This window comes from Grus americana, chromosome 17 (assembly GCF_028858705.1).
Source record: "Grus americana isolate bGruAme1 chromosome 17, bGruAme1.mat, whole genome shotgun sequence".
NCBI lineage: Eukaryota > Metazoa > Chordata > Aves > Gruiformes > Gruidae > Grus > Grus americana.
In genome coordinates, this window is record NC_072868.1 from 4,681,620 (window position 1) to 4,750,091 (window position 68,472).

The following is a 68,472-nucleotide window of genomic DNA, read 5'->3' on the forward strand; positions in this document are numbered from 1 at the left end:
TTTGCTGCGCTGGCACCCAGCCAGAGGCAGATCTGCCACGATGGCTTTGGTGGCTCACGGAGAACAGCACAGCCCCAAACAAAGCTTATCCGAAGAGCTGTTCATGTGCTGGTCTAACCAGAGACCTGCTCTTCAGTTTTTCCAGCACCTTTCCAATTGCAAAGTTAATATATTGCCACAGTCACCACATTTCACCCTTGGCTATGTCAAAACAGGACACTGTACTACTGTTATCACACTGGAACAGCTACATGGATGGAACTTTGGCCTCTGAAGGAAGAAGGACAGAAGAGGTTCTGCTACATCACACGCTCCTGGTGCTCTTCTCCAACCCACTGCTCTCTGCAGCCTCCCTCCACTCCTGCAGCTTTGCAGAGATCCCAGCCACACTATGCTCAAAGGCACTCCACCACCTACCCATAAAGTGGCCAAAATAGTTTCTAAACAACTGATGAAACTACTAAGGGTGGGGAGGAAACCATTCCTTCTCCCCGTGCCAGGAAGCTAGAAGGAATTCAGCAATTCGCCAGGAAAGAAAAGATCCCCCATGAAAAGCAGCGCTCTGCTGCACCTTGCCACCCCAGCACAGCACTGCTGCCCTCCGAGCATCACGCGGCCCCAGGGAAAGTCACAGTTCGAGTCTGAGCAACAGAGTGACATTAGCACCATCGTTTATTTGAAGAGGGAGCACGGCCCTGCAGAGAGGCGCCCGCCACTCCCCTTCTGCAGCACAGCAGTACAGAACAGCCCCGCAGGGAGCAAGGGGCCAGCTCCGAACACGGTCACCCCCAAGCACATCTCCCACGAGCGTGCAACATCCTCCTCCCTCCTAGAGTGAGGAGTGACCACTCCATCCTCCAGAGAAAGCTGGAAGGAGAGATGCAAGACATGCAGGAACCTTTACAAAAGCCGTTCCTGAGGTACCAGAGCAGCCAGCACGAAATGCAGGCAGGCTGCAAGGCCGGTCTCCACCTCCCGCTGCACACGCTGCTCCAAGGTGGAACATGGCTGCGTGCTTCTACTTTTGCAGAAGCCAGGTCATGCAGAGAGAGGTCTTGCTGTTAGCTTGCCAGCCCTCCCTCATTTGCCTTTCTGTACTGATCCCAAAACTTGCATGCCACACATCAGCCAGCAGTTAGCCCAATTTATTACAATATAAATCTACCTGGGAACAGAAAGAAAAAAATCCACCCCCACATACTATGGCCTGGCAGAGGGTAATTTTTCCTGTGGTTCCCTCCCCTCCACTTATAAAAAAATTTTAAAAAAATAAAATAAAAAATGCAGAACAATCCTTCATGATAAGATTAAGGTCCTTGATGTGTGGCTCTGTTTCAACATGCCCAAAAACTGCCGAGCTTTCTCCTGCATGAAGAGTTGGTCTCTGGTTCCACCACAGGCCACCGCTTTCCAAGCCCTGGTCATCTACAGAGGGAAAAGAAAGCACGTGTACAACAGAGTTAAGGGGGAGAACAAACACAATGTTGTCATCCTGTTTTAAAACACTGTAAAAATAAATAAAACTAACTACCACTTGCTATAAATAAAAGGGAAATAAAGCTTCCCACTTAGGAGCACCTATCTGGCAGCCAGGTGGAACCTGCACACTGCCAGTTACTCATCACAGCCAAGCAGTTGTTTCTAGCAAAGGGAGGTTACGTCCAGCAGTTTCCAAGGGGAGCGCTCCATTTCAGGACTATCCACACACCCTTTCAGGGCTTTCCCTTACGTGACTCGAGACAAAAACCCCAAAGCACAAACCCACTAAGGCTCCTCATGCTGAAGAAAGTCCAGAAGGATGGAAGGAATTCAAGAACGGCTTTGGGGGTTATCCCCTAACAACTCAATTCCCATATGAGCTGCCTATCCCCAGGTCTAGATTGGTCAAAGACCATCCTTAACAGCAATTTTGTGGCCGTAGTTTCAGCAGGGCCCTGCAGCACACAGGAAGAGCTGAAAGTCAGGTGTGCTTCAGTCACTGCGTGCAGAAAGGGCACCCACGAGGTGGTTTTACACTCCAGGAAAACCCCTGAAAATCCTCTGGTAAGTGCAGCCAAGAGCTACACAGTGCCCTGGGGTGGAAATACCCATTTACACGCACTGCAAAGAACCAGCACTCGAGCATCAGCGTTTGCTCACAGTAACAACGCTGCAGGCAGCCACAGTACGGCTTTGGGGCTGAGCTTCAGCCCAGAGCTAGGTGAGCTTCCTTAATAAATAACTGCCACTGCTAGCAACACCAGTCCGGCAGAATAAATCCCGAGAGCCCAGCGACACTGCAGACAGCTCTGCTGTCCTCGGGCAATGGGATTTCAGTGCACACCTGTACTCTGTCACCATGCAAGCTGCCTCGCTGTCACCTTCAAGTCACTCCCAAAGCTTTATTTATACAGATCTATTAGCTCTCAGAGCAATACGACCCTGCCTAGAACAGGAGGAGAAATGGAAGTGTTTAAGTAGGGTTTATTTTGAGAAGGGAAAGGAATTACTCTGGCTGAGGAGTACTTATTTGTCAGAAGAGCGAGCTTTCCCAACAGACAGCTCTAATCCAGGGACAGATGAAACCCCCCCTCGCTGCAGTGTTTCATGAAGACTGAGCCAGGGCTGCTCCATGAAGACAACACTGCACCTGGGCTCTCCCTGGGATGTGAAAACACACCCACACTAGCCCCCAGTTACAGTTTCACACCCCCCCCCCCACCAAGGGGAACATGTATTTCCACGCTCATTTAAGCTACCAGAGAGCTCCTATGACTTGGCTCAAGCAAACACCTGCAAAATTATGGTCCAAATCTCCTTCTGTAAGCCACGCTGCCTAACAAAGCAAGGATACCCCTCTACTAATGTACTCTGTCTGCAAATATGCCAAGTGGTAAAGATTTTAAAGAGAGCACAAGAAAGTATTTATGTCCCAGAGGGCATTTGTCTGCTGCTGTGACTCCAGCACAACCCAGATACAACTGTGCAGAGCTGAGGAACAGAGTATCTCTAACAGCACCAACCTCAACACAAGCTACAAGGTGGGAAATACATTTTTGTTTAGCATTTATACAGCACTTCATAGACTTGCTATGCCCAGAGAAACAAAAAAGGTGAGCCTACTGCGGTCCACCCAAGGAGGGCTCACTGGAAAAAGGAAGGTTTACTTCACTGCTAGATCAATCAGCTAAATTCCCTGATGGACTAGGACAGGATGCAGATTCCCACAAGGAAACCCAGGGCCAAACAGGGTAAGCAGGCCACAGCTCCGGTCAACCACGGGGCTTTGAGCCCCAACAGAAGGGCAGGTTTGCAAAGAGACAGGAGGAAGCTGTAGCATGACACCGCTAGCTCAGCATCTCCAAACTTTGGTGCAAAGACAGCGCTACCAGAATATGCATGCCCATGCAGAAGTGCACAGAGCTTCATCCCCTTGCTCCTCCTCCCAAGGAGGGACAAGGGCTGCACTACCAGCTAACCTCCTGACTGGAAGAGCAGTGGCTGCAGGGCTTACCGGTGCTGGTGGTCTGAAATGGCTCGGCATTTTCCTGTAGGACATTTTCTCTGGCTGCACTTGCACAAAGGCTCTGTTGAGTAAACCACTGTCATTCTTCCTGCTCGAGGAGGAAAGGTTCAGGGACCTCGACAGGAAATTCACAGGCTGCAAAGGGGCAAAAAAGAAAAGTATAAGGAAACAACTTAATTTGCCCTAATAGTGCTGATACTTGGCCTGGCCAAAAGGCCAGCTAACAAATCCAGCCCTTCATCCACATGTACTGTCCAAAGGCAGGTGCAGGTGGCAAAGCTCCCACTGCTGCTTTGCACAAGGTTTCTCTGGAGCAGAAGCCAGCTCTCCCTCTGCTCTGAGCACAGTACTCCTCACCTGGGCTCTTTTGAAACAGATGGTCTTGGGGAGGGCAGGCATATTTTGCGTCATATCTTCATCCACAATATCCAGGGCCAGAGACTTCCGGACCTTCTTGATGGGACTCCTGCGCAGCTGGGGGACATTGAAAAACAAGTGTCAGCATGAATCAAGCTGGTAAACTCCCATCCTAAGGGCCCGGGGTGCACACCAAGCCCATGTCACCCCAGGCCTGCATTGCACCAGCACCTCAGGAAGAAGGCATGCAGCAGCCTCCCCCACCACAGGGCTCAGCAGCTTCCAGTGCTCTCCCAGCACCAAGAGACACCAATTTAGAAGAGGAAGCTCCTTTCAATGGGAAAAGAAAGGCACCAGGGTAACTGAGCCAAGAGACTTTGCGTGCCAGCCCACAGCCTTCTGGGAGCCCAACTTGCCACAGATGCTCCAAGTGTGCCGCGGTCTCTGCTGTAGGTTAGAGACACAGCACCTCCTAGCAAGCCCCGAGTTCAGCATAAACCAGGACACAGCTGGTTGCATTTTAAGCAGGCCTTAACTTCTTGCTGGTTAAACGACAGCAGCCACAGGCCAAAAACTTTTTGGCATCAATAGTAGGATGAACCAGGCAAAACACCCCTTTACAGCACAGGGCAGCTCAGCAGCAGATAGCAGATGCAAAGTCAGCTCACCCCTTGTTTCCTCTTCTGTTTCTCAGGCTTCACATCATCCTCTATGATAAGTTCGATGCCAGCTTCACTTCGGAGCACCTCTTTCAAGTCTTCTTCCAGGTGAGGAGTCTGGGGCTGGTGTGAAAAGGAGAGAGAACACAAGAAATTTGAACAATTGAAATTTGTATGCTGGGCAGACCCACGAGTATTTCCCTCAAGGGATAATGAGTTGGAGAGCCCATAGTGGGAGGACAAACAAAGATGACTTATTTACTTCCCAGCTGAAAAAAAAAATCATAAGATTTCTGCTAGCCTGACAGATTTACAGGATCTCAAGGCATGACACACTTATCAGCTGAACCCCAAATGCACCATTGCAGTGCAGACCAGTATGCACAGGCGGCCTGGGATATTGGAAACTGCCATCCCCACAACACCTGCATTAAGAGATCCAGTTCTTCAGGGACATCTAGGTAGATCGTTTCCTTGCTTTTCCTTAAGGTCATCAGTAGCCAAGCACTGCAGCCTGATTCAAGGGCAGTTTGAGGCATTTTTAGCTGCTTTACAGAGGAGCTAAAAGTCCTGTGGCTACTTGCCATGACAAGGTTCCCTTCATCCCTCCCATCTCAGCCTGGCAGTACCAAACTCTACCTTGTTACAGCACAGATAATGCCTGGCTCACAGCTCCACCACAATCTACCCCACATCCCATTTGTATTCGTTACGTTTCTGCCACCAGCAAGCAGTAGACCTGCCCAATACTTACCAGAGGTCTAATTGGTCCATATTTCTCCAGGGCATTTTTGAAAGGTGTGGGGGTGTGAGGAGTGTTGTCCACCACATACTTCTGATCTGGTGTGACAAACCTGGCAGCAGAGAGTGGGAGAGATGAAGAATCAGACATGCTGTAACCCACACAAAGTAACCCCCATCCTTCTGAACCCTCTCATTACACGAGCCACCTGCAGAGTCTCACGTGGTGGCAGCAGAAGCCACCTGCCTGGCCAGACTGCTCCTGGGGTGCAAGCAGGGCAAACAGGCACAGAGGAGCCTTTAGCAGGGAAAACATCTTTCAAAGCGCCAGCTATGCTGCTCCACCTTGCTGGCTGCCAAGCACCCTTGTCAAAGCAGTACAGCACCTCCAACACAGGCGATAAGCAGCTCTGCAGGCCAGCCCCACTCTGCAATGCTTCTACTGGCAGATCTGCTCAGGCCCGGCCTGGGCTTTGCGACAGTCACAGCTGGACCAGCAGAAGTCCTGGGTGCAAATGCACTTAGAGCAGCCAAGCCAGCTCGCACTGCCTGGATGGGGGAGCTGCTCTGGACCACGCCAACAACAGAGTGGTTTTGCTATCACAGGCAGCACCCCCAACACTGTGCTGCTTCAGCGCAGCGACAAGTCTGCCAACAAAACACCCCCTGTGCAGACCACCCTTCTCCCCTGCCTGGTACAGCGCCTTGGTTAACTGTCACCCTGGAGTGCCCCTTAGGCCAGGCAAAGCAGAGGGTGCAGAGCTGAACGGATGGATCCGAACAGCTCTCGTTGAGGAAATTAAATCCCTTCCCTGCTGGCACAGGGCTCACAGCATCCCAACGTTTCCCAAAGATGTGCACGGAAGGCAACAGCCCACCCAGCAGCTGAGCGCAACAGTGGTTGCTTGGTTGCAGCCCAGATCAGATGGGACACTTGCTCCTCACAGCTCAGAGGAGGGGTCTTGGGGGGAAACACCAAAGTAAGGAAATCCCCAGCGTGCCCTGCCCCTCTCTCAGTAGTGCCAGTACAAGTACTGCAGGAGGTATGCTTGAACTGGACCAGACTCCTGTGTGGAAAATCATGCGGCTCAGGTGGGGATGGAGAAGAAAAGAACTTACGCTGAGTTCTTCTGGAGCAGAGGGGTCTTGTCCCTGTGCAGAGGGGTGGTGACAATCACCTTCTGACTGCACACAGGCGTGGAGGTCAGAGATGGGTTCTCCAGTTCTAGTGTATCCTGTTTGGTCCAAAAGTTTAAGAACTGCACAGCACCAGAAAGAAAGAGAAGCAGCTCAGTCTCAAGCATTCCAGCAGAGTATCACAAATCATTACTTTTTCCTAAGTATGGGGGAAAGCCTGAAGCAGGAACAATCCTCCCATACTGAGTGGCACAAGAGGGATCTGTCCCAGCGCAAACCAGGATGACTCTTACAGACTCATACAGTCCCGTACATGGACACACACGTGGAAGTTGCCAGAAGGTGCCTCACACCCATAAAGATTATTCACTTCCCACACGGGATGAGCTGATATGACTACAATCAGCTACAGGGAGGGAGCGAAGTCTCTCCTTGCACCGGTCCAGATAAAGCCAAGCAAAATGGTGAAGGAGGGGTAATGCCAGCCCAGAAAAAATCTATTCCAACCTCAGGTTGGCAAATGCCAGGGAAGACCACGTAACACAACAGTGTACAAGTTAGCAGATTTTGCACTGAGCTGGCTTCAGCCTAAACTGTGAGAAAATGACAAACTCTCATCTTTGCTGGGATTTTACTTCACAACAGCTAATAAGCGACAACTTTTACTCCCACAGGAAACAAGATTTGTACCCAAGAAATTATCAGGAGAGAAGAGCTGTGTGTGTGACATTCACTGATGGCTGAAACTCAGCCCAAGAGGCAGGACATGATATTTGCCTTCTCAGATTTACTCCAGGCCTTCCAGCCTTTTACACCCTGCAGAGCTGCATATGTCAGGTCCCACTCAGATTTCCCAGTTCTTGCTGGCCTTCCATTCAAGATCCTCCTGAACCTGGGTGCCAGACTGTCCTGTGCCACCCAGGGCTGCAGAAACAGCAGAAATAAAGGCCTGAAAGGCACAGGTACACAGGGTCTGAAGAACAGAGCAGCTGTGGAACTGTGCTGGAGAAGGCAGCAACGCGGCAGCCTTTATTCTGTTTTATAGACAGAACTCCACCACATCAATATACAAGACACTAGTGGGTTTGAACACCACAGAGCTCCAAGACGATCTATGTTGGAGACCATGCATGCACACTGCAGGAGTCATGACAGAGGCTGAAAGACCCCAACTCCCTTTTGCAACACAGACAAGCCCAGGAGCATTCTCCTAAGCTCAGCAACTCAGAGATCTGCACAAGGCATGTGCTGCTGAGCCTGCCTGCCCGACTCCACTAGAAGTTAACAGGGAAAGCCACTTTTCACCGTTGGCACTCTGTTCCCCACAGCTGGGGCAGCAATGCCCTGGGGACAGAAGCACGACCCTCTCCAGATCCTGTAGCAGGCAGTTGCTCCTTCCTAATAGCAAGTACTCGCCTTGCCCATCACAGAAGGTAGCTGGGCTTCGCCGACACTGCAAGCGCTCCCAGAGGCAGACACAGGCTGCTGCTCCCACAGAAAGGGCAGTGCTGAAAACAAGTAGTGCCAGTACCCAGCTCTGCACCTTGTTTTATCAAGGAGACTCACCTTGTGCACCGATACAACCTCACTGAAGGGAGGAGAAACACAAAGCTGGCAGAGCTGATGGGAATAGATGGCATTAAGGCAAGTAGACAGGGCACTAACATGCTGACTAGCTCACCACCAAGCCCAAGCAGAGAAGCACAGACTGGGCTCTGCCATTGCTCCGTACCTGAGATGGAGAGAAGGGCAGTGTCTTGACAGGGGTGCTCTTGGGCGTCATGCTGTTGCAGGAGTCAAGGAAGGAAAGGCTAGTGCTGGTGGCATTCTCTGTGACCGGGGAGAGGGAGATCTTCCTCTTCTTCTGCCTCTTCAGCACAGAGGGCGGCGTGCCAAAGCTCACCTCTGCATGTGGAGAGATGGGGATGAGCTCCCCTTTGCTGCTCTTGCTCAGGTCGGAGATGGTGTGGCCGTCCAGGCGGTACTCGGTCACATTGGGCAGGGACGGTGCTGGCTTGCTGGGCGTTTGTCTCACCGGGCTGTTGCTGCTACTGCTGCTGCCAGCGGAGGGTTCCTCGGGCAGGTCAAACTGGGTCAGATCACACCACCCATCTGGGTCCTGCACACAAGGGAAGCAATCAGAAGCAGCCCAGGAAGGAAAGCCAAGCAGCTGGCTGGTGCAGATGTGGAGATGAAGTGGGAGGTGAAGTAAGTGGGTGTGTGAGGTCGCACTGGCTTTCACAAGGAGCCTGGCTAGAGGAGTGCTCAAGGTGTCCTCTCCTCTGCTACCAGCTGGGCCGAGAACCAGAGCAGGGAACTAACCCAGCTGAAAGCTGCTGCTTCTGCACAGGGCAGATTTTTGTATTTACGCAAGGTTGGTTTCCTAGTTCAGTTCACAGCACAGCTGCACAAACAGCTGCACCCCCACACAGAGGGGACAAGAAAAAGCAGCTGGGGACAGAGGCTGAATGAAGCGACTGTCACCCAACACCAAACCACAGTCTTGGGCACACCAGTACAGCTGGACACAGGGCTCTGCTGTAATGTGCACTGCTGGAAGCAGATTAAAAATAACCAGACCAGTTCAGAGATCAGCTGCTTCACAGCTCAGCCCCACCAGTACCCAAGGTACCACAGAAGCAGGCCCCTAAGGACCCAGAGATGGGCCGTTAAGCCTTGGGCACAGACCCTCTGTCCTCCTATACACATGCAAAGTGGATCCTTCACGGATAATCAGCTCAAACTCTTCAGGCAGGCTGGGGGCTGCAGAGACATTTCCTCTGAAGGCAGCGAACAACTCTGTTGATTCTAGCCAGCCTCCTGCCCTGGGGTGCCTCCATCAGCCTGGGGACCTCAGGGCTGCTTGACTGGCCCAAAATTGATAGTTTCAGTGAAGCTACCTCACTGAAAGCAAACAGTGGCGTCATCCCACTGTGAGGGGGTCTGTCCCACATACTACATGTGGGCCTGGCCTATTCCCAGTCTGTCCTGTCCTATCCCATCCCATAACAGGAAGGAAAGGAAAGCCCATGAGCATGGGCCTGAACTGTTATGAAAGGGAGAGCTGGGGACACCGATAAAGGGGGGCTTGAGATCAGGTTTCCAGCATCTACAGCCTCCCACACCAGCAGAGCCCACGCACAAGGACAACCACCATGGGGAATCTGCAAGCCCAGAGCAATACTGGCAGAGCTGGAAAGGCCTAATCCAGCCCTGGAAAAGAGACGGTGGGAAGCCATAAGCCAATGACAGATCCAGCCCTCCTCAGGATGCCTGTGGTGATGAGCAAGGGGACCCAGTAAGTTCACTCAGGGGAAAAGAATGGGGATCGGTCTCCCTACATCAGCTGGAAAAGCAAGGATCTGTTACTTACAGATTCAATCATGTCCAGAGCTTCGTTGAAGGCTGGCACAGATGTCGGGTACAAATAGTTGGCAGCTTCGACGACCCATTTGTACGGTGATGTGACAAATGAAGAGGCATCCTCAGGCACCACATCATCTGGGGTCCCCTCGGCATTACGCTCTGCCAGTTCGGCAGCTGGCAGCTCTGAGGGTAACTCCTGCACGCCCGTCACTTCCTCATCGCTGACATCCTCTTCCTTTATTTCCGAGACATTGACCGGCCAGTTCGGCAGGACGGTCTTTGCGCATACAACAAAGAAAGTCCAGCCATTAGTAGAAACCAAGGGAACAATGTCAAATCCTGGGGACAAAAAGCAAGGGTCCCTGGACACATTTAGCTCCGCCTGCTCTCCTATCTGCCATTCAGTTTGTTTCACATCCCCGTTCTCCCTTACTGCGCTGTCCCGCACACCATCTGAGCATGAGTCCATGCAACACTGAGCACAGGACTGTTTATTTGAAGATTTCACTTAATAGTATCCCAGGAGAAAGATGAATGAAGGCTGAGCAGGTAGCACTAATTCTGCATTTCCTGCTTCCCAAGAGTTTGCCTTTAAAAACTACATGCTTTCTTCATGAAAAAATAATTGGGTATACTTCCCCTGCTTCCTTTTTTAGCGGAAAGGAACACAATACCTCTTCACCATGCCCCCCACATCGTCTGGAGTACACAAGAGCCAAAAAGAAACATCTTCAGTCTCTAAGACAGACCTGATGCTGGGATTGGCAAGATAACAGCACCAGCAGACTGCTGAACTCCACCTGGATAACACACCTGGGCTCACATTACACCTCTAGCTCCTGGAGGGAAAGATCTCCCAAGAGTCAGTGTCTTGGAGAAGGCTGGGGGAAGGCACAGACTGTCTATGTAGCCACCAGGCTCTGGCAAAGGCAGCGTGAGAGGCAGCAGAAGGGTGGATGAACAGCTCTGATACGCATTAGCAGAGCAGGGGACTGACCCAGCTGCCAGCTGCAAACGTGCTGGTGCAGTACCTGGCTCCCAGCTTTCGTTCGACTTTGGCTCTCCTTGTCATCCACCTCCACGAGCAAGTACAGTGACTTGGACTCCTTAGTTTCATTGAGGAAGCCTCCTGTGTCCACCTTCCGCTTGATGGTGGAATTCCAGTGATTCTTCACAGCATTGTCGGTCCTGCAGAGAAAGCAGGAGGAAATATAAATCTCCATTTACTGCAGCTTTAAAGCACAGCTATCAGGTCCTACATGTTCTCCAGCCCCATCTAGTAAGCCCAACACATGAATCTCCACAGGCCACCCAGCTGTGAAGGCACCAGTGAACAAAGAGGTCCTACCTCCCAGGCAGCAGCTTGGCAATCTCTGCCCAACGATTCCCCAGGACCTTGTGGGCTTCAAAAATTATGCGATCCTCCTCCTCTGTCCACGAGGACTTCTTCACCTCAGGGTTCAGGTGGTTATGCCAGCGTTCCCGGCACTGCTTCCCTAACCGCCCTTTCAGGTGCTTGGCTATCAGGGTCCATTGTTTGGTGCCATATTTTTTAACCAGTTCAATTACCTTTGAAGAGAGCAGGAGGGAAATAAGGAAATGGAATAAAGTGGGGGAAGGTCAACACAGTCATCTTCAGGCTTTGCTTGTCACCTCTCTTAGGACCAGGTAAGGGCAGGCAAAGGCCCCTTAGAAGAAAAGGCTGGAGGGATCCAGCACTGACAATCGGTTGTGCCAACACTTGTGAGAGCAATTCAGCCCAATTTCTGAAAGAGGCTGTTTCCATGCTGATATTTTGCCACATGGCACCCATGAACACAGACAACCACTCACAGAAGATGGGGTGGAGACTGGCAGGTGCACCAGGGGCAGAGGTGCCCAGATTTAGAAACACATGCCCATTTCTGAGCAAGGGCCACGTCCCACGTGCTCCAAGGCTCCTCTGCTCTCCCTCCTACCCTACCCAGGACCTGGCCGCATGACAACAGTCCCCATCAGCTCTGCACTGCTCTGCCTGCTGGGACAGAGGCACAGCCTTGCTTTAACAGTGTGCTACACCAAGGACATGCCAGGCCCTGCAGCTCCATGCCCCGCTAGCACCAGGATGCACAGCGGGAGCTCCAAAGCATAAAGAGCCATATTCATTCAAGAACTATCCACTTTGCCACTTCCCCTTCACCCAGGGCTTTGTCACTTCTGCCTGAGGCTCAGTGGAAATGCTTCTGGGCAGGGAATCTGTTTTGAGCCCCAGCGATACGTCCATGGCACAGTCAGGATGAAACAATTTGCTGCCTGCAATGATCAGCCCACCAAAATCTAAAGACAGGAGGCTGAAGGGTTCTCAAAAAGCCTTTTCACCCTGGCCAGCTGCACTCAGCTGAAACGTGCCAATGCTCACAGTGCTCTTGAGCCACAACAAATGTCCCTACTGCAAACTCTTGACTATCAAGCACAGACAAATGGACCAAAGACACCAAACTGAGGCACAGGCCCAGGAGCTGGAGTGCTGGCAGGGCAAAGCAACATGCATTGTCAGGAGTAGACAGCTGGAACCTGGCCTGGCCAGGACGGCAGTGAGCATCATGATGGGGTAGGCTGGCAGAGTCAGGACACGCAAAGGGAAGGGGAAAGCAGGCAGCTATTGCTCTGCTGTAGGAAGGTGGAAGGACATGATGATAAGCTTCCTTACGACATGCTTGACATAACACACAGATGGGAGGCAAAAGGGACTGTAACAGCCTGTAATGGGACCAAAAGGGAAAGAAATGGGGGAGGAAAAGTCTTACAGGGAATCTGAAAAACTAGGAAATTCTGCAACAGAAAACACTGCTAAAAGTTGGAATGAATTCCAACTTTTCTTAAGCACATCAAGATGAGTCTGTCTGAGCTGGCTCCTCTCAACTTACTCTGGAATCAGCAGAGAAACAGGCTCGTAGAAGTCACAATTCACCTAGCTGACCTCAGATATCCACTTTAGGCTGTTTACTGTGGCACAGGAAATGCGTTTTATTTTCTTTTAGGTCCAGCATGGCCAGGTCAGGTGGAGATCTGCCAGCAGGCAGATGAATTAACTCCCTTTTCTGCTCTCTCCCTTAGCAGCCTCCAGTAGCAATACTGTGTGAAAGGGAGAAAGTGTTTAGCGAAGAGGTCTAGACCTGCTTCTGCTCATCATGACCACAGCTGCCTTAAGTCTGCTCAGAACATATCAGAGTGCTGCTCTCACGGGTATCCATTATTGGAAAGAACTACCCACAGTTTACAAGAAAAGACCTGAGGGTCTGACACCTCCATCCTCTCCGCAGACAGTCACAGTCCAACACTCAGATCCTCTCAGCCCTGACTTACCTTTTGGTCCTCCTCTTTGGTCCAAGGGCCCTTAACCAAGTCTGGATTCAACACCCTCAGCCACCGGTACTGACACTGCTGATCGCTGCGGTTCTGGGAAAAGGAATGACAGTAGCCATGCGTTAGACCAGAGGGTCCAAAAGCCCCTACAGCAACAGCAGTCCCACGCACACATACACAGGCTGTCTCACAGAAAACCTGCAGAAGCACATGGAGAATACATACTATGACTAGGGCACTGGGCACAGAGACAGGAACCTCAGTTTCTCACCCCAGCTCCGATAGACTCACCCTCGAAAGTCCTCTATGCAAGAAGGATGTCTCCCTGCCCTGAAGGGGCACAGTTTCACAGCCCAGAGCTGCAGTCACAGAACAGAGTCCCACTGTGCCGCACAGACACAGAGAACCAGCACATGGAGCACAAGCAGCAACGTGCAAACACTACAATTCCCAACTGGGCAAGGGGTCACTTACAGGAAAGTGACTGGCCAGGAACTTCCAGTCATTCTGCCCGTAATGTCTCACTAACATCTTCAGCTGCTCATCCTGCAAAGAACAAAGGTATCCGCTTTCACATACACTGAGGCAACACACGCCACAGGCACCCCTGGGCATCAAGAGACCAAACTAGGTATTTTGAACTGTCAAGAAGGGCTTTTTTGGCATTCTGCATTGAGGGGAGGAAGGTAGCTCACACAGTGCACAGAACAAACATTTTAGTTCTGGGGTCTGTACTGGGGAGAGTTCATATAGTGAGTACAAAAGAGGTCAGCTCCGTTCCGGTACAGTCTGGTTCAAACCCTGCGACCGAGGCTATCTGCTTATCCATCCCAGTACACCCCTGACCAGACAGTCCATCTCCCAGCTCAGCCACTGCTTTTGTCCAGCCAAGAAAGCTGACTGGTGTATCACCACTAGCTCACTGCTCTACTGTCTTTCAGTGCTACTGGGCTCTATGGTATTTCTTTCATGAACCCTGCTATAGTCCACGTTTGCCGACTCTCACGGCTCACAAAGAGCCTGCTATAGGTGCCCTTGCTGGTGTGCTCTCGCTGGGCAAACAGAAGCATGAAATAATTCCTTGCCCAACACAAGCCCGAGGCTTTGATCTCTGCACAAAGACCATCTTATTTGGTGTTCAGAGCCCAGGGGAGACAGGACATCTTGTAGTGTTCAAACAGAACACAGACGATGGAAGAACTGGGAGGAGGGAAGAGACTATCCCAACTAATTTCAGGCTCTCAGCCAGGATGACTAAGCCATGATCCCAATGCTCCCTGCTTTTGCTACAGAAAAGGGAGGACATTTCCATACCATGATTCAGCTTGATGGAGGCCTCCTCCATCCTATGGAACCCCTCTTTGCTTCCAAAAGTGCTGCAGGCACCTTGCTCAGGGCTCAGATGCTTAAGCTAAAGTGGTTGGAGCTCTTACTCTCGAGGCTACGTTTCAAACTCACCTCAACTCTCTATCCCCATTAAGACCTTGGCCCGCATCACCAGAACAGACACATGGCCTTCTCCAGCAGCAAGACAGCAGGAGGTGGTGTCACGGCCAGTGGGTGAGAACTGGGGTGGGGGCACCCAAGCCCCGGGTGCCATGCCAGATGCCTACCCCAAACCACTTGCTCTCAGCAAGTGCCAGGCTCTCACTCACCTCTTCTTGCGTCCACTTGACTTTGCACCTGCTGTCCCGCTGCTCCGGCACATCTGAGTCAGTATCCTGGTAATGCAGCTCATCCTGGTCCTCACTAAAAAGACGGAAAAACAAAGATTATAATTTCTACCTCTGATAAAAAACACAGCAGAGGGAGCAACCTCCACCACAGAGAGCAGAGCTCCAGAGAGCAACCTGCACTGTGTAGCACAGAACCCCAGATCTACTCTCCACCAGCGCTGAACCCTGACACCTCACAGACATTCACTCAGACGCCCCAGGTTTAAAGGGGTCCCTCAGCTTTCGGTTCCCAATTTTCACACTGCTGAGAGCAGGGCAAGGGCCATTTGTCTTGACTTCTGCTCGCTCCCATCCCTCTGGCAGGACTTTGTGTCTCGCACCCCTTCCCCTCTTTACAGCTCACCAGTCTCCCCGATGGCTGGAGTGATTCAAAGGGATGCAAGCAGCAGCCCGAAGCCAGCCAGCTAGTGCCGGGACAGCAGCCCCGCAGGGCTCCGGACATCACCCACCCGGCCCCCCCGGACCTGCCCTGCCACCCCCCTGCTCCCGAGCGGGCAAAGCCAGGCCCGCGCCCAGCTCCCGGGCGGAGCCTAGAGGAGCTTTTAGAACGGGGCCCACGGAGCCCGGGGGCGCGGGGCCGCGGCCCTGCCTTGCAGCCCGCCGCCCCGCTGCCCGGCCGGAGAGCGGGAACGGGCCGTCCGAGGGAGGAGGGGCGGGGGAACCGCGCGGCGGAGAGGAGCCTCCAGGGGGTTGCAGAGGGTCCCCGGGGCTATCCCGCACCCCCCGTTCCCCCGCACCGCCCCGGCGGGAAGGCGCGGGGCCGGCACGCGAAGCCCCCGTCGCAGCGGGGCCCGCACTCACCCGCGGCTGCGGCGCGCCATGGCGGGGCCGGGCGGCGGCGGCGGCCGCACTTTCCTATCTCGCGCCAACGGCGCTCCCCCCGCGCGCGGGGCGGGGCCGGGCCGCGCATGCGCTCTGCCGCCTCCCGCCCGCACAAAGAGGCGCGCGCGGGAGGGCGCCCGCCCGCCCCTGATGGGCGGCCGCGGAACCCCCCAATTCCCCCCCCCCCGGCGACACCCCCTGCACCGAGCACCCTTCTCCGACCCGAGCTCCCCCCAGCAACCGCAGCAGGCAGCCCTGGGCGCGGGGCAGGAGGATCCCCCCCCCCCCGAGTCATCACCTCTAGCCGTGCAGGGCAGCCCCCCCGCCCCGGGGGCGCGGCTCCGGGGGGATTTGGGGTGTACCGAGAGCCCCGCAGGACACGGCTTCGCTCGGCTCTAGGAAGGGGTTTGCTTCTGCCACAGCACGGCTGCGGTCACCTCACGCCACAGCCACCCACGGGACAGGGGACCCCCGGCACCGCCTCCCATCGAAATGGGAAAAAAAAAAAAAGGAAAAAAAAAAAAGCCAAATTAAAATCAACCACTTTCCCCGCGCGGCTTGTCCCGCCCCAGGGGTGCGCTGCGGGGTGCCCGGAGCACAGCACGGGTCAGTCCCCCCCCGGCAGAGAGGAGGCGGCCAGCACGGCGAAGCCCGGCTCTCCCCGCGCCCCGCTGCCGGGCGGCGGCACTGCCGCTCCGCGCAAGAACCGGGAGGGAAACGGCAGCGGGAGCAGCCGGTCCGGGACGCGCCGGGACTTTGCACACCCGCATTCGGGAGTCCTGCTCCTTTCACGCTGCGCACTGCCTGTGCACACACACGGCACACGCACCGGCCAGTCCCCTGCTGTAACTGTAACGCCCACGTCCAGCCTGGGCGTGGGGATACTCCCGGCCAGCGCTGCAGAGCAAACGGGACCGAACTTTAGAGAGATGTCACCTTGCTGGGCACCCTTCCTGGGCGTTGGGTCCGAGCAGGACGGCTCTGTGCGTCCTCCCTTTGCTCTCCAGGGCTACAAACACAACCAGGACTCACTTTACCTTCAGCAATTAACCACGGCCCGCAATAACTGCCCCTGTACTTAAAAAGAAGCAAATAAAACCCCCTCCCTCTCCCAAACTAGCTTAATTAGGAAATTAGCCTGTTAATTAATTACCAGAACTATAAAACCACTATAAGCAACAGTAGAGCAAGATCTTGAGGGGGTCTCTATAGAAGCTGAAGGTAAGTAGGGCTTAAGTCTATTTTCTTAGCATGTATTCTTTATTTTTCACATACTAATTTATTTATGTTATCTTTCAGGAAAAAAAAATCTTTTAAGAAAACTTTCCTTTTAGACTGACTATACAGTTGCTTCCCCCCTCCTGTAAATTCAGGAGCTTTTTTTCTCTGTTTTTAATGCATTTAATGTAAGAAATAGTTTCAGACCACAGTAGCTGCCTTCCCTGATCTGCCCTGCTCCTTCTGAGGGGGGCTCAAAGGCAGCTGCTGGCTCAGCCTGTGGTGAGAACTTCCCTCCCAGGCAGAGGGACAGCAAGAAAGAAGTTCCTGCCCATGGAGCAGAAGGTAGGGGTGTATGGCATGTCCCCAGGGACCTCCCTTGGTGCCCTGTGTGGGCTGTGGGACCCCACAGGTCTCAAGGGGGGCAGTTACCACATGTGGGATTAAAGTTGAGAGCTGTTCCTCAACCTCTCCCATCTTAACTAGAGCCTGGCTTTAGTGCCCCCTTCTCAAAGGGATTCAACTCTAATGGCCCTCTGACTCAGGGAACAAGGATAAAGTGTCTTATCCCTGGGGAAAACCAGCTCCATCTTAGTACCACTAGCAGACAGAGAGGTTTACTGAGATTCTCTACAGCCAGTACAAAGCTAAGACTAGTGGTACACAGGCTGAGGCCAAATAAATACAACTCTAGGGAGGCTCCATGATGACCTCCAAGTGAAAAACAGGCCGTGGTGCAACTCTGGCTCTAGAAGACAATGACAGGCTGGATGCCCACCTACCTGTCATGGATCCTGCTCAGGTCCTTGCTCTCCTAAGCAAGACCGAGACAAGGTTTTGCAGAGAGTGGTCCTGCAGCTTGCTAGTGAACAGTAACACATTTATTCTGACAGGGACATCCTGGTCTCCATAAGCCTGACAGTGGTGAGATTCTGCACCATGCTGTCTACCAGGAAGCACGGTACCAGTACCCTGACCATAAAGGAAATCCTGGAAAATGGGTTTGTGGCCGGTGCCCCCAGCCATGCCCATTCTTCTCCTGGCCACAGTTATTACATGGACAATAGCAGTGCCTCCAAACCAGACACCTGGGAACTTCTCATGGACTCGGACAACACAACAAAAGGCAGTTCTCTGTGTGTTGTCAAGCAGTCGGAGTCTCTGAGCAGCTCTGTGAAGACTGACCTGCAAAGCGTGACCCATGGTGTCTCTGACCTCAGTCTTGTCTGCTTCTGCAAGACCCACCATGGTCAGGCCACCTTTGACCTGTCCGGTTTGCCTTGTGAGCACCTCAGCAGAGCCGGCTGCCTGATGGACATGGCATCGCAGAACACCTCAACGCCGTGCAAGAAAGAAAAGCACCCCAAACTGCTGGAGAACCTGCTCTCCAAGAGCACTGAGCTCATCAGCGACCTCTCAACCCTTGGGAAGACACCAGCACCCAGATGGGAAATCTCAGCCATAAAAGCCTCCCTGGACACCAGCCTGTCCCTTGATGTCAGCACTGAGGAGCTACAGCTACTGGGATGCTCCAAACTGGACATGCCATCCCTGGAGACCTCTGTAGTAATTCCTCTGGCTTGGCCTGGTGCTTTCAAGAGGCACCCTATGCTGATCCACAGGTCTGCTACCCCTGAGACCCAGCTGAGCGATCATGAGCCCATCCCTGTGTTTCTGCATCAGGCTCAGTGATGCTGCTGCCCCGGCTCCACGCCGCTGGGCTCCGGGGTGCCTGCCCGGGGATTGCTGCAGAGGAGCACGGAGCTGCCATCCACGCTGCCGCACGGAAGATGAAGCCCCCTGCCCTGAGCCAGGGCCTGCTGAGGCACCACCTGCCCGAAGGCCGAGTCTTCCAGCCCGGCGTGACTGAAACGGCAGAGTGCTCGGGGCAGTGCTGGGTGGAGGGTGCTGAGGCCATGGATGGCAGCCCCTGACAGCCAACACCAGCTAAGCAGCAGCCCCACTGGCTCCCCCTCCTCCCCCATCGCTGTCTTTTGTATTAATGTAATAAAGATATAGATTTTGCTCCGTGGGTGGTCTCTGATGCTCTCGGAGTGCGTGCCTGGCCCGCGGCTGAGCTCCGCTGGACACGGATGCAGGCCCGCGGGTGGGCCCGGCTGCCCCCGGACTGAGGCCCGGCCGCCGGTAAAACCCCACCGAGAGCAGCCGCTCCGCGCCCCAGGGCCGCCACGGAGCTCCGGTGGAAGGGGCCCGGCTGAGGAGAGGAGAGACGCCGCGGCAAGATGGCCGGGCCCTGCCGAGCTCCGGGCGGGGAGCGCCGCGGCAGCCAGCGGCCCGGCCCCGCTCCCAGGTGCGCGGCCCGAGGTCGCCCCGCCCGCCCGCCCCCGTTACCTGGCAGAGGGGTTCGGGGAGGTCTCGGTGAAGGAGAGGCGCCGGAGCGCGGTTCAGGCCCCCGCCGACGGGCCATGGCGGCGGCGCCGCCTGGGCGGCCGGGGCCCGCCGCTGCCCACGGGGAGCGCGGGCAGGGAGGCGGCGGCCGGGCGGGAGGTGCCGCCGGGGCTGGGGATCCCTCTTCTGGCACACTGGGAGAAAAACAGCCTGCGAGCGGGGGGCGGGGGGGGGGACCGGGCCGGGCAGCGGGGAAGAAAGTGGCTTCCCGGGAGCGCCCGCAGGCCTCCCGCGATGAGCTTCAGGCGGGATGTGAATCCTCACCCCAGCCGGAGGAATTCCTCACCGGGAGCGCTCCCCGATACCCGGAGCTGCAGGGATGGTTTGCTCTGCCCGCGCCCTGCTCCGAGGGAAATAAACGAGCCCCGCATCGCACCCCACCCGCTACAGATTTTCTTGCTCTCCCCATTGAGCTTCCCAACTCACACTGCCTCTTGCTCTCCTTCCTTTTTTCCCCTCTCCACTCGCTGCTTACAGCAGACACAAAAGCATGGAGAATTATTTGTTAAAACCAGCTTTCTAGGGCATTTATAGTTTGAAGAACCAATACCCCTTCCCCTCTCTTCTTTTAGGGATAGATTAAGGGATGAGAAGTCACATTGCAGGACAGAACAGAGAAAGGGGAAAGCAGCAAGAACTGCTTGTAACCAACTTCTGCAAATTGCAGCAGTGATTTCATTAATACATAAACGTGGCTAGCTGCCTAACCTTCCAGTGGCCTGGCCTCACTTCTTGAAAGCCCTCACCACTTGTACTTCAAAATTCTGTCCATCGGCCATACACTTTATGCCCACCATATTGCCATAACCAAAGTAAGCACTTGTTCACAAAATAACACTTTAAATACCTCCCAGGGGCCAAAGGGACAGCTTTGAACAAGAGATGCAAGTTACTGCCTCCACATACATTTCACACCAAAGCTTCTGGCCAAAAGAAAACTTCCATTCAGTGAAAAATTGGCTCTTTACTTCAGCTGTCAGTGGCACTACAGACAAACAGTAAACACGGAGCTGCTTGTATTCTCTGGCTGCTCAGAAGACTTTTTTCTAAACCATATTACAATATCAGGAAGAGGTGACAAAAACAACTCAGAAAAAGGGCCCAGAAAGAGAATGTATTTACAGTTTGAAGTATAAACATCACAGAACAGTACAAACCGGCGCTATAATTAGCAAGAGGATTGCACAGTTGTTTGGTTCAACTGCAGTCTGTGCCGGTTGACTGATTGGTATTGATACTGCAGAGGAAAGATTAAGCTTATTGTGTAAATCTGTAGCTGGACTGTAGGAAGTGTTCTGTGTGACAAACACAACCACATCATGAAAGAAAAATAAATAAAAGAGGAAGAAATGAAAAATTTCAAATATGCTGCTATGAAAAAGGCATGTCTGCAGAGGAGGCAGAGATACAGCTGCTTCTGCTAACGTTGTACTGGCACGTCTCGACTGGTCAGTAACTTGGCAGGTGCTTTGGGGCACCTTCGTTAGAAAAAAAAAACATCCAAAGTGTGAAGCAATGTAAGAAATTACTTTTTGTGGGATAAAAGATGAACAGATCTTTTGTAAAAGGCAATTTGATGTTAAAAAACACAGTGGAGCAAGATAAAGCACAGGTGTCACAATGGCTGCAAAGAAGGCTTGAGTGAGGGAAAAATTTAGTTTTCAGAGTTTGGGTGTCAGACTAAATACAAAATTTTTTGGATGTCAAAGTGCAATCTCAATGTTCATATAAAAAAAGTCCTTGCAACAATGACATAATGATGTTGACAAATGTCCTCACCACTCATATCCTTGGCTCTATTTTTGCTGTGCATTGAGCTTCAACATTTCATGCTCAATGAATTTCACTTGAATTTCCATTCTCGTGCATTACCTATCTCACTATCTCTGGGAACAGGCTAGATATCAAATAACTGTAAGTAAAAATATTCCTGAGTTTCTACACATTACCACATTTTCTTAATAATGATCTATTAAATCTTAAAGTCGTCTTCATCCAAATGCTGTCCCTTCTTTTAAAATTATATGTTTCCAGTCTTACATGAGGCAGCGATCTGCAACATGTCATTATTGCTTAATTTCAATTCTTCCCCTCCCCTGGAAGAAATGTTTCCCTTTCTACAGTAACCCACCTCTCCTTGGTTCACTTTGGCAGAGAGACAAAAGATGACTGCCTCAGGGCAACAGTCTAGCATATTTTCAGCAGCTGCTGTTATTTATGGCTGTATTTTCTCTTCCACAGTTCACAAACCAAAATAATTGCACTGTGGGAAAGACTGTTAAGACTACCTGTACACCAGGAGAACCCACAATAAGCCTTTCTACAAGAAAATAAATACTGGAGCCAGAAAGAAGGACCCAAACCACATTTTCTTAGTATAAGATTTTTTTTTCATATATTACAAAATTACAGTTTCAAAAAAGAAGTAGAAAAATAGGAAATTATTTGGAAAGTGATTGCAAAATGCAAGCACTTCCTCCAAAGGCATTAATTATCCAAACTACTACACGTAAGTGATCCAAACATTCAGTGAATTACTGAGACAGGCCCAATCAATACACTGAGCGTAGATGTTATAAAAAATGGAGAAGTATGTTTTTACTAAAAGGTCTATCTCAAACTGGGGAAAGCCAGGTCTCAGTTACCATTCTGGAATCCAGCTTCACTTGTGTCAGTATCATGTTCCTTAGGTAAGGGAAGAGAAGAAAAAAAGAAAAAAGAAAAAAAAAGAATTTGAACAACAGGGTAGAAATGTCAAATTTTTGTCTTAACTAGATTATTTGAGAAACAGGGAATACTTGTTAGTAAAAAGACCTGATCTGCCAATATGCTCCAAACAGACTCTGAAGCATCAAATTTACTATGAAGAATTATTTCAACACAGTATTGCTTGTGAGTAACAATGCTGGTTTCACATCTACGCTGTAGCATTAGCAAGCCCTGTGAATGTTCATAAGGGCACACTACTGTTACACAATGCAACGCTAATGAACTGTATTTAGCTGAAATTACTGAAACTACACTTGCATGTATTAATCCCACAATTAAAATAAATGAGAGACTTAATAAATTGAGCGCCACACATTCTATTAAGATTAATGGTCATAAGTATTCTGGATCACTGGTCTAATTTATTGTACAACAAATGTCTTAACACATCACTCTTACCTCTTGCCTGGGACAAGTGTAGCTGCTACAAAGATGCATCAGCCTCAGTGCTGATACTACCAACTATTCACTTGTAATTCTGCTATTAAAAATACCTGATTCAGTTTCTTAAACTCAACCACTTGGAAGAAGATGTGCTCGAGGATATGTTTGGCATGTTGCTTCTCCTTTGGGAGTTTACTTGTTACTCCTAGGATATCGCCACATTTTCGTACATAAAACTCCAGGTCATCATCAGTACCTAAACAAGGATCCCAGGGAAGAAGGCAGTTGAATATCACACATATCTGTATCAGCAAAAATGTACTATGAATCTCCATTTATTGTTGGCATTCTGTGAGGTTAAGTCCTATAACTAAGTTCAGTGGACTAGCCGTGATGTGTTTTTGCAGCTAGTAATTTCTCATTTTTTTAGATATAAGCTGTATTTAGAATAACCTTAACATTTTAACTTCAAAGCGCATTAAAAGATGTGAAATAAATCAGCAAGACTGCACAAAAGAAATTTATGCATGATATAGGAAAATGCAGGCAGAAGGATAATAAAAAGGCATGTAACAAACAAAATAAAATGTCATGGCACATAAAGTCACATTACCAATTTCTTAGCCCAGGAAGACAGCAGTGGATTTTCATAAATGAGGACCATGTTCTAAGATTAAATGTAACAACAATTTTCCTCCAAAAACTTGGACTTTCTATGTAAATGTGTAAACAATCAGTCTGTCCAGCTTACATTTGTTTGTAATCTCTGCAAGACGAGCTTTCTCAGAGGAAAAAGTTTCATCCAAGTCAAACAGCTCCAGAGGGGGAGGAGGCAATTCTCTGAAAGCAGGTGGAAACACCTTGGAGAGAAGAATTAGCATGGTTTATTGCCCAGTATTTTTCTTACACTTTACAGATCTCTAAGACAACAGTTTTTGACTTATATTGGACTAGAAGAAACCTTTTATAAAGTCAAAAGCAACTCCAAAGGCCACCGTACAAAGGTACACCTTTTTAAAAATTCTATTTATATTTTGTAAAAATAACTGAATATTCCAAAAGAGTTTAGTCACAAGTATGCCGGAGTTATCACCTAGCATCACAACTAGACATACCGCATCTGCAGGTTGGTTTTAGTTGTGCTCCATGAGATCCAGGTGATAGCTGAGGTACTAAGCTCACCATAGCAGCTCACCTTGGAAACATATTCATATTAAGTCTGGTAAGAGTATTTTCTTTTTCATGCAGTCACCACTTGTTGATACGAGTTGAACTTAGTCTTTCTGAAGAGCAGCACATGAGACACAACTTTCAGTTGCACCCCTGCAGCTGTAAGGATCCCAGTAATGTTTCCTCAGTGGCCAAGATAAAGAAGGATGGAGCCATAATGGCAAAACTCAAAGACACTCAAAGATACCTGCTTTTCAAAATAAGTTTGACACCACCATAGCTCATGTTGTTGCTGCCAGCCCAAATCTCTGCTGGTAAAAGTCTGGGCAGCCCTTGCTGTAAAAGATCAATGTTCCACTTCCTACTTCCCCAAAGGATATGGGAGATGGAAGAACAGTAGGACAGACTGGCCCCTCCCCTGGCAGCAGTCAGTGTAAGTGCAATAATTTACACCACCACTGCTTTCTGAAATACCACAGTCTGTTTGCACAGTGAAGGCTGAACCCCAGCAGCTCACAGGGTTGGGAGCAGCTACCTGGCTGAAGGCTTATATACGCAAGGTGTTCTGCTATGGTACCACATGCTACATTTTCAAGCTCTGAAAAATTAGTAGCATAAATAAGTATTCTTTCCCAAAAGATAGTCCCTGCAATGTATTCAACTTCCAACTGATTAGTTATTGCAACAGCATTTCTTTTTTTTTCTTAAAGAACTACAGAAATGACACACAGAGGTGTTACATGAAACAGAAGGATTCTCCATGTGCTGTATCAGCAAGGAGATTTACTCACAGCTGGCTGGAGGACAGGTAGTGGAGTCTCAAATTGAGGCTGAATGAGTTGGAGGGGTTCATGCTTCACATTCAGCTGTTCATAAGCTCTGCAACCCAGAAAAAAGACAAAATATGAGAGAAGAAATGCCACAACAGCCATTTCCACTTGCATGCAGAAAGACTGTAGAGATGATTTTTTTTATGAAGACACCAGGGTCAACATTATGCACAGTCATAGCATTAAAAAAATGGGATGTCTAACTTTAGAAAGACCCCAGAGAACTACATATCAGTGATAACTGACTTCTACAGCAAGCAAGTTAAAATTATGACAGAGAAGAAGATATGGATAGGTGATAAATATAAGATCATAAAAAAAAAGGAAATCACATCTCAATTCTTCAAGCAACTTTTAAAGGGATGAACGTGGATGAGGAAAAAGTGACCCAGTTCAAAAAGAGCAGACTTGGGATTTCAAAAGGTTTTTCAGGACGTCCATAAGCAAAAGCTGTTTTAAAAAGTTATTTGTTATGGGATGAGAAGGGAGATCCCACTATGAATTCCCATCTAGCAAAAATACAAGACATACAGAGTAAGAAGAAAGAGTGTCCACAACAGAGTGGAGTTTCATGGAATCTGTGTTAAGCCTGCTACTATTCAATGTGTTCATACAGAATCTGGGTAAAAGATGAGTTATGATGGACAAAGCTGCTAGCGATACAAAACTGGTAAAACTGAGCAGCAGATAAATCTCAAGACACAATTATTGGGAAATGCAGAGATGAACAAAATGCAGCTTCAATAAATGACAAGTAATTCAGAAGTGGAAAAACAACCAGCTCTCAGTTACCACTCCAGAAAGTGCCCAGCATCACTGTAGATAGTTCTACTGAAAATATCAGTTCACTGAATCAGCGGTAGTCAGAAAAAAGGAAAAAACAAAGGTCAGAAACTACAGCTAAGAGAAGAAGCAAGAGAAAACATCACTGTCACACTGTACAAATCAATCTTCTGGTATATCCATACTCCGAATGCTGCCTACAGCTCAGTCCCTTCTGCTAGTAAGCAGAAACAGAAAATGCAGAATACACAATGGAAAAATAAGTAAATAAAAAAAAAAAATCACAGCTGCTGACTTGATAACTGAAGGGAGGGCAGTTGTGTCCAGCTGATAAAGGGATGTATCAAACAGCTTTGTGAAGTCTCTTGGGTTCTCATCTCCTTCTTGCAGACAGACTCGCAATTGCTCAGACAGTGCAGCTGTGTCTGGGAGCATGGTATAATCTGAAATCTGAACACACACACACACACACACAGATACACACACCTATGATTTAAAGAGACCAACCCATTTACATAGTCTCTAGTTTACATCTCGCCTAAAATCTCATCTAGAAATAATTCATGCACTCTCTACCAGGTACGACTGCTTGCAGTGCAGCTTACTAGATTAATAACTGTGCAAACTCTATTCTCTTAGCTGTAAAGCTACTTGCCGCAAGGACGTTGTATCTGGACTTCTGTTAATTCTTTAAAATTAAGAGACCGCTTACTAGTCAACCGTGCAAGCCTGTTTTTATGCACAGAGAATATACAATTTTATCACATATGATATTTCCAAATAAAAATAGGGTTTGCATACATCAGTTAAAAAACCAACTTAAACTGATACACAGGTTGAACCCTACTCACATACAGAAAATCTACCTTCGCTTCATGCACGTTCCTCTTGTCTGAAGACTCAGAGCAAAGTGCAGACTTATTAAGCTGGAGCAGCAAATGATCTCATAAACATAGGCAAATTGGGAAGAGACTTTCACAACTGAAGTCTGATAATGAATAGCAATCTGACAGAAATACAATGCCATCATTTTTTATACCTACTCCATCTGTCTACTCAATCTCGGACCCCGAATAAAGGGTCTGCAACAACAACAGCATCCATCTAGCTGTTAACCATTTTGTGCTAAATACATGGTTTGCCAAAACTGGCACTGTTGGATGACAGTATTATTTAATTCCTCATGATGAGCCTCTCTTACCTCAGGATCCTCCATATCCATCTGGTTTAAATGGATATCTGATGTTGTGAGCCACTGGAAAAGCACATCCTGGAGAAGAGCAACACTTAATTAATTTCTGGAGACTCCAAGTAATTATTATTATTATAATGCTTAAGCATTCATATTCTATTAAATAACATACAGTGAAAAGGAAGAAAAAAGGTAATAAATCAAAGAATATCTATGGAGAAAATACAAGCTTTATTTGTATTTACATATGGAAACAATGAGTGATGGCAATGAGTGTACTTTGTACAAGGTGCACACTTTCAGGAACACCTCAGCAGGAAATTCTCCTTCTTACACATAACAACATTACATCCCCCACTTTGGAAAGTGCATTACAATCTCCAGGTATCAGGAGCTATATATGCAAATGTTTATTATTAATCATGTAGCCATAATCAAGCGCTAAGGAAGCTATGAAAAAGTAGTAAACAAAAAACCTACTGAATGTTTAAATATTAATAACAATAAAATAGTGAACTGAAATAGGAAAAGCTTTTTAGAGTCCTATAACCTAAAAAATAAACTAGATCTTTAAAAACTCCTTCCTGTTACTTGTGCTCCAACAAATTCCTCAGGATGTTAGTATTGGGTTAGAATCTCCACACTGAATCCATTTCATAGCTGTCTTGTGCTAAAATGAAACTAGTGAGCTTGGACTGCTTTGTAAGTGCTGCGGATATCCACTAAGAAAACTTTAAAACAAACAAACAACTTACCATGATCTTACCATTTTCTTCTTTATCTAAATATTGATCACTGAACATGTGGGAAGATCCCAGCGCTGCCATCTTCCCACCTTGACTCTATGAACAAAGAATACTAAATAGCAAAAAATCCTTCCAAATCACAGTTTTGCAGGCAATTGTTAATACTGCCTAATTACAAAGTGATTTAAAGAAATAGGAAATTTTGTAATAAGTAGTGGCAAAAGCAGTTTGAAACTTGGCAAGCTCACAAGAGCGCAGCAGCATTTTAAGTGTGTGCGCTCTTCAGGCTCATCAATTTATCAATTGCATGATCTGCATTTCGTAAGAGTACACAGACAATTGGCTGGCAATCAAAAACCAAACCAGAGAATATCATCAACAATAGCTGCACTTTGGCTATTTTTGCAGAAAAAGAACACTCTTTTTTTAGTCAAGTAAAAAAGAATTAAATTAATGCATTATTAACTTCCTGCAACCCATTCTTCAGTGTTCAGAATGTAAACCCAGAGGCCAGTGACTGACATGCATGCATGTCGATGTAGCACATATTCATGTCACCTGAGAGAAGAGTTTGGTAATTTTATTATTTGTAAGATAAAATGCAAATATGTAGGTCATTATATTTTAATTTAGCTAAATTAAACATGCATGAAAATGCATTCATGAAGTATCTTTGGAATACTTCTCTAAGATTACCCCTTAATCCTTCCACAAGGATATACATAAGAAATAGTAAGTTTTCAACAGAACAAGAAACCCTGTTAATGCTCCCTGCACCAACTGTGAAATTCACAGCATAATATAACAACAAATACTGCCGTAACGAATGTGATGATACATCAAAGCAAACTCCAGTTTGTTTAACAAATTTCTGATGTTTCATACTCCATGTTTTGCGAGATTTTAACCTGAATTCTACATGCTTTACCCACAATAACATAACTGGGTAGCATCCCCTGCTCTTGCTTTCCATTCCTTCACTTTCTGACGCTATTCTTTACCATATCTCTTTTTCACTCCAGGAGATCTTGTTTTCCTTCAAGTTTCTCTGCTCTGCATGAAAGACAACCTCTGTCTCTGCCTTCAGCTTCTGCCCTTGTGTGTCTATAACTTCCTTGAGCTATAGGAAAAACGATGCCATCTATTTGACATTCACGTGACGTCAAGGGAAGAACTATCCATATGATGTGTAATGGTATCCACTGCACAAACCTATTGCACTTCAGTGATCAACTCATGCAAAACACTTCATGGAGGTTCAAGCAAGTTATATGGATTTCACTTACAGCATCATTTAGTTGTTGTAATTCTCAGAAGAAAACACTCCTCTCCATACCAATTAGGAGAATGAAATCCCACATAAACAGGCACAGTCTTGAAACAAGAACACCAACCGGCAAGGCTATAATCCCAGTAGAGTTAAGGCTTTACATAACTTACATGACTTATGTCACAAAAAGATGACTCTATCATCAATGCAAATAATTTCAGTATTATTATAGGTGCAAAATTAGGCATGAGTCTATGGGTCCACTGGATCTGTGTGCAAATATTGTGTGGGTGGAGGGATTTTGTTATACCTTACTCTGACAGCTGCAGATAAAACGCAAGCTGTAAGTGTACTTGTAAGTTCACTTGATGGTGCTGTATTGTCTATGATTTATGGGGTTCATTTCAGCCACAACATGGGGGGATGAAGTTGGGCATCCTCAGGGAAAAAAACCAAACACCTTCCTAACAACGATATCAAAAAACCACAGTAGTAGTGTTAGAAACTCATCTACATAGTAAAAAATGTGCTAACATGTTTACGTTCACTAACTATTAATCCTTTGTTTGTACCCATCAACTACTACTAGATTTCTGATTATTTTTTTTTATAAATTGACAGGGCCAGATAGGTAAGATAACATATAAAAATCTACTGGTTCCAAGGTGACAGCCCTCTTCCTTAACTCAATATGGCGTATTTATGAAGCTAACAATAATCTTACTTACTAAATGATCACTGAAACAGTGGAAAAACCCCAAACTTTAAAGAAGAACTAAAACTATCCTTCTGTCAATCAAAGAAATATATAACCCTTGCTGACCATCAAATTAATCCTCCTCTGAACCTCATACACAGAAGTTTTCCATAAAAGGAGGCAGGAGTCACTAAGCTCACCTGGAGTTTGCAGATGCATCAAAAAAAGAAGTAGGTTTGTAAGTACTCCCAGAAAGTACACTCACAATTTTTGTGTGGGGTAGGGGGAGAACGCATGGTTTGTTACATGCAGAGTCATACCTCATGCTGATAGAAAGCAAGAATAGGCCTGTTGAGCGGGAAGCAGACAGATCCTGTTGACAGAATAGCCACTGCTGGTTTCATCACATTCAGCGTGGCACCAAATGGATACACAAAAGTGAGAGCTCTGCAGGAAATACAGGAACTCCGTAAGTACCTGTATCTATCAGGTAGGTCGAACATATTTATAAAACTCGGTTTGTCTGCCTTAACTGCAAACCGTAATTGTGCACTGGTAGCAGAATGCCAAGAGGCATGGTTTCAAACATTCAGATCATTATAACGACATTTCGGTCTCTTTCTACAGGTTCTTCCAGGTTGATAGTTTGTCTTAGGTAAGGAACAAAAAACACTCTTGATTTCTGTTTGCACGCTTCTGTGTCTGAGAGAAGGGCAGGGGTATTTAACTCACAGATGAGTATATATTCTGGAACAAAACTACATAAAATGTTTTTACACTTACATTTTTCCTTGTAATCAATCACATGGTCGTTTATTAGTCAAAAAACTACACACAAGGAAGAATACAAACATTTATAGTTATTTACAGAAATGCTGTATTCTTCTCAATGCCTTTTCACTCCTCTGCAGCAATAAATGCCTATCTTACTCTGGATTAAGACTCTTTAAAAAGATGTAGGGTTGCTCATGCCTGCAGCCGGACCACCCACTATCTAGAGTTTATTCATATTTACATGGTTTAATCAAATTCAAATCCACAGACTAGGGGCAAAAAAATTCTCGTCAGGAAAGTAATAATTCCCTTCAAAATTTATCACTCCTGCTCCTTCATTGGTTATCAAGCACTACTAAACAGATTCTCCTTTCCAGATATAACCTTGAGGAACAAGAAGCTGATATAAGAAATACATTAGAAAACCTCAATACAAGCACAACATACTCCTGCTAGATTACAAATCTGCTAGTTCAGAATTGGTCTAAATCTTATCACATCAGCTTCCTCAAGGGAAAACACTTACTGTGAGTCATGTCCACTTCCATCTTCATCTGTTGTCTCAAGCACTGTTTTTCTTGCAGCTTCACTGATTCCCCTACAAGATGTTGAAAAGCAAAACTTACTGAAAACACTACAGATAAGAGTTTACTGCAAAGATTTATATACCCCAAATATTTACCTGTTCAAAACTCCATCAGAGATCAGTGCTTCTTTTGGGTGGTGGTACTTGTAATATACATTTCGTACTACAGCATCTTGAAGAAAGAAAAAAATAAAGACATTTTCATCTTAGCTGATCAGTGTGCTAGATATAGCAATGAAAAATGAGTTTAGCTCTTGGATTCCCTGAGTGTTTGCTTCTAACACCACAAAGCTAGCGTGTGGCTCCCAAAAGAATTCAGATCAGCCTTCTCTACCATTTCCTTTTGGACATATGGATTTAGAACAGGAATATATTTGCAAGTTCAAATAATAAAAAGCACACCTTCATTCTTCTGCAAAGCAGAAGAGGCAAAAGGACAATCCAGTTAAAACAATATGTGTAAAGTTTTACAAGTTCAAATTCTTTTTTTATACATCTTCCAAAAGCATAATGAAACTAAAACTGTTGATGTAAAAAAACAGACACAATTTAGAAATGCCACCAAAGACCCTAAAAATATTTTATGTACACTAAGACACAGTTAGTTTGGGGTTTTGATGGTTTTTTTTTTCACATTGGCAGTACAAAACCTAATGAATGGCATTTTATTGGTTTGCTAAAGAAAAGTGCCACTGTTTATTCAGGGTGAGTATGAAGTGATTCGATCCATTCAAACATGTGGATATAATGTTTGAAATGAAAGGCTTTTTAACCAAGAAACGTCACTGGAATTATTTTTTTGTTACTAAATACCATTAAAATTGACAATTACAGCAAAGGAATAGAGATGGCTGATTTGTTATCAAGGTACTGTCTCCACAGAAAGCCCTTGGTGTGCTTCAGTTTTACACTGCCATGTACATGTAGATTTCAAGAAAAAACATCTCTTAGACCAAAAGGTACTTTGTGAGAGGGATCTGTTGGGCTTTTATCTACACGGGCTGAACCTGCACTTTAGATTTTGCTGAAAACAGAAGTATAAAAGGTATCGGCCCCATTACCATTATTGAAAACGATCCCATATTCTTCTAACAGAAAGTTAATATTTGTGCCATGTCGGGACTCTCCGCCTTCTCTTAGCATCACCAGGATGGCTCCACCATCCTCCAGGAATTTCTTCAGGACCGAAAACTAGAAGACAGCAAAGATCCAGAAAAAAAATACATGTGAAAGAAACTACACACAAGACTGCAGGAAGTTATACTGAGATTAAGGAAGGTAAATGATTCTGTCTACTTGCGATGAACTTGATCCTATCAGAAAAGGATCCAAAAGGATCTGCTTCATATAAAGCAGTAGTACTGCAAATTCTTCTGTATTGTTCTTTTCTATTTCACGTTAAACAAATCTTGAAACATAACCAATTTGCAAACAATTGTTGACTTCTTACCTCAGCAGCACTGAACTTTTCCCTTGGCCCTGCTGTAATCCACAATTTCACCCCAAACAGTTTCTCAGATGTGATCTCATCTTTTAAGCTATGGATAGATTAATACAGACAGATGTTATTCTTGGATATAGTCTTGAATCACAACTTTTTTTTTTTTTTTAAGAACTAGCAAATAAACACAAAGAAAATCACTTCAGTCATCTCACATCCTTTTATCTGAGTTTAAAGTTGACAATTCAAGTGAAAATAATTCTTACACATTTCAACCCATTAAATAGTAGAGCCCCTCTAACAAGGTACTGTGGCAGATCCAGAACTGGTCTAAACCGACATAGCTGCTATTGAAGTTTGCACCTGATGAGTTTCCTCCTATTCTTTAGGGCTGTTTTCTTTGTAACCCAAACTCTAAATCAAGATAGACTCAAAATACTGTACCAGGAGTTTCACCCTTATAACTTACGCTCCATCTCTTCCACAGATAAGATAGCTGGAAGCTCTGAAGAAATTACAGTGAAATTACAGCTAATGCCACAGAGTGCAATCAATGCAAAGAGAGATTTTAGCTTATGCTATACGTGCACAGAGACTGTTCGGGTATTCCACGGAGACCACGGACGAATTTGAGGATCTCTGTACGAACTGGAGGTGCCCCAAGCTGTACCCTGCAGAGCGGGGAGGGTGAGGCACCCCAGCTTCTTCGCTCAGGAGAGGAGGTGGATGAGGTGGATCCGCAGGGCCTGGCCAGGCCGGGGGAAGCCTCCCCTCCACCAGCTGCAAGAAACCTAACCGTGCCTTCGGGCCTGGCTGTGAAGGACCCGCAGGCCACAGAAACGCAGCTTCTCTCCCCCGCCGGCGCTCCAGAAAAGCTGCCAAGAGTTACTCAGAAAGCTGCCCCTCACCTCTGCACCTTCCAGTTACCGCGAAGCCTTTTGCGCAAGGATTTGTAGCTGCTGGCGAGAGTAAAAGTCTCCCCTTTAGAGGCATTAAAGACTACGGCATTCCGCAGGCCCCTCTCCATAGGGTTACCCGGGGCTACCGCAGGGGACGCCGAAGGACGCCAGCTCTTGGGACGCGAAGCAGACCTCCAACGCTCCTGCTCCCCGGCGGGACCCCCACGGCAGGCCCGGAGGGGGGGGGGGGGGTGTGCTCCCCGCAGCGGCGGGGCAGAGCGGGCCCGGCGGCCGTTACCAGGGCGCGCTCCGCCTAGCAACGCGCCGGCCGCCCAGGCGCATGCGCGGAGGTCGACGACCCGAGGGCGGTGGTGGCGTGTTCCATTCCCCGGGCGGGGGGGCGGGACGGTACCAGGGCAGCAGGCGGGGGGAGCGGGGCTCCGCACACCACAGCCAGGCCCCGCGGGGAAGGGGGGGGTGGAACTTGTTCTGCATTTAAAAAAAAAAAGAAGATGCAGTGACTTTCTGGGTGCAGCAGCTCTCAGGCACAACACAAAGCCAACACCCCCTCCCTGCTCTCCTCCCGTACACAGGACAGAGATAGAAGCAGATCAGTGGATGCACTTTAATATAAATATGTCACATTTCTGATGACTTCAGCATGTCCAAGATATGGCTGATAAAAAAAACCCAAACATTGTTCCAGCACAAGCTTCCCAACAGCGTGAGCATCACACAACTTGCCCCTGCGTTGCAATTAGCTCTTAGCCCCCTTTTCCTTCCCAAGAACAGCAACCAAAAAAAGCTTTTTTTTTTTTTAAAGGGGAAGTGACATTCGATGAGTATACCAGCATTTAAATTAAGGCAGAATAAATAACTGTTCTACACCAGCAACAGGCATTTTCAGAGGGTCGCTGGCTGCCCTTGCTGCGTGCTGTCCCGTGGTGCTCGGGATCATGCCGATGGCAGCAGCGGTGGCGTGTGCCTCAGGCTGTGAGACCATCCCCAGCCCAAGCAAGGTCTGGCCATAAGGTTATTTTTATTTTTCCAAGCAACTCAGCCTCTCCCCCACCCATTTTATCTGGGGTTCTCCTCCCACACATTGGTTTCTCCATCACAGGCTCCTTGTTGCTTCAGCAGCATCCCAATCCTGGACCAGAGATGATCCACTCACCTTGGGGAGGGATGGGCTGGCATGAAAGGCCCCAGCACAGCTCAGGATTTACAGCCCTGCAGCTGCCTTTGGAGCAATAACTGATCAACAGTTTGAGCCCAGCTCAGGATGAGTGGCTTCTGTTGCACAGTTCATTTCGGAAGCCACCGCTCTTGGTGGTGTGAAGAGTTTCCCTCGGGGGGGGGGGGGGGGGGGGGGGGGGGGGGGGGGGGGGGGGGGGGGGGGTGGAGGGCAAAGCAGTTGGACAGAGCTGGGCAGCTAGCTCCTCTCCCCCCCAAAAAAAAGCCAAGTAGAGGGACATGGCTGTTGATGTGAGTGATGGTACATACCTCAACCATAAATACAACCACAGAGTGAAGACAATTCTGCCAAGTAGCACAAGACACTCAGGGGAAAAAAATCATAATAATCAGTGTCCCCCTTTCCCTGCCAGGGGAACAGTCATTTAGAGGGAAACCCACCAAACAGCAAAAGCTAAGAGCTCTGCTCCATACCAGCCAGTTAGTGTATTAGTCCCAGTTTCCTTAAACCATGAGCAAAGGACAGTACCAAATCCTTTCAAAAAACCCAAAAAAACAAAACAAGAAAATAATAAAACCCATGCAGTTAAAATCTGGCTTCTCAAAGCCTTTATAAAACCTAGATGTCCTCTTCAGTTGGTGCATAAGAAAATCCTAAAAATGCATCTGAGGCACTGGAGCTGCTGGCTGCTAGGTCAGGCGTGTGGGTGATGGAGGTGGAGATTGCTTCTTGGGTGAACTCTGGATCAAAGTGTCGCAGATCAGCTGGACCAGCCTAAGCCAAGGAGCAGAGACACATGGTCATTGAGTGAGCAGACCCCAACCAACCACTTGTGTTTGGCAGTCTAAGACAGCTGCTCTTCCAAAAGTGGTCACCACCACATTTGCAGCTCCTAACCTGCACTTCAGCACCTCTCAGTGTCAGCATGACACATCTGGAGAGGATTCCTTTTGCACCACTGTGTAACAGATACCAACAGAGATACCAGCTTACCACATTGGGGTTGAATGGAGGAGTAATCCTCTTGTGGTACAAGTCGTCCCAGTTTATGGGGCTGAAGAATACATGGTTCTTTATCTCAAGCTGCACAGAAAATAGAGGGGAAGAGTCAGTCTTCTGCCAACCCTCCTCTTCTAGCACCTGCCAGATGGTTTCATAGCATTAAGTGGTTGAAGCAAGACTTGGAGCTACCACATAGCCATGCAGGGGCCATGTGGCACGTCCTTAATACATGAGGGTCACGGTCCAGTAATCCCCTGAAGGGAGATGACACCATTGCACACTGATGCCCTAGCTTGCCGCCACACCTTTCCCTTTGGAAATCCAAGTCAACCCCATACACCCCTTTTAAGAGGCTGGAGAGACATTAAACTGCATGGAAAGCTTTTTCCAAGGGAGGGCTGTTATCACAAAATAAAGGCTCAGAATAGAAAGGTTTCCTATCCATACTCCCTCCTGATTGTAATGGAGGCCACCTACAAAGTCTGTCTTGGCACCCAGCCTCCTCTTCTGATCCTTGTGGAGAAGTCCCTGGAGGATGTCACAAGCTGCCACTGTCTTGCTTCCTTGGATCTGGAGTGGCTTGTGCAGAATGTTGTCATACATTTGAGACACATCCCGGCTGTAAAAAGGAGGCTAATTTGAAAGAAAGGAGAAGCAGCCAGGTAAAACATGAGCTAACCATAAGGAACCACACATTGCAGGTCAAAAAGAGTCCTGCAGCAAGTAGATAAGGGAGACCTGCCGTATCTCTGCTCAAATCGGCAACGGTGTGACTGAACCAGGGCATCTAATTCAGGATTCAGTTGTCTGTGTCAGGTACCATGTGAACACCAGACCAGCCTCACACCACAACTCTGGAAAATCAACTCCCCACCATGCAGAGTAAAACAGACCGCTTCCAAACTTACCAGTCCAAACAGCATCTCATAGAGGACAGCCCCTAGGCACCACCAGTCTACTGTCCTGTCATACGGCTGCTTCTTTAGCACCTCAGGAGCCAAGTACTGGGAAGAGTCAGAAGCAAATATTTGAGTCAAATTATAAAGGAAGGTCTTTGCTCTACGTACGCAAGCCCAGCTGTAGTTCAAGCTGAGCGAATTCTTTCAGGAGCACCCAGATGCATTTCCCACTATGCTTTAATAGACTCTCCACTTGCTTCAGAGCAATGGGTTTGAAAGACACCTACCAAAACCCCCAAAGTGTTTTTCTGGGCTACAGAAGGTTCTCCTCCTATAGAGGACTCGTACAAGGATTTGCCACCCACCACAACTCAGCCAGCAAACCTGTCCTGCACTGACACATTACACCTTTAAGAGGCTCCTGTGGTTTTGAGAAAGTGGCATTTTTCAGTCCCAGTAAGTCCAAAGCAGCAAAACTACCAATAACCACCACAAAGGAGTAACAGGCAAGAATTCAAGCAGAGCAAGCAGCACGTTGAGCCTGGTCTCACACAACACTATCTCTGTGTAATATCAGGCTCCCTACCTAAGGCAGAAATAAAAAGAACCCACAACACACCAAAAAAACCCACAAAACAAAGCTCAAACATTCCTGCTTGGTTCATGCTGTACTATTGTGCAAGTGGGTCCCCACTGAAAGCCAAGGTTTACCACCAGGAAATTCCTGCCCACTTCTGAGCTTGAATACCAAAAATATCTTGTTCACAGACCCTTCTTCAAGCTACCTGAGGAAGGGCAGCTGGACAGGTGTATTACCTGGGCCAAAGTGCTACCAAAATCCCCAGCTCAGTAAGCAACAGGAAAAAAGCCTCCTAGAAGCTAAACTGGAGATTAGTTTTGGCAAAACCTATTTGAGGTGCATTGGAGAAAAGGCATTTCCTCCCCTCTGAGCAGTGTTCACACTCCCAAGGAGAGCCTGGTCTTCTCTGCACAGCGTGTTTCGCAGCTCCGGCATACCAAGGACATGTGGAAGGGCACAGCGAGGTCCTGCATGTCAGTACCAACAAGCTCCCTGTTCTGTAGCTCCAGGGTATCAGAGCAGGTAAACAGCCTGCTCACAGGCTCCCAGGGTCAAGGTTGTCTCCACAGCCACCTGCAGCAGCCCCAGCTTCACAAGACTGGCCATCGCCGTGTGCAGGGATCCCCGCCCCAACAGCACAGCAAATTTAGAGTAGTAATCAGCTGTTATAGGGAAAACTGTCTGAGTGGGAAAGACCTTATCTGAATTCCAACTTCAGGCTTACAACCCAAAAGAGCTCAAGATAGTCTAATTCAGAGACCATATTTTGAGATGCTGAGCACCCACACAAGTCAGACCCAGGGCAGCAAGTCTCTGAAGGCTTTCAGCACCCCAGCACATGCTGTACCTCAGGAGTGCCACAAAAAGTAGAAGTTGTCTCCTCTTGCTCCATTCCTTCTTTGCAGAGTCCAAAGTCTGTTAGTACTATATGTCCCTAAGGAAGAGAGGGAAATTTCAGCTTGGCCAACTCCTTCTAGAGAGGAGACAGGGTTTCCAAGCATTAACCTTCACATTGCATCTCACATAGGTTTTAGTTCCCCACTGTTCATCTGCTTCCCCTCCCTCACCTTTGGGACATCCTGTAGTACAAATACAGGAGCCTATAGAGAAAGTAGAGTTCAGATTTTTTTGTCTACAACTGCATAGCTATGAAGATATCCAGCACTGCTGTGCTTTGCCACTGCTTTATCCCAGAGCCAGCTTATAGGGCGGTCACCACCAGAGCAGCAGTGACTTGCTCATAGCATCCCTGATCCCTGCCCACAAGTCAGGTCCCGGCTTTTGGGAACAAGGTGAGAGGGCCCCAAGCGTGCAGTTCTGCAGACAGCAGGCTCACTCCCTCTCGCAGGATCTGCACAGAAATGTGGTGGGGCGTAGATACAAAAGTCCATGCAATGAAGCGAGCTATAGCCCAGCTTGCAGAACCAAAGCCCTCTCTCTATGGTCCTGATGCTTTTAAAGCCAGAAGGTAGGCAGCACGAGCTGTGGATATACCTGGCAATCCAGGAGGATGTTCTCAGGTTTTAAGTCCCTGCAAGAAAAAAAAAAAAAGGTGCTGTTTGAGCAGATTTGGCCAGATATTTAGAAAGGCTGGATCTGAAACAGCATCAGCTAAGAACAGGAGGTAACAAAGCTTCCCAAGCCAGGTCACCAAGACTTCCCCAAAGTGCAGATTCCCATCAGTGTTGGGTATCAACATACAACATACGCAAACACAGAAAGACGGCTGTCATACAGGATGAGGTGTTAGCCTACATTTTCCTGCATATCTAAGCATAAAATGCTACTGAGAGCTTCCTAAACTGAGCCAGGTTTATTTTAGATCTTTACACTTAACCCTTCTCTCTCCTTCCCACCGTCAGGCTGGGAGTATTTATTGCCCATCAGGTCCCGTGCAGACAGTGCTCCTCTTGCAAGATAAGATGCCAGCAGCGCACTGTCTTGTCTGGGGTAGGAGATTCTTCAGCTACCCCAGTCCTGCATTTTGCATGGCCCCAGTGAAGCCCTTTTCTTCCCCAGCACTGCGCACAGCCTGTCTGGGCAAAGTTGGTGCCCCCACTCTCCCCGGCAGGAGATGGGCCTTACCTGTAAATGATGTTTAAGGAATGCAGGTACCCAATCGCACTAGCGACTTCTGCGGCATAGAATCGGGCCCGGGGTTCACGGAAGCAGCGCTCCCTTTGCAAGTGGAAGAAGAGCTACAAACAGATCATAAGGTTGATCATTATTTCTTTAAAAAACTGAAGGATATCTGGAGCAAGCCTGAAAGACAGCTACTTGAGTGAAAACCAATTTGCAGCAGGTAGCACATGAACATCACCAAATAAAACCAAACCAAATGACTTTAAGCAACCTAAACAACTTTCTAGAAATTGCTTCATTTCACTATCTGACTTAATTCATTGCCCCAAAACTGGTGATCTACTGATCTAGTTAAGCTTTCTGGCTTGCTACAACCCACCAGCTGTAGTATGGCCACGCACAGAGCTGAACCCACTAATACCCCCAATGTGAATTGGACTCAGACAAGATACCCATGTTAACATCACCCAGCCAGTTTCAGATAGCACAGAGAAAAGACAGCTGAAGAAAGCTTCTACAGGACAGAAAAAGAAGTCTGACATACTGCAATGGAATCACCCAAGCACTAGACTGGAATCCAGAGCTGGCCCATAAGTGGGGAAATGCTGATGTTGGTGAGCTTTAGGCAAAACCATGTTCTCCATAGGATTTTAAAATGCCCATAGCATTTTTCTGTGTCCTTGCCCTGGGAATGATCTGACACAGGTCATATCCAGAAAGATCTTCACTCAACTTATAGGTGACATAACATTGCCAGCCACCCCTAGCTGGTCCTTGCCAGCAGTCAAGGCAACGTTACACTTCAACGTCATTATCTTCTGACAAGAAGCAGCTTTAGGCAATAACACAGCATGTTTGGGAAGGACCACATAGAGGACTAAAATGTAAATAAAAGCCTGTATGTGCACTCACCTCTCCCCCGTTTACATAGTCAAGCACAAAGTAAAGTTTCTCCGAAGTCTGGAAGGAGTAGTGGAGTCCCACGAGGAAGGGGTGCTTGACATTTTTCAGGAGCACGTTGCGCTCTGCCATGATGTGGTTTTGCTATCAAAAAGTAGGCAAGGCATTAGAGTTTCAGGCAAGGGTCCAGTGCAGTCCACCACAGGGGCTCACTGCTGCTTTGAAAACGGTAGAAGCTGGGAGTTTTAGGGCATCATCTCCAGCCCCAGAAAGGGAACCTCTCTCTAACCTGATTCATCTCAGTTCTTCTCCATTTTTCCATGGCACCAAGAAATCCTGTTTACTATGGGGTTTGTCTATGTGAAGGCTCACTCAGCCACAAGATACTTTAATTGCATTATCAGGATTGCTCATACACTGACCACTACTTGCAGAAGTAGCCAAGGAGAGCTGACATACCTCTTTTTTCTTTAGGATGGTTTTCTTATGCAAGACTTTCACTGCATAAAAAGTCCCATCACACTTGCGTTTGGCCAGGAGAACCTGCAACAGAAGGTTCTGGTCACAGGTTTCAGTCTCACCTTCTGCCACTTAGTGTTTCCTCATTAGCTCAACACTTGTGAGTGATCATACACAGAGTACAGCTTCAGAGGGTCAGGTACAGAGTTTTAAAGACCAAGCTCCAGCCCACCGACTTCCCAGCGCTGGCTCATTGCCAGAGAAGGGCACATAACATCTCCACATACTTCTTACACACCCAATAAAAAGTGCGTTTGGACCATTTGGGGACAGCCCCAATTATAGTGGATCCTTGCTATCACAAGGCACGGATTTGCCTGGAGATCTTTTGCTAGCTGAACAAATCTGAGGTTTATTGTAAATTGAGTACTGCTCCTCGCCATCTCTACCCTGAGCATAAACCACCTCACACTTCTGTCTTTAGAGAGGTTGCAGGATAGCTCCAAGTAAGAATAGACTACGAAGGTCTCATCTGGTCTCAGCCCCACTCAGGCCGAACTAACACCTCAGGAGAGGTGCAAGCAAAGGACACAGCTAGAAGCTATTTCAGCAAGGAAGTCTCTTTGCAAGCTGTCTCTGAAGAGCTACAGCCCACCTGTACAAATCCACTTACTTTTCCAAAGCTTCCTTTGCCAATAACCTTCAGGAAGTCAAAGTCTGTTGGCTTGGCACTGTTGGGCAAGAATGAAGCAAGTTAATGTTTCTGGGAGAGAAACATGCAACGGCAACACTACCATCAAAGAAAAGTTCCTTCTTGGAAACACGAGTGTTTGTGGAAGGGATTAAAGGGCACTGGACGGGTGACCCTTGCTCCCAGCCAGCTGTCAGCAAGCAGAGGATTCACACTGGAACGTCGGTGCACCCAGCAGAGGATGAGCAATGTCTCAGGAACCCACCCGCTGAGCACAGCAGCAGGTGAAAGCACCTGTCAGGGCAAGTGGCACCTTTACAGGGGACACAGTTTATCCCCATTTCTAGAGAGAGATAGTCAGGGAGCTGGCAGCGATAAGGAAGATCTTCCCTTACTACCTCACAAGAGGGATGGGACAAGGGGCTGCAGACATGGACAGGAGAGGATGATTATAACAGGGACCAGCTATCGCTGAATGTCTTGAAAGCTGGTGTATTGGTGATACACATGGAGTTAAAGGCCAAGTAATGTGATTGTCAGGGCTTTTGCAGACACCACCCATGCAAGACACAGGAACCAGCTGCATTCCCCTGCCAGATCTCTTTGCTGCACACTCCACGCCATACCTGGCTTTTGCAGGGAGCTTACTTTGGGTTAGCAGAAGGTCCGAGGTTGATGTTGTCAGTTGGTGTTGGAGGCTAGAGAGGATAACAATAAGATTAGTCACCAGGACCACGCTGCAGGTTGTGCTTTCTCTTCCTCTATACAGCATCCCTTGCACAGAGCCTTCGAGAAACACTCATCAGCAAAAGACAGAGTGGATGCCTTGGTAAATTAAGCGATGGAGAAAGGGAGAACAGGGCTATGCACTAAAGCAGTAGTACAGCTGGAGCTTGTACTAAGCTACAGTCTCATCCCATACTTGCACAAACAAAAAGAGAGTACTAAGACTGCTTGGCTCCTGACTTGGAGGCTTCCAAGACCTGCTATGCCACCTCAGAAGAAAGGCACTGCAGGCTCAGGTGCTCACCACAGCACCGAGACAAGAAGTCTGGGGCCTTGGAAGTGGCATTATGCACAGCTAGCACCACAGAGGTGCTCAGCCCTCTTCCCAGTGAGAAGGGGGTACATAAATACACATGGTCTTCCTTCTGTTCCTTCTCCCCAGGAATCTTCCCCTCTCCAGACTCTGGGAACATTATGCCTTGCCCAAAAGGCTATATAGGGCCTGTCCATTCTCCTCTTTCTCTACCCAGCATCACCCACAGGGACAAGGCAGCAGTAAGCCTCTCAGCAGGCTAACACAGCCTGTCCTCCCTGCCTTTCTGCTCATGTTCTCTGCCCCTCTCTTCATCCCAATGGTGAGGACCTGCTGTCTGAGCCATGATCTCACCTGGGTGCTTTTGTCCGGGCTCCGAGAACGATCCATTAAAAAAGCAACTCGTTCAGCACTTGGGAAAAGAAGAACCCAGTATTGAAAACAAAATCCAAGAAAGAGTGAGCTTCACACCATTAACTTGCCAGGGACCATCACAGACCCCAGTGCATCCTCATGGGAGGCCTCAGCTGAGTTCCCCAGCTGCCCCCTTGGTAGCACTGCTACTCCGAAGGGGTCAGGGTGCTCAGGCACTGGGGGAGGCGGGGGACAGTGGGTGCACACCAGCAGGAGATGAGGAAAAAGGTTCCTGGGTGCAGGAGTTATTTGAACAAGCACAAGCTCGTTAAGTGCCACAGTGAGTCCTTGATTTGCAATAGCAGAAACCGGTCAGGGCACCAACACACGAAGACCAGCACAGCAACACAGCATCAGGGCCAGATGAGGCTGCAGCCCTCCTGGCCACGGCCAGACCCCTCTGGAGGCAGGTACAGCCCCCACCCCACCGGGATGCTGCAGCACCCAACCCTGCAACCCAACAAGTGTCCCCACAGGGCAGCCAGGAGAGGCCAGCTGGGTCCGACCACCGCGTGCCATCCAGGCTGGCAGCAGTCAGAGGCTGCTCCCCCGGCCCGTGCAGCCCAGGGCAGAGGGGCCGGCTGCAGCAGGCTCCGTGGGCAGAGCCATTAAAGCACAGGCTCTCGTCTACCCAGTGCAGCTGCTGCTGGGACTGGAGAAACTGGACTTGAACAACACTTGTTGGTTCAGATCCACCCTGCTCAAGCAATCACTGGGGAGGGACAGATCCTGCCATCCCAGGGATTCCTCCCCTTGGTTTTAACAGTTCCCCCACACTCCTTGCAAAAGCCAGGGAAAAAAAAAAAGTAAAATAAAATAGCTCTGTACCCTTTTCCCCTGCCCCAGAGAGCTTTGTCCAGCCCCACCAAGCTCTCGTACACCACAGGGAGACTCTGAAGACTCCTGTCCCCCCAGCCACCCTCTGCCCTGACCCTTCCAAAAAGGGTGCCCGAAGATCCCACCAGCCTCCCCCAGACCTCACCTGTGGGTGCTCCCCCTCTCCACCCCCACGCCCCGCCAGGCGCAGACCCACGGCCATCCCAGAGCCCCCCTCCTCCGCGGCAGGGCTGGCCATGGCAGGAGATGCCGAGCAGCAGCGGGTGCTGGCGGCTGTCCCCAGGGACTGCCCGCATCTGGCCGGTGCCAGCCAGCTCCATTCACCGCAGAGCCAGCCCGGGGGTTATCGGGCTGAGCTTTTAAAGGGCTCTCATCCCACTGGGAGCCTTTCGTACTCACTACGAGCAGAGCCTGGAGCCGGAGGCCTTGATGGTTTGTCCTATCCTCTCGCGGCCGTGCTTGATGAGTTCTGCAAGGAAAGTTGGAGCACCGAAGCCGATTAGCTGGCGGCGCGATCACAAGCGCACAGAGGCACGTTTGTTCTTCACTGACCTTGCTCTTCTCTCCACAGCTGCCCTCCTCCCCCTTCCACCCACATACCAAAATAACCAGGAAATTATAGGAACCAGGACAGCTCCCCTCCCACCCCAGCCAGGAGCCCTCAATAGCTCACAGGACGGGGATAAGCACCACAAAACAAACACCCTGTCCCATTGCAGAGGGGACTCAAGCTAAAGCACCACCATCAAGCCTCCCTGAGCCACCCCTGGGTCCCCAGGAGGGACAAGGAGAGCGCTCACAAGGACGATGTTGTACTGGGATACGTCACACACTTGGCACATCCACTGCCCCTTTCATTCAGGACTCTGCAAGTAATTAGGGACATGAATGAAAGCTTTCAGGGCTCTGCAGGAGGTAAGCCAGCACACACGTTGCAGCAAGTAAGTGACTTGCCCAAGGACACGCAGCCGGTGCCAGAAGCTGGGATTCCCACCACGGAGCATCCCTGCTGCTCAGCTGTGCAGGCGGTTGCCACCACCCATCATCATCATCACTTCTCCCTTCACAGAGAGGCAAAGTCCTGAGCCCGCTCCTCTCAGCACAGGCTGAGCAAGAGAAAAGCCTGAGAAGCGCAACCTGTATGGAGGAGTTCCTTGTTTTGCTTAGCAGTAGATAACAAAAATATTCCAATACTCATTTTTACTCCCTGGCTCAGCCTTAGCTTTGCTATTGGAGGGAAAGAGAGAACCAAAACATTCACAGAAACATACACTTCTTCCCCCCCCCCCCAAAAAAAAAGTGCCTTTGTAGACATAAGTATGTTGTCATCCTGGAATAGCTCCTCTATGGTCCAAGGACTTGGCAGCACCGACTGCCAGAGCCCATCTCCCTGGGCAAGGAGTTTGTAGGACAACAACAAGCTTTGGAGTTAACACAAGCCCATTTGCAGAACCCTTCCCACATGGGTCTTAGGACCTGCTCACTCCAGAGAGCCACTGAGCCAGGTGCCAGCAGTTCTGGGACCTGGCTGCAGATCCGATGAGGAGCCAATACCCAGGCTTGGGTTTAGAGTTTCTGAATGGACAGGGAGAAAGCAGGAATTTAAAGAAACACAAACCATTCAGTGAGAGAGCTTACAACATCAGGCTGGTCCAAGACCCTGACCTTGTCCAATCCTTTGCCCTGCAGCAGGCACAGCACCCAGACAGATCAATCCCCATCTCCTCCCACTGGGCATAGTCCTTATTTCCCTGACAGTCTGGCTCGCCAAGGTCTACTGAAGGTCATGCAACGCCTGCCTCAGGGCTGCATCTGTCCCGCAAGCTGCTGGACAGGCTGGCCAGTTATGGTCACAGCAGAGGGACGCCAGCCCTGCCCTCCAAATCTGAACCCCCACAAGCCTAGTTTTGACCCCAGGGTCAGCTTGCTGTCACAGACACTGTTCTGATCCCAGACTTGGGGGAAATAGAAGGCTCCCTTCAGGTGGACGTGTCACAGCTTCGGCATCTTTGGGGAGCACACAGGCAAGCCTTGGAAACATATCCATCTGGCTTGGAGGTATTTGCTGGCAGCCAGGATACAGGACAAGTTCCCAACTTGCTCTGAGGGGCTTGGACAGGCTGCTTCAGCCAGGTCTCCACAACCTGCACCTAGGCAGGAGCATCGCTACCGAGCGAAGGCTGTGCAGCTCTCCCAGGGCCACAGCCTGGCAGCCCCTTCACGCTGCCCTCCACCAGTGCCATTCTGCTCCACTGCTGGAAGAGAAGCTACTCAACAAGTCCCTGCTGACCAAGGGCAGCGTTTTCCAGCAAAGCTATTTCATTAAGTGTACTTGCTCTGAGACAAGAGTCTTTCTGCACTGAAGTACCACACACAATTTTAGGATATTTATATCCCCATCCTGTATTACTTTCTATTCAGGCTCAGAGCCACCTTCCCCAGCCTGTGTCCACCTTCAAAGCCAGGTTAGTTTCTGGTTTAAGTCTCCTGAGCAGTCAAACAGGCTTTTCCTTATCACTAACAAACCCTACTCCCCCTAAAGCACAAAGATCTCCTTAGCGCACACACACTGAACAAGAGAATCAGAAATAGGTCACGAAAACACGCTGGAATCCTTGGTTATAGATGCCCAGCTGCATCCCTCCCTGTGCCTGCTGGGGCAGCAGGGATGCTCCAGGCACAGCCAGGGCCACGGAGAGCATCAGCAAGCCAGCCTAGGAGTTTCCTGATACAATGTGACTATTACACACCAGGAATAAACCACTGCACCCCATTCCCCCCCTCCTCAAAGACCATTTCACCCCAATGCCCAGGCCAGAGGCATCCCCCAGGCAGCAGGCACCCACTCACACAACATAAAGCTGCTACTTAACAAGTTGGAACAGTTACTGCAGCTAAATCGCGCCCCCCCCCAAAAAAAAACATCCCTCGGTAACATACGTTTTCTTCCCAGCACAAGCAGCTCCCTCTTCCTTCAACAGTTCTGCCAGCGGTGACCCACATTCCCATGCTAGCCCAGCGTTATTTGCTACAAACACATTACTAATGCAACGCGTACCTTGCACGAAGAGGCAACCTCATAGACTCGTCATCTGCAAGCTGCCTCCCACCCTCTCCCCTGATGTCACCGCTCTCAGCATCATTTCCTATCTAACCTAGATTGCAAACCCCTCCGAGCAAGTGCCTCATCCTCGGCTGCTCTGGGAAGGGCTAGTTGCCAGCATGGAGGGGCAAGGAGGCCTGGCAGGCTGTCACCGGGACAGCAGGCGATGCTTTGGAAGAAGCACATGGCTTGGAGGGGCAGGGTTGAGAGAGGGGCACCTAAGGCAGCCCACAGCTCTCATCCAGCACAGGGGCTGCACGCAGCACAAGGGGGAATGCCCCAGTTTCTGCTCAGAGAAGGAGCACGGGGGGAGGTTGGAAGCAGGACTCCTGCAAACACATGCCTTTACTGGCAGAAAAAAAAAAATCAGACCAAGCTTTCCCCTGCAACAGATCTAAGAGAGATCTGCAGGCCAGCAGTGAGCTCCACTTTCACTCCCATTGAGATACCACAGCACACAGCAAGCCCAGGAAGAGGTCACAAAAGACTTTAAAGGACTTCTTTGCTTGGGGAAGCATTCTTAAGCTGCCCTCTGCAGAACTCCCGGCTTGTCCAATTTTCTCCTGGGGATCCTTTCCCCTACACCCCAGGGACACTGCAAACCAGAGCAGGAACCCCAGCCAAACAGCCCTGGCTCTGAGCAAGCTGGAACCCACAGACAAACCACCCTCCAGATTTTAGAGAGAAGCTACATGCAAAGCTGGCAGAAAACCCATCAGGTAGCTAAAGCTTACAGCATTTTGGAAAAAAAAAAACAAACACCAAACCAAAAACAAAAAAACCACCAACCCATGAAAACAGAGAACAAAACCACACCTGGGAGCACATCTACTAGCAGAGGCTGTGTCCTGAAGCAGGGGAAGCAGTCCACAGCCAGCGAGCACAGAGACCCCTCATTCCCCACAGTTCCCATCCTTGCACCAGCCCACCCTGCCACCGACTGCCCTGGCAGACCAGAAGCCCAAGGCTCTTTCCTAAAACTCAGAGGGGAATAGCTTTGTTTCCTACAGCAGCTCATCTAGCCCATGAACACAAACACCCCTCCACCCCCTCAGAGTGACCACACCACTGCTGCTGGCTCGCTGCAGCCCTTTAAAGAGAGCAGGAAAAGCTGATCAGCTGCAAAAAAATGACAACACACCTGCTAGACATACTCAAGGAGTGAGAATTTAGGTGGAGGTGGTAGTTCTGGATGAGGAAGAAGGGGTGCAGGTGATGGTAGGAGCCAATTACATCCCAGCCAGTATCTCAGGTGTTCAGAATGATTTTCTGCACCTTAGTAAGCTGGAAATTTGTCTGCTGTCCTCTGATTTGGAGGAAGGCCAAAACTGTTGTTTGGTTCAGGTCAAACTCAGAAGCAGCTGCTCCTTCCAGCGTCCTCAACCAACCCTGGAAGACTGCGGCCCGGGGTGGCTGGACTGGTGCTTTGCAGCGGTATTACATGCAAACATAAACTCGTGTGGAGGGGAAAACCTCCATGTGTCGGAGGCACGCAGTGATTCAAGAGAACAGAGACAAAGCTCTGAGCAAAAGGAGGCAGGAGAGAAGGGCTGGTGTCTTTTCTCTCTCTTCATTAAAAATAAAACGGTTGCTTTTTGCTTCCCTTGTTGTTTCCTATAAAATCTCCCGTGTGCAGCTGCAGCGGCAGAATGTCCAGCTTCCCTGGGGGAGCAGAGGGGCTGGCTGCCGTGGGACAGGTCCCTAACCCCAAACTACAGCTACCAGGAGGAAAACATCTGAAACGTCCCATGTGCTCATTGCCACGTGTAACGAGAGAGGGGAAGCAGTGTGTTGCTTGAAATATTGTTCTCTCTCAGGTCAAAGCCTGATTTTTTCTCAGTCAACATCCTCAAGCTATTAGCATTGTCAGCTTTTGCAAATATCTCCTATTATGTTTTTATTTTCTCTGGTTTTGCCTCTACCTGGATTGAAATGGTCAAGTTTCAGAATACTTTCAGCAGCTAACTTACATTTTCAAATTAATATCTTCTGCTTTTCTTCTTTCAATAAAAACCTCAGCATTACCAACAAAATCTACTTGATTTTATTTTCCACAGAAAAGCATCTTTAATTAAAAACCCATTTTCAATCCAAAGAAGAGAAAGCAGAAGAAAAATTTTTACCAGCTAGAATACATAAAATATCTACTCTGGACCGTGGCCAGTAATGATAATAATTACCGATGGACAAAGCAATGGTTCGGAAGGTGCAGTGGGGCCAGCTCTGCCGCAACCCAGCGCCGGTGGGAGACCTCTGGGGAGAAGCCTCCTCCGCGCCCTCACCATCCCCGGGGGTCAGTGACACCAAACCAGCCAGGAGCATTACCCTTCGTCTTCCCCAGGGCAGTGGAGGAGGGCTCCATCCAGGCCACGTACATAAAGCCAGCCGAAATAGTCCCCTCTCCTTAGGGCCGGGGCAGGAGCTCAGCGACCGGCACCGGGCATCCTCGGGAAGCAGAGCACGCAGACGTTTCTCCGGCTGCAAAGGCGAAGGGCACAGGAGTAAGAGGAGGAACAAGCCCTCGGGTGCTGTGTTGGCTGCCGGCCAGCCGGGCACAGCTCTGGGACGCGGGGCCAGGTCCCTGACCCTCGGCTGGCCAGCACCCACTGGCACTCGGTCTGGTGGGGATCAGGGTGCTCAGGTCACTCTGGGCTCTGCCGCCGCTCTGGTGGGAGGGTCTGGAGAAGGTGTTCACCCCTGCCTCAGTGTCCCTCTTTGCACTCCTCTGGAAAGTGCTTTGGGACTGGCAGAAGGAGGGCACTGGAAGAGAGCTGGGTGGTACTGGTTGGCCGTGTGAAATCTACCCTACAATTGTTAAATGTACAGAAGTCTGCTCTTGGGAAAGGATTTTGTTGTTTGATGCTCTTGAGGCACTAAGACCCAATTTGTCCTCCCTGTGCCTGGGGTGACTGCCCTGGGACTGGTGGCTCCCTGGCACAGGAGAAGACATTCCCTGGAAGGACAGGGACACGCAGACAGCCAGTACATCCCCAGCACAGGGCAGGTCCTCACCTGGGGATTGAACATCAGATGCCACCAGATGCCACCAGATGCCTGGGGCAGCTGCAGAGGGCTTTGCCCAGAAGAGCCCCATGACTTTCCATGGAGAGGTGTCCTGGGCGAGCAGTTGTCCCCGTCATGAGGGACATGAGTGGGACAGGTAGATGTGAGCAGGGCTAGCCTCCAGCACGCTGCCCACCCGGGCAGCCCTCCCCACGTGCGAGACGTGAGACTTTTCCCCTTGCCCTGCCCCTCCATGCCCACGGCCACGTCCGGCAGCAACCTGCAGCGGCTCTCACCCTTTGACCAGTATTGTCCCTTGCCCACAGTGGGACACATCAATGCCATGCTGAAGGGGCTGCTGGACGTGGGAGCACTTGCAGTGCACGTACGTTATATAGGCACGCAGGCACACATCCTTACTGGTGCTGCTGGCGTGGCCATGCACCCCTTACACCGGGACAGGCCTTGGCCCATTCCCCTGCCCAGCACCCGCAGGCTCCTAAACAAAATCAAACAATTCTAGTCAAGCCAGAGACCTGCTGGTGTCAGTGCTGGGTTTTGCCAGCGTTGCTGGTCTTCTGTGCGGGGGTGGTGTTTCCCTGCCCCCCAGAGAGCACATCTGTGCCAGAAAAACCTCTGGCTGGACCTGGGTCCAGAGGTGATGAGCAGCTCTCGGGTGATTTAACCCCGTCTGTGCACATCTCCTGCCTGGGCTGGACTTGGTCAGACCATGGTGGCAAAATCAGGCAAAGTGGGAACAAGCCCTGCACGCAGAAAGGGGATTTTTTTCAGCTGCACTGGTGCAGCTCAGAGCCTCCGGACGTTGCCTGTGCTTGGAAACGTTCTCCTTTTCCCCCGAGGGAGGAAAGCTGCCTTCACTTCCCTGAGCCCTATAACGGGTCGAGGGCTGCGTGGCCCCTCGAGCTGCGGCAGCTGATCCTGGTCCTTCCCTGGCCGGTGCCGCTCGCCCTGGGGAAGCCACGTTTGCAGCTTCTCCGGGGAAAGACATGTCCAGTGGACAACAGGTCCAGCCTGTTGCCTCTACACACAGCGAGGTGCGTAATATTGTATATGCTAAGCATTTAGGCTATTTTATAGGGAAAGGCATACTATCTTAATCTCCCTATCTAGCAATATCCATAACCATAATCATAAAAGTATCACTGAAGTGGAACCACACAGTCCTGAGCAATCGGAATTGCAGGGAAGGGTCCAGATAAGGTTAAAACAAACATTTCTCTAGAGAGCACAAAGCAAGTTTCCATCGACCTGCAGTGAAAGGTGACCTGAAATGTTTGGCTACTCAGTTATCTCTGTTGGGTAAGGAATAGGAATAGGGATAGGGACAGGGATAGGGATAGGGATAGGAACAGGGATAGGGATAGGGATAGGAATAGGGTATTCTTTAAAAGGTCAGAGTTTATTTCTTCATCTTAAGAGGATTCAGAGAATACTAAATAGACTATTGGTGACCAGTAGGATTCTTTAATTTTTTTTTATATATATATTTTTTTTTCTTTTAGCTTCAAAAAGCTCAGGCTCTGCCTCAGGCATGGACCTTGCTTTTGCCAAGGAGTCCCACAGGCGTGCTGGGAAGTTTCCCGTGTTTTGGTGAAAGAAGCCAAGAGGAGGCCACTCCGGATCAAATTTTTATTCCGAAGCACAGCTCAAGTGGGTTTAAGCAACTCTCACAACTTTCTGTGCCTCCGTTCCTACAAATAATGAATGTGGCAGAATATTACTGATCTCTTTTAAAGCCTTTACATCTTCAGAGGAATAAATGCCTGATCTTATTATTGCCATTAAATTAGTTGGCTGGGACTTTCTTGCTCTCGAGTGTTTTTTAAGTGGAGGCACAGTCTCAGTGAATAAAGAACACAAAGTCGGAAGCAGCCTGATGATAAGCAACACAGCCAAGCCCAGTCCTCAGGGAAGGTGCCATTCTCCTGCTTGCTGTCTTCTCCTCTCCTCTCCTCTCCTCTCCTCTCCTCTCCTCTCCTCTCCTCTCCTCCCCAGCAGGACTTCAGGACACATTACAGCCTATGTTTTAGAGCCTTCCTTAAAAAAAAAAAACCAAGTGTTTTTTGGGGATGAGTGCCTCTTTCTCCTGCAGCACAGTCTGACGCAGGGTGCGCACTCGGGGCCACCACCCACAGCTCAAGCCCCGTGTGTGACCAGCCTGGTGGGGACAAGGGCAGAGAAGCAGTTTCCCGGCCGGATTGAGCAGGGCTTAGCAGCTCGGAGACGGCTCGGAGAGCTGCGCTGCCCAAAACCAGGCCCCTCACTGCTGGCACGGCGCTGGGTTCGTTAGGAAAGCTTGTGGGTGAAGCACCCCTGGGAATGCCTCCCCTCTGCCCTGCTCCCTCCCCATCCCATCCCGGTCCCCGAGAGCTGCCGACTCCAGCTCCACTGCACGGGGTGCGTGTTTTCACCCCTTTTTATCCACATGCAAAACCCAGGAAGCAACTGGTGCTGGCACAGCCGGAGATTGTCTCCAGCACACCTATATGTACTGGATCCAGTGGGCAGCCCAGTCCAAACTGGGCCAAGCATGGCTCAACGCATTGTCAGGACCCGTGAGCCCTTGTGCAAGAGCAGCAGATCTGCGCTGAAATCTGCTGAGCCCGTCTCTGTTCCTTGGTCTGGCACCGAGCAGGAACAGCCCTCCCTGTCCGGCCCGCGAGGAGGTCGGGGATGCCCGGTTAGAGGGATGCCGGGCACAGCACCCAGCTGGAGACGCCTCCGGGGAGACCACAGCCAAAACGACCTGAAATTTCTGGTGCAAACCTCACCCTTCTGGTGCTGGCTGCACAACCCCGGGGCAGCCCAAGCCTCCTTTCCCTGTGCAGGTGGCTCAGGGACACGGGGGGACACACGGTCGGTCACCAGCTAACTCTGCTGATCTGCCAGCTCCTGAAATTACCCAGGGTCAGAAACACTTGTGGCTGCTCCCCGCGGGAGCTCACCCAAGGAGATGAGCTGATATGGGGCTGCAGACACAAGCAGGGTGATGGAAGCTCCTTGTGATGGAAGTTTCTTGGGGAAGCACAGTTAATGCAAAAAAACTTTCCACCTAGTACAATATTTCCAGGGGAGCGAGGAAGGCTGCTCATCTCCTCTCTGGATTCCTCCACCGCTGGGAAACAAACCCATTGCTGGACCTCCAACCCCTCCACTTCCAGCTGCTGACCCTGAGCCAGACCCCCGCAGAGCAGCTCTCCCGCAGGTCAGCCGGGGATGACTCCTTCACAAAAACCTCTGCTTCTCCCAAAGGGGTTCAAGACCTCATTAAAAGCAGGGAAAATCATGATCATCCCAGAGAAAGTAAATCAGTGTTACCTGCAGAGAGCGAGGTGCAAGGAGCTGGGCGCCAGCTGCAGAAAGCAGCAGGTACCGCTTTCCCTCCCGTTGTTTTTATTTTGGCGATTCAGTCTGAAGGTCGAAGGAAAAGTCCGAAGGAGTGGCCTGTGGCAGGAAGTAAATGATTACCCTGCTACCGCTCTCCGAGGGGACCGAGGCACAGGGAGCTGGGGTGGGAGAGGAAAATCCCTCCTTGGGGGGGATTAGAGGGCAGCTCGCCAGCAGGGAAGTGCAAAGGGTCAGAACAAAGTGCTCTGCTCGCCAGAGGCTGCCGGGTCACGTGCCGGGTCCTAGCAGAGGTAATGAGGCATGGGTCACCTCCCAAACCAGCAAGACCTCCTGGATATGGACGTGACTCATTGCCGATTCGCCAGCAATCCACAGAGCTTGTCAGCAAGGAAGGAGCTGGGGAAGGTGGAGCCAGGGCAGGAGATCCAGGGACTTTTACATGCTTGAACTTCGCAGTGTGACAGTCCTACGGCCCCACTTCTGCCTCCTGCGTGACCCTCCTGTGGCTCCATGCTCCCCATCCTGGGCCACACGTATGCAGGAACAAGTACCAGAGCAGCCGGTGAGGACTGAGCCCTGTGGACACATCAGAGCTGAGCCCAGAGAAGCCCTCTTGGAGCCAAAATCTACTGCCCTCCATTCATGCTTTCCCCCACTTGCTCCCTGTTCCTCTCCCTTCCCCTCTGCAGGTGCCCAGCAGCAGTGGTCACCACATCCCTGCATGAGCGGGTCCTTAAATAACGGTTTGATGGTTGAGCGTGCTGGTGGAGTCACTGCTGGTCACTGGTGGAGCCTCCAGCTCCTCACCCAAAATACAAACTTCACAGGGCATTTTCTGATTACCCAGGAAGGTTTCTTTCTCCCTCAAAAGCCCTTTTGTGCCTGCCCCTCCTGTGGGACTGGACCATGATGTAGTTGGTCGGTAGGTCCCACAGCTCTGAGAAACCATGAATGGCAGCACAGTTCCTCAAGCGTTTGTCAAGCTGCTGACTTCTCGCCATCAGCACGTGCCCATCCCAGCTGGGCTTCTGAATCCCAAAGCAGAGGGGAGGAAGAAAAAGAAAAAGGGTTACTGGACAGGGAAGCCATTACGAAAGCAACAGGCTGAGCTGAGGTGGGATTTGAATACACAGACGGGTACAAAAATGTATAAAATCAGATGATGGAGAACATTGGTGCCGCCATCAAAATAAGCATTTTCTGAAACAGTCTGGAGTATGTGATTTGGAGCATCCAAGGTTCATGAGGCCAAGACAGCCAACCGCCACCACAGCCAGGGTCTCCAGCTCCAGTGCGTGGGGAGAAGGCAGAGCCATTCCTGCCCCTCTGTGAGCCCCAGCACCACCAGCAGCGTGCGGAGAGGAGTGGGCTCAGCCCTCGCCTCGCTCCAGCTCCCACCGACAGTCCTGTTGGGTGGCACGGTCATGCGGGTGCATGAGGTCCCCTCACGTCTCGGGGAACGAACCCAAATAGAGATCCCTCTTGTACTTGAGGAACCGTAAAGACACAGAGAGAGAAATAAATCCGTTCCCTGCTAGTGCAGAGAGGGCCTTTGTTCATCTTGTTTTCAGAATGAGAACATTTAGAGGATTGCTGCAGCACATGACCAGAAGCTACGAAGCTGCAGACAAAAGCCATTTGGAACAGAGATCAGACGTTGCCATCATGCTGGCTTTTCAGAAGGTTTCTGCTTTGTCCAAGTTAAACCTGCTGCTATTTTGGGTTTTATTTTGATCACTCCACTGCAACCCCTGCGTTAAAGGCTGCACATTTCCCACAACACTGGGTTCATGTATGCTTTCACTACCACCAGCACAGCATCAGAATGTCTGCTGCGGCAGGCTGGAGGGGGCTGCCTTGTATTTCAAGCCCAAGTCACAAGGGTTGCACCAACAGCCATGCTCGTTCCAGCCACGGACAAGTTTAGAGGACAAAGCCTCAGCTTATTGCTCTGGCTTGCTGAGCAGGCTTGTTTCGCAAGCTCATTGCACGTCAGCCGCGAGCGTGTGTCGGCACCCGGCAAAAACACGGAGGAAAGCGCTCGAGCAGAACTGACAGTGAGACAAAGCCCGTTGGGGCTCTCTGGATAATCGCTGGCTTTACCACAGCTGAAAACTACAGCGAGCCAGATGCCGAGATGCCCCGTCATCCCCGGAACCCACACAGCCTGCTGCCAGGCATCACGGGGGGGGCAGAAATGTCTCACGGAGTCCCTCCAGCCAGGAGGTATCTCTCCTCCCCAGGAAGCAGGGGTTTGGGGGGGCTGTGCCTAGGCAGGGCGTGGGGATTTGAGGTGCCCTTGCAGGGGCTGAGGGCACGCTCTACTCCTGCTCCCCTGCTCTGCATCCGGAGGGATGGGGCAGGGGCAGCGCAAGGAGCCCTCGGCTGCCCTGATTTTACCTGCACTGTCACAAAAAAGGGTCAAATCATCTTAGAGCCCCAAATACACTCAAAGCAGGAGCCATTTCTGTTCACAAGGGGGAAAAATAATGCTGAAGTAGGTTTAAAACCTCTGCAAAGTTAAATCTTCATAAAATGGTTTTGATCATCGCATGCCCTGAACCAGAGAACCTTTGGCCCCTGAAAAACACAAAGACAGGGGACAGGTTAGTCTGTGAGCATCCTGCATCCACGCACAGGCAGCTGCCCGCAAAGAGAGGCGAGCAAGCTGCGCTACCACTGCGGCATGGCAGCTGTCCTGGCTGCATCCGTTTGCTTCCTGCAATCCAAATGGGGAACACGGAGAGCAAAGGACCCTAAAACCACCACGAGCAAAGCAGATGCAAACAACATATGTGCAGAGGAGTGTGTTAACCTTGCAGGGCTCCTCAGCTCTCCACTTACTCCCAGGATCCGAGGGGTTATCTCAGCCCTACACAGGGCAAGGGAGAAGACGGGCTGGATCTCCTCCCATACTGGTCCCTTCTCAGCATCCTAGGGAGAAAACAGAGCTGGAACAGAGAGAGCTCACGGCAGAAGCAGCAGCAGCAGGCACCCACGAAGGAGGAGCTCCTCGCCCAGCTCCACCGGCCGGGCGGTCTCCCCGCATCCCGGGCGGGTCGATGGATGCCTCCCGGGCCGTGCCGCGCCGTCGGGCGAGGGCGCTGCGCTGCTACCGAGACCCCGGGCTGGGAGCAGGCGGGCACCCCCGGGTCAGTGCCGGGGGGGGGCGGGCAAGGGGTGTGAGCAGCTTTGGCTGCCGGTGCCTTCCGGAGGGTGGGGGGGTAACCACGGGGCGCCTGCACCAGGATAGGGATGGGGCACAGCTGCACACCCCCCCCCAGAAAAGTGGGCCAGCAAGGAGGGAAACGCGGCTAATCCGGGGGGGGGGTGGGGCAGGCGCCCCCCTCAATGCCTCCCACACCCACCCACAGCACCACACGTCCCTGTCCCCACGCGAAATAAACCTCGCAGTTCCTCTGCGCTTTCCTTTCGGAGGCTGTCAGGGAAACCGCCCGAAAATGCTGTTTTCTCCGGGAAGGAGCATCACCCCCTCCTGCCCGCAGCCCCTTTCCCCGGCTTGTGCCCCCCCCCCCCCCGCCCCGGTACCGCATTGCGGAGCTGCCCGCTGCCGTCGGGGGGCAACTCCTCCAGCTCGGGCCGGGCAGGGGGGGGACACTCCAACCCATACCGGGGCTCAACATGATTTAGGGGGGCGATAAGAGGACCCCCACAGGGACCTCTGCTGTGTCCGGGTTGCGGGAGCGCTGCCGGTGGGTGTCGTCGTCCCCCCCCCCTTCCCCTCTGTGCATCGGCGACGGACAGACAACGAAGTAGTCGTTGTGGCTTTTAAATCGGTGTAAATCGAGGTGTTTTCGGTCACGGGTGAGGAGCGTGGGGCCGATCCCCGCCGCGGGGGCAGCCGCCCCCGCGGCGGGGATCGGCCCCACGCTTCTCACCCGTGGGCAAGGCAGAGTGAGTTTGGTTCAAGCCATGGAGTACACCCCAGCCCATTATTTCGTTTATTCCCCCCTGCATTTATTTGTAAGGGTTTGTTTGGGTTTTTTTCCCCACTCCTTCACAAGAACAAAAATTTCGGGGTACATCTGCAAACTCCATCCTTCCCTGGTGTCTGAGCACTATGGGGTAAAGCAAAGCTGGCAGGTGGGGTAAAAGCAGCCCCCTTCCCTTCCCCCCCCAAACTGTAGGATGACCTCTTCCCAAAATATAAGTGTCCTTCTGCTTGCAAACACCTTAATCCCACTGTCGGTGACAAGCCAGCGCTGCCCCTCCGTTACCGCCAAGGATGTGCGGTACCCCCCAACTCAAGCGGGTGCGGGGAGGATGAACCCCCCCCCCGCCTCCTCCGAACCCCCCACGAACCAGGCTAGCCTCATCGACTATGTTTTCTCTTTATTGTTTGATATATTTATGTACCACATTATATGTTAGAGATTTTTTTTTTCTGATATACATTTTTTCATCTTATTTACCACAATGACACCACATGTACATTGGAAACAGCTCCACGGATCTGGTAGATTGCACAGAATGAATTGTGTCGTAGTTTTGTTCCTGTATCCTGAACGACGTCAAATCCAACAATATATTATATTTTGTTTTTAACTTTTCATAATTTAGAAATAACAATTGTGAAAACAAAACAAAAGTCACCAAGAAGTGGACTCCACGTCTGCGATTTCAACCAGAGGCAAAACATTGTAATTGATGGGAAGCGCCATTCCTTGGTGTGAATTCGAATGGAAGAATTAAGCAGTCCTGACATCTATGTGACTACGGTGTAAACATTGCAGGTAACTGGCATTGCTGGTCATCAGCCGCTGCTTGGACTTGTTGGGCTGGTCGTACAATCTAGGTCTCATCTACATCCATCTCGCGCGGTGTAAAATGAAGGTCCCTGCTCCCAGCACCCACGGCCGGTTTGCCTCCGTCTGTGAGTGCAGTAACCCAACCCCATCGGATCGGCACCTTGTGTTTCAGCTCCTGAAACACTGAATTGCATATCTGTAAGGAGCATTGAAAACTGCGACTGTTTCCCAACAGGTCATTCGCGGGGGGCCAAGCTTCAGGCAACGAGTGAGGAGATAGGGGTGGGGCACCAGATAATTTCCTTCAAAAAATTCTAAGTAACAAAAAAATATATTTAAATCTTAGCTTATTTAAAAAGACAGCAGGGCGACCACTTTCATCTCTTCTTGTTTCCTTTAATTTGCACATTCTATGACATAGAATTTGTTGGATGCATGTAACGAAAATAATGACTCTTTCCATTAAAGGGATGCAGAATTATTTGGCTATGCGGATGTTCGATGCGATTCTCTCACTGCAACCAACTCTGGCCCCTCCTTAGTCTTCAGCGTTGGTTCTGAAAGCCTCTATGAGGCCTTCTAAAGAGTGGATGAACCCAGAAACGCTGCAGATACCACCTATAACGAAAATGGCGACATCAAAGAAGACATGGTGCCACAAGAGCTTCCTCCACAAGAGTTTGAGGTGGAAAAGACTGGGGAGCAGGAAACAGAGCCCTGCGCCTGTGAGGCTCCCAGTAAGACCCATCAAGAGGGCAAAATGTGGGACATAGATAGCCATGAGCAGGGTGAAAACTACCAGGGCACATCTGAGGGTGAGTCCCCAAGATTTGAGCCGCCCGTCACCCCCGTAGCAGTTGGGGAAGAACGCCCTGTTTCCATCTTGGAAAAGGGACCGCTCCAGGACTTCCACAGCTGCAAAGAATGGCAAGGGGTACGAAAGCAAAGCTTTGGCCACCAAGAAAATGTTGACTACTGCCCTAATAGTGGATGGCAAGTTGTCTGTAATGACTTCCTTGGTCTCATCAGCCCAGGTCAGATAGGCGACCAAGGCAAAGAGTCCCTTAAGGATGCAAGCTGCTATGTGAGTCCAGTTCATCATGCAATGAAACTCCTTGGGGTTCTGCATGTTCCCCTCTAAGGAAGGCAGAAAGATCTGAGAGGTGTAACTGAAGACAATGATGCCAATGGAGATGGGAAACTTCTTTACATCAATGTAAAACTTGACTTTGTCCCAGGCCCAGTCGCGTGCCCTGGAGAGGCAGTAGGCGATCACCAAGATGTTGATCACAAAGTGGGCTAACGTGCAGAGTAAGCTGAACTTGGAGACTGCCTTGAGGTTCTTCAAGAACGCACAAGGCAGGAGCACTGCCGTGGCAATGATGGACCAAGACTTCTGGGAGACAGGCAGGTTGGGGAAGCTGTTGTACATCAGGTTCCCACTGACCACCACATAGAGGATGCAGGTCATGACCAGTTCAATGATCTGAGCCACGTTCACAATTCTGCCTCCAAGGGTGGGGAAGCGGGGCGCACAGCACGCATTCGCTATGTCCACGTAGGAGTCTCTCACCCTGACTATCTCCCCATCCTCATTCTCTTCATAAAGACAGGCAATAAGGATTTTCCCGGTGTAGCAGCAAACCACTGCAGCAAAAATTATTAAAAAGAGTCCTAGGTATCCACCATGAAGGATGGCATAGGGCAGGCCCAGGACAAACATCCCCTAGAAAGAGACAAAATGGAAACCGTGTTGCTCGTCTCACAGAGGGGACCAGGCAGGTGCCCGTACCCGGGCACACGCAGGCGCACAGTCACAGTCACATGCACGCTCGCTGTCTCGCTTGCACACCATCACACCCACGCAATCGGTCACGCAGTCACGCCACGCAATCACGGCCACACACAGTTATACACCCCCCCTTTCTCACTGACGTACCACCCCCCACAATCACACCCGCGCAATCACACCCGCACACCCACATAATCTCACCCCAGAGCACGCGGAACAAGCGAGCACGGTTTCGGCGCCCGGGCTTTGCCCCACTCTCTGCCCTCTCTGTCGCCAGCCCCTCTCTGCACCAAGACCCCCAGAGCTGAGGACGCCCGCAGTTGCCGGCCCGGGCCCACCCCGGCGCAGCCTCACCACCGGCCCGGGCACCCCCCGGGGTCCCCCCTCGCCCCCCCGGCCCATGGGCTGCGGCAGCCCGACGGGGACACCCGCCAGCCCCTCCGTGGGGACACGCAGCGGGACGGGGCTTGGGGCCCGGCGCCCCTCCCCGGCTCTGAGCCGCATTCCGGGGGCGGGGGGCAAAGCGCAGATCCGGGTTAGGGCGGTTTTCCTTCCCCTTTTTTACTTTTTTCCTTTTTTTTTTTAATTTTCCCTATTTTTCCGCTATCTTTCCCCTATTTATATTTCTTTCTTTTTTCCTTTTTTTCCCTTTTCTCCGAAGTGGCTTTGCGATCACCCCTGGGCTACCGGCGAGCCGGGCTCGGGGCCGGGAGCGGAGCGGGGAGCGGGGCCGGGAGGGGGGGCTCTCCCCGGTGCCGGGCGGTGGCGGCGCGGCCGCGGTCGTACCTGGATGGCGTTGGTGACGTTCCAGCCCGCCTCCCAGGCCGTGATCTTGGGCTTGCCCTGCCCGGAGAGCTCGGAGCAGACGCCCGCCTCCTTGGAGGCGGAGGGCGGCAGGGGGCCGGTGCCGTCCCGCTGGTAGTGGATGTCCCCTTCCAGGGGCGGCTCGCCGCCCTCCTCGCCGCCCTCGGACTTGAGGATGTCCATCTGCAGCCCTTGCCGGTGCTCCATGTCCAGGTCGTCGCAGTGGGCGAACCCCACCGCCTCCTCGTCGGTGGCCGCCTGGAAGCCCATCCTCGCGAACATGCCGCTCATCTTCGCCTGGGACTTGTTGGACACCGAGGTGGCCACGCTGGAAAGCTTGCTGCGGAGAAGGGTGGCCATGGCGGCTGGTCGGATAACTCCGCTGCTCGGGGACCCTCGGGGATGGAGAGACCCGACGGGGCGGGGGAGCGGCGGGGCGGCGGACGGGACCTCAGCGCCCGCCGAGGGGCGATGGCCGCTGCGGGGAGGGGGGGCTGCTCCGAGCCGCTACCTCCGCGTCCCAGCGCAGTGCGAGCGGCTCCCCGCCGGGCTGCCCAGGGGCATGACACCGCTGCGGGGAGGTGCGGGCCCGCACGCCCCGCCGCCCGCTCCGCGCTGGCTCCGCGCCGCTCCGCGCTGGCTCCGCCGACCCCCCGCGATCAGTCGGCCGGGGATGAGGGGGCTGTCAGCAGCCGGCGGCTGTCACCAGACGGGCAGCGCGAGCCCCTGGCAGAGCGAGCCGCGTCTCCATCGCAGTGCGCCCACCTCGCGGAGAGAAGAGGGAGAGGGGAGAGGATTGCTGCATTTCTGGGGGAGGTACCAGCCTCCCCGGCCAAGCCCAGCCTTCCCCCCCCCCCGTCCCCTCCCCACCCACGCCCGCCGGGCCCCGCCAGCAGCGCCGCAGCGCGGATCTCCCCCCCCCCCCGCCCCGGTCCCGTCCCCCCCCGGCCCCGCAGCCTCCGCACTGCCCGCACTGCCCCACACCCACGCCGCGGGCCCCCGGCCGCCAGCCCCTTCCCCACGGCGAAACGGGCAAGAGCCTTATTGAAGGGGCGGACAAACGGCTCTCCACCGGTGCTTAACGGAATTTTCCTCCCCGCGCCTCCTCCTTTTTCTTTTTTCTCCCCCCAAAAAACGTGCGGCCCCTTTGGAGGCCGGGGGCAGCCGGGGCATCGTATCCTGCCACAGCTGCGGAGCACAGCCGTGCGTGGAAATCCGCGCACAGGGAACAAGGGCTTAGTGTCTGTAACGACTCGCACGACCTGTGTGCTCCGAAACCGGAGGGAAACGGGTTCCCGCTCCCGCCCGGGGCTCGCAGCCGGACGGCAGCGCCTCTGCCCCGCGGAACGGCACCGGCAGCGCCCTGCAGCTGCGGGATACCGGCACCCCGCGGGGATGCTCGGCTGCGGAGCTCTCCTCTTGGTCCCCGCGACCTAATGTGGACATTCGCCTTTCTTAAAAAAAAAGCACACCACACCACACCCCCCCCCAAAAAAAACCCCAAAACCAACCCAAACCCGATATTTTCGTTTTGCTTCCAAACGCTTATACTGATTTGCAATTAAAAAGCCTTACGATTTTTTCTTTATTGAAAATATTTCCGAGGTGAGCAGCCAGCAAAACAAACAACGGCAACGAGAAATCCCTATCCTGTGCCGTGGCAAAGACAAGCACAGGGTGGCAGGGGGAGCGGTGGCATTCTGGGGGGGTGTGTGTGAGAGCACGTCCCCCCTCTGCTGCGGGGAGATCGTTTCAATCGTTGTTTTATTAAAAAAAAAAAAATGTTCCTTGAAAGGGTTGGGGGGGGGGAATTCTGTGTTTCGTTTGCTGCTTTTGGAAGGTAAAAAAAGAACATTATTTTACTACAGATGGGCGGAAAAGCCAGCGCTAAATTATTTCCTAATCTCGTTGTCGAGGGAGCGCTCAGGCTGCGTTGCAGGTGGGTTGCGGCACCGAGCAGAGGTGGGGAAATGAACACACACACACACACACACACACACCGATCCTAAGAAAAAATCCTTAAACACACCTTTTTTTCTTTTTCTTCTTTTTTTGGTTTTTGTTTGTTTGTTTGTTTTTTTATTTCTGAGCCAGAATGCAAAAGGAAATTGGGTGCAAAGCGTCTGAAATGCCTTTAAAAAAAATTAAATAATATCCCCGGTGAGGGCCTTACCCCTAAGGGGATCTCTCGGTCGCTGCTCCCGGCTCCCGGTGCGGCGGGTGCTGCTGGAGCGGACGCCCCCCCCCCAAAAAAATGGGCTTTTTTTATAGCAACCGCTCCTCTGCGAGGGGAGGAAGGCGGCAAAGCGAGGCGCATCCTTGACTTTGCAGAGGAATTATTACATGTCAGTGCACAAATAGGTCGAGAAAGCCAAGCGGGGCACGCTTTCGCCCCGGGTTTAGCAGCGGCCCGCGGCGGGGCCCTGACGGGCTGGGATTTATCCGAGGAAAATTAAAATCAACCTGAGGAGGACACGGGGGGGGGGCTCGGGCCACCACCGCTGCCCTCGGCTGCCGCAGCCGCCGTTTCTCCTCTTTACAGTCTTGGTAAAAGACTGCTACGATAAACACTTCGGGGAGTTAATTCAACGATTTTTTGTTCCCGCCTTTTTTTTTTTTTTTTAATTTAGTCCAGGATAAGTTCATTGTGAAAAGAGACCTGAAGACGACCTGTTCCTGGAGGCTGCAGGGGGCATCAGGGAGGAAGAAACGAAAATTCACCCAAACCGCTCTCTGGTGCGTGAATATTTCCTAAAATCGCCCTGACACATCCCTTCCCCTGCCTCGGCACCCCCAGACCTTGGTCCTGCCCTGGCCGGGAGCCGGCGGGGCACAGCCGCAGCCCCCGGGCAGCCCCAATGTGCCTCCCCCCCCCCCCGCACCCCTGGAAGGGGGTGCCAGCCACTGGCATCATGGCAAGGGTGGACGAGAGGGGGTTTCGGCTGCTCGTTCAGCAACCAGTGTGTTAGGGATGTGCTGGGTTCGGGAGACACCGCTTAGGAAAAAAACCAATAAACCCAAAAAATAATCCCAAACCAAATTAAAAATCCCCACCAACCCAAATCCACAAAAAAACCCCCCACCAACAAAGAAACCCTGAATTACAACGAGATTGAAAATAAGTTCAGCTTCTCCGGGCCGGTGTGGAGAGATGTGTCCCGAGGCAGGGGCTTCCTGCGTGGGCCGTGGGACCCTCCGTGCCCGCCCGCGGACTCGTACCGTTTCTCCGGCCGGGGATGCCCTGCGAGCGGGGGATCTTTTTGTCGGCTGCTGGATGCGGCAGTGCCCCCTCCTTTCCCGAGGGACCCCCTCACCCTAACACCCCCGGCAAAGCACCGGCTGCCTTGGCGGACAGGAAACTGGGGGGTGCAGGAGACGCAGGGATTGCGCGGGGATGGCGAGGGGGATGCAGGGGATGCTGAGGCGTTCAAGGGCTGCAGGGGGTCCGAGGGATGCAGGAGCTGGGCAGTGGGGGGTGCCAGGGGTGTCTCTATGCCCACTCGGTAATCCCACGCCCGGTTCTAACGCTGGGAAGCTGAGCCTGCACCCGCCGCCTCCCCCCGCCGCTGGTGGGGTGCACCTCGGAGCCTCCCCCGGCAGCACCCTGCCCGGCTAGAAACACCTCCCCGGGGATCCCTCTGCCCCCGGGACGGCGGCTCGCTCCTGCCCCGTTTCCAGAGGAGGGAGAAAAAGACTTTCTGCAGCAGTGGCTGGAAATAAAAAGACAGCCCCCCCCCCCCCCCAAACTTCTGCCGGCGGCTAAAACGGGGGATAACGCACTTGGGGGGGGGGGGGGGCGCGGGGGCGGATAGAGGAAAGAGGCAGAGGAAGAGAGGAGAGAGAAGCCCAGAGAGATGGAGAGGAGGGTCGGGGAATTTACCTCTGCTTCTCTCCCCGTCGCCGCCCGCAGCGCGCCGCTCCGCCGGGGAGCAGGAGTGGAGCGAGTAGGGGCAGGCTGGAGGGGCGGATGGATGCATGGATGGATGCATGGATGGAGTCGCGTCATCCTGGGCTCCCCCCTAACTCCTAATTAACCCAGGCAGGATAACGGCGCCAAACCTCATCCAAAGGTTAGCGGCTCTCAGGGGGACGTTTGAGCTGCAAATCATTTCAGATGAAGCTAAAAGGAGAGAGAGCGCCTGCAAACGAGCCATAGCCCTCCCCTCTGCCCGGGGCTGACGCTGGAGGTTTCTGGGGCGGGTTGAGGGTCTTGCCCTCCTACCTCCTCCCCGGGCAGCCCTGGCAGGGCTGGGGGTGTGCAGCCCTGCTCCTGCGGGGAACAGCTCACCCAGACACCGGCAGATCCAGCCGGAGGAGCGACTCCACCTTATCTCTGCAGAGCAGAACTGGACGGGTTATGACTGGGTCTTCTGATTAATAAACTGTGGAGAAAAAAGGTATTCATGCTCAAAAATCATTTAAAGAAAGCAGGAAAGGCCAACACCGGGTAGGCTGCCTTTCTACAGCCCTCACGAGGCTGCTGAGCAGCACAGGGCAGCGGCAACTGCATGAAGGTGTGATTATTCAGGAGCAGGATGAGCATCACTCCTAGTTCGCTGCTCAGGCTCCCAAATCTCAAAGGATTTGATTCTCATGGGCTTCAGTGGGCTGTGGACTGCCCTAAACACATTGTGCTGCAAATCATGTCTGTGGGAAAAAGGGGACTTGCAATTCGTGCGTGCTCAGCTTCATCTTCCTCTGTAAGACTCACGAGAAGAGTGGGTATCCAAATGCAGGTGTGTAACCCTTTGATTCCTGCTCAGCATCCCTGCTTATGCCACAATATTTCCCCACTCCCCTAAGACTGGCCGCTGGGCATCATCAGCAGAGCTGCCAGCTGCAGAGACAAGAAGGCCAGGGGGGCACCTTCTGCCTAACCAGGCAAGAAGCTGCCCTGGCCACATCTGCCCAAGGACCAGCCTGCCCAGAGCAGACCTAATGCAGGTCAGCCCAGGCACTCACTCTTGGACAAGCAGCCACCCCTCCCGGACACGTACATGTGCACCCAGAGATGTGATTGCAGGAGTCAGAAGTGGTCCACCTTGTTCCCAGCCGTTGCTAAAAGCAGCTCCTGGGTTTATTGCCCAGGCTGTTACCATCCCTGCAGCATTAGAGATGCACAAGCTCATCCTCCGCTCTCGACCACGAGTGGCTGCGCAGCAGCGAGCTTCATCCCAGCTCTGCCTGCCCGTCTCCATCTCCCCTCCGGCACCGTGCAGGGGAACTCTGACAGGATAATAAAGAGTTGCACAATATACTATAAAAAGGCAATTAGATAAACTGCTGGATTGGGACCAGCTCCCGTGACCTAGTTAATAGCTCTGGGAATTTCGGGAGGGTAGGGAAGGAAACAGCATCAGTGTCAGTACACGGTGCAGGGCGAGGGGGTTTTGGAGGGGAGGAAGGGCTGCGGCACCCTGGAAATGCCCCGAGAAAGCAGCCCCGTCATAGCACAACAAACATCCCTGCCTTGGGTTACACCTTTTCCTTTCTTGCTCATGTTTAGAGCTTGCTGTCAGCATTTAGGGTGGGAAGTGAAAACGCTGGATATAGAACCAGTTCTTGCACAAGCTGCTGTTCAGTTTGCGCTCTGGATCTTGAGACTGAATTCATGCACAATGTTGTGTGCAAGACAAAGACAGTTGTAGCCAGAATGACAGATACTTTGCAGTAAGATAACCATTGCAGAGTAAAATCCAAAAGCAAAGTCTCCTGGAGAAAGCCCACAATAGATGTCCCCTCTTTATTGAATTTTTTTCCTGAACACAAAATGGCTGCCTAAATTATAGAGACATAAAACAAAGACAGAGCATATAAAGGGCAAGGAATATCACAATTTTAGATGAACATGGGTTGCAATAACAAAATTCTCCTGAAGAATACATGAAAACTAAATAAAAGCTTCTTGATTTAACCTCACTATTCCTAAAATAGACGACTTCTGATCTGTAATTTGGGGGAGAGTTTGTACATGAACTTCTATGATTTTCATTTCCCAGAAGGGAAGAGTCCTTATCATTATCATCTATAAACTAAAAATTCATTTGCAATTTGACCATGACATGTTCTCCAAGATACTTCCAATAAATTGGAATTAAATTTAACTCATAGTTTGTCTTTACTACTGACATAAAAATTAAGTGATAGCCATCGGTTACTTGCAATGCCAAATTCCCAGCTCACTACACAAGTAGTATTGTTCCCATGAGCTTAACAACGTTTTCATTGAATTTTATATATAAAGCTTCATCACTGTCAAATTAAATATTCATATATGTACATGCTCTTGTATTTCATAGAAAACGATTATGGACTAGGAAAGTGCATACTTCATCCATGCCAAGCTTTTTAAGGTCAACTTGCAAATAAAAAGTCCTCCTCTCCTGCTACAATTTTAAAGTCTAAGTCTAATTTAAAGTCTAAGTCTAATTTTTTCAAAATCGGATTGTCATGCTACCGTGCTCTCCAGTTGTAGACTGGCTAGTTGTAGATTTTCCTCCAGCCTAAAGTGTTTTGGTTTTTTTTCCTTCCTTTTTTCTTTGTGATTTTAAACAAAATCAAGGTCTACTTGCAATGAAAGTGCAGGTTGCAGAGGACTGAGCGTTACCTATAGCTATAGGCTAACCGGCAGTGACCGCGCAGGCAGCACCCCTGCCTGCCTCCCCCAGCCCAGCCCGGCGTATTCCCAGGCAGAGCAGGAACGAGGATTGTGCCCAGGAGGGCACGTGCGTGGCCACTCGGCTCGGTTAAGGGCCAAACGCTTCCGCTGTCCCTTGCTGACCCCAGCCCTGCTCCCCACGGAGCGCTCAGCTCCTCACACAGCAGCCTCTGCACCCAGCAACCGCTGCCTGGGTCCGACCCACCTCCTCCTGGTCCCATACCTGGTCGTATCCTGGCTGGTAAATGATGCTTCAAAGCACGGAATAAAAGCTGCTGTGATGAACCGTGACTGGTCTGTACAGAAGTTTCTCCCTAAGTAGCCTGCAGTCAGACGATGCCCCACTACTGGAGAGTTTTTAGATAATCTGGTTGGGGTTTTTTCTGAAGTTTTTTCTCTCTCTTTTTCTTTTTTAAATTATTTTTTCTTATTTTTTTTAACGGGAGCAGGCTGCGAGGAAGGGCCTCTCAGAGCAGAGGGACGGTGCCGGCAGCCAGCTCGCCTTTGGGGTGTTTCTTGTCAGAAGGGCTCAATCTCAGCCAGCTCCATCCCCCATCTGTGCATTTTCCTTCTCCATTTTGTGGCCATTTCTGATAAAGGCAAGTCGACGACACAGACGGTTGCTCACATCGCTCGCAAACATCTCTCAGCCCCATCCAAAAGCCAAGACCAGCCCATTGGGAAAACCTACCCCCCACCTTGTGATATTCCTGGCAATTCAGCCAGCCGAGGCTCGCAAGGGGAGCAGCAGGCACAGCCTCGTGCATCTGCCTTTAACGGGACCTCGCTCGGTGCTTTGGAGTGACACAAACAAGGAACGCCTAAGCCAGGGACTGGTGCTACTGGCAAAATTGCAGTTGGGTCTCTGAACCCAGCCCCTGCATCCCTCTACGGAGCTTCCACACAGAGGCTGCTATTTCCAGAGGCAGGATTTGGATGTGCAGCCTCTGCGTGCTGATATCACCAATTGGTTTGGGGTTTTTTTTTGTTTGTTTGGGGTTTTTTTGTTTTGTTTTGTTTTTTTAACCAGAGGCCAAAAATAAAAGCCGCATAAAGGATACAGTCAAAATCTGAACCGAGAAAAACACTGCGTGAGGCTATTACCACGTTGTAAGGAAAACCAAAGGGCAAAGCGAGGTATGTCATTGCTCGATCCAAAGGAAAGACTGCTCACAGCCCGCAGCAACACTTCCAGTGCCGCTGCGTCTGCTGCTGGGGAGGATGAGACTGAAAACCTCACGTTGTGCTGCTGTTTGAGAGTCCTCTGCACGCCCGCTGCCAGCTACCGAGGTACCTGTGCTCGTGGGCGAGGACTGGACGCTGCGCTCAAGTCGGCTTCCTGTGCGCTGCAGTGCAGGCAGAGTCCTGCTCTTAAAAAAAAATAAAGAAAAAAAGAAAGAGCGAGCATCTTTTTGCAGAAAAGCTCCAAGCACGTAGTTCTCTTTCATCCCACGCATACCGGTGTGAGCACTGCAACGCACAGTGCTGGGAAAACACGCTACAGCCCAAGGAGGGCGAGAGTGCCAGGCTTTCTGCAGCCTAAAGGGCAGAACCAGCTTTCCTGGGACTAACGGTGTAACTGAGGGTAAATGCAAGGAAATGCAGTTTACCTGGGTCTAATACAAGCAATAGAGAACACATTTATTTCTTACATGGCTCAGAGATTAGCTAATCACGGTGTCTTAATTCGCTGTTGCGTGCTGCTTCTGCCAAGCGCCTGATCCTCGATACCACGGAGCAGCAGATCATCTCACGCCGCAGACGTCTCCTCCGTGCTGCCTCCGGATCCGGTCACAGGGACAGCACATAGTCATTACGGCCTAAATGTAGCATTTCTGTAGGGTTTATCAAATACCCTGACCTGGAAAGCTTTTCTGTCAGCACTTCAGATTAGGAAAACTGGGACGGGGTAATATTTGTTGTCCTTCGGAGCAGACAAGCCGTGCTGCAGGAGCAGCTCCCTGTCCAGAGGCACCAAAGGAGTCCAGCCAGCCCCGGGGGGGGTCTCAGCACTGACCCCATACGCAGAAGACCATCGCA

At 50.8% G+C, this 68,472-nt stretch overlaps 5 protein-coding genes across 13 annotated transcripts; 1 reads left to right on the top strand and 4 right to left on the bottom strand.

The window, feature by feature from the left end:
* Window positions 1-656: 656 nt before the first annotated feature.
* On the bottom strand, window positions 657-19,392 carry MYBL2 (MYB proto-oncogene like 2). Of its 3 annotated transcripts, none has more exons than XM_054845606.1 (14): window positions 19,239-19,392; window positions 14,766-14,859; window positions 13,585-13,656; window positions 13,111-13,203; window positions 11,114-11,334; window positions 10,797-10,953; window positions 9,773-10,042; window positions 8,132-8,518; window positions 6,382-6,521; window positions 5,276-5,375; window positions 4,531-4,644; window positions 3,863-3,979; window positions 3,494-3,640; window positions 657-1,425 (listed from the first exon to the last, which is right to left on the bottom strand). In XM_054845606.1, exons 3-14 carry the CDS (start codon window positions 13,639-13,641, stop codon window positions 1,297-1,299), a joined length of 1,932 nt encoding a protein of 643 aa, XP_054701581.1. In that variant the 5' UTR covers window positions 13,642-13,656; window positions 14,766-14,859; window positions 19,239-19,392; the 3' UTR covers window positions 657-1,296. The 3 variants fall into 3 exon arrangements, with proteins under 3 accessions (XP_054701581.1, XP_054701579.1, XP_054701580.1); XM_054845604.1 differs by lacking the exon at window positions 19,239-19,392 and adding an exon at window positions 15,648-15,741; XM_054845605.1 differs by lacking the exons at window positions 13,585-13,656; window positions 19,239-19,392 and adding an exon at window positions 15,648-15,742.
* On the top strand, window positions 17,826-18,578 carry LOC129214395 (uncharacterized). Its single transcript, XM_054845955.1, has one exon. It carries the CDS (start codon window positions 17,826-17,828, stop codon window positions 18,576-18,578), a length of 753 nt encoding a protein of 250 aa, XP_054701930.1.
* Window positions 19,393-20,347: 955 nt separating the features above from the next.
* Window positions 20,348-33,170, bottom strand: IFT52 (intraflagellar transport 52). The gene is made up of 13 exons (XM_054845607.1): window positions 32,846-33,170; window positions 31,947-32,034; window positions 31,558-31,687; window positions 30,593-30,668; window positions 30,437-30,508; window positions 29,457-29,583; window positions 27,179-27,265; window positions 26,433-26,501; window positions 25,527-25,681; window positions 24,410-24,497; window positions 23,200-23,308; window positions 22,559-22,704; window positions 20,348-21,980 (listed from the first exon to the last, which is right to left on the bottom strand). The coding sequence occupies exons 1-13, from the start codon at window positions 32,962-32,964 to the stop codon at window positions 21,933-21,935; spliced, it is 1,314 nt and encodes a 437-aa protein (XP_054701582.1). The 5' UTR covers window positions 32,965-33,170; the 3' UTR covers window positions 20,348-21,932.
* A 277-nt stretch (window positions 33,171-33,447) lies between these two features.
* Window positions 33,448-52,598, bottom strand: SGK2 (serum/glucocorticoid regulated kinase 2). Of its 6 annotated transcripts, none has more exons than XM_054845860.1 (15): window positions 52,380-52,594; window positions 48,363-48,515; window positions 43,334-43,403; window positions 42,038-42,095; window positions 41,293-41,342; window positions 40,627-40,684; window positions 39,954-40,037; window positions 39,507-39,638; window positions 38,598-38,710; window positions 38,007-38,043; window positions 37,360-37,446; window positions 35,942-36,037; window positions 35,511-35,666; window positions 35,025-35,114; window positions 33,448-34,805 (listed from the first exon to the last, which is right to left on the bottom strand). In XM_054845860.1, exons 2-15 carry the CDS (start codon window positions 48,412-48,414, stop codon window positions 34,650-34,652), a joined length of 1,239 nt encoding a protein of 412 aa, XP_054701835.1. In that variant the 5' UTR covers window positions 48,415-48,515; window positions 52,380-52,594; the 3' UTR covers window positions 33,448-34,649. The 6 variants fall into 6 exon arrangements, with proteins under 6 accessions (XP_054701835.1, XP_054701838.1, XP_054701839.1 ...); XM_054845863.1 differs by having other exon boundaries at window positions 48,413-48,515; window positions 52,380-52,590; XM_054845864.1 differs by lacking the exon at window positions 35,511-35,666 and having other exon boundaries at window positions 52,380-52,598.
* A 4,154-nt stretch (window positions 52,599-56,752) lies between these two features.
* Window positions 56,753-63,738, bottom strand: SLC32A1 (solute carrier family 32 member 1). 2 transcript variants are annotated; one of them, XM_054845446.1, is made up of 3 exons: window positions 63,655-63,738; window positions 59,757-60,539; window positions 56,753-58,904 (listed from the first exon to the last, which is right to left on the bottom strand). In XM_054845446.1, the coding sequence occupies exons 2-3, from the start codon at window positions 60,132-60,134 to the stop codon at window positions 57,717-57,719; spliced, it is 1,566 nt and encodes a 521-aa protein (XP_054701421.1). In that variant the 5' UTR covers window positions 60,135-60,539; window positions 63,655-63,738; the 3' UTR covers window positions 56,753-57,716. The 2 variants fall into 2 exon arrangements, with proteins under 2 accessions (XP_054701421.1, XP_054701422.1); XM_054845447.1 differs by lacking the exon at window positions 63,655-63,738 and adding an exon at window positions 61,948-61,998.
* Window positions 63,739-68,472: the final 4,734 nt, after the last annotated feature.

Coding starts and splice junctions, on each gene's coding strand:
- MYBL2 (XM_054845604.1), bottom strand. CDS start 15,667: ATGGCGCGCCGCAGCCGCGG. Junction 14,860..15,647: donor ATGGCGCGCCGCAGCCGCGG/GTGAGTGCGGGC, acceptor CCGTCTTTTTAG/TGAGGACCAGGATGAGCTGC. Junction 1,426..3,493: donor ATTTCAGACCACCAGCACCG/GTAAGCCCTGCA, acceptor TTCCCTCTGTAG/ATGACCAGGGCTTGGAAAGC.
- LOC129214395 (XM_054845955.1), top strand. CDS start 17,826: ATGCTGTCTACCAGGAAGCACGGTACCAGTACCCTGACCATAAAGGAA.
- IFT52 (XM_054845607.1), bottom strand. CDS start 32,964: ATGGAGAGGGGCCTGCGGAATGCCGTAGTCTTTAATGCCTCTAAAGGG. Junction 22,705..23,199: donor TGCAGAGATTACAAACAAAT/GTAAGCTGGACA, acceptor ATCCTTGTTTAG/GTACTGATGATGACCTGGAG. Junction 21,981..22,558: donor AGTTTAAGAAACTGAATCAG/GTATTTTTAATA, acceptor CCCTTACCTAAG/GAACATGATACTGACACAAG.
- SGK2 (XM_054845860.1), bottom strand. CDS start 48,414: ATGTACGTGGCCTGGATGGAGCCCTCCTCCACTGCCCTGGGGAAGACG. Junction 38,711..39,506: donor ACTATGTAAACGGGGGAGAG/GTGAGTGCACAT, acceptor ATCTGTTTGTAG/CTCTTCTTCCACTTGCAAAG. Junction 38,044..38,597: donor TCCTTAAACATCATTTACAG/GTAAGGCCCATC, acceptor TTTTTCTTGCAG/GGACTTAAAACCTGAGAACA.
- SLC32A1 (XM_054845446.1), bottom strand. CDS start 60,134: ATGGCCACCCTTCTCCGCAGCAAGCTTTCCAGCGTGGCCACCTCGGTG. Junction 58,905..59,756: donor ACGTCACCAACGCCATCCAG/GTACGACCGCGG, acceptor GTCTCTTTCTAG/GGGATGTTTGTCCTGGGCCT.